Below are 61,255 nucleotides of genomic sequence, written 5' to 3' on the forward strand. Positions count from 1 at the left end.
AAGACCAGAGACCATTAAGCTGAGCATGGGCTTCAGGGAGGGAAAAGTTCTCAGTGTAACCAGAAGATGGCTTTCTCGAACCAATTCCTCCCTCTGCTACAACAGGAAACCCCCTTCTACCCCAGTCCCACATGTGAAATATATTTGACATTTCAAAAAATAGTTGTCACTTTTATTAATGTTTTAACCTATAAATTTTAAATGTGACAGATGAGTGAGAAACGGCAGTCTGTTTCAATGAAAATTTCATACTCTCCAGCAATAAATCATAGACCAAAGAGAACCCGACATGGGTCACAATAGTTGTTGCCTGTCTGTGTAGGGGTTACTGGAGTTTGCCAACGTTAACTTAGCAGAAGGATTCCACTTGGGAACTTAGAATCCCTTGTCCGAGAAGGATGGGAAGCCGGCCTCCTCTCACCCCCTCCACCGGGGTGCCCCTGCTCCAGACTCTTTTCCAACATTAGGGCCCATTCCCAAACTTTTCATCCAGAATCTCTACTGATACTCTATTTTCTCTCTTGTGAAGTCTTGCAAAACATGCTTTATCCTATCCTTGGTTGGCAACAAACCAATTCCATCTATTCTATATTTTTTAAGAAACCCAGAGAAGGAGCTGCTAGGGTCTCCCCTGGTCATCCAAGCTAGCTTTTAATCCCAAGGTCGGTTCCTTCCTTCAACACCATCTCAGGAAACCTTCAAATCTGGTTTGTGGTTTACAAAGAATTGAGTCGATTCACTGTGATCTAGATTCGCTCTTGGAAAACTTTAAGTATACAAGAATAATTTGGAGGTAGCGGTGTGGTTGAAAATGCACACCATTTCAAAAATGGACCAGGATCTTATAAATGCTGATCCCATGGGTCGGGGGAACGGGGACCAGGAGTGTGCTTTGGACACAAGCATCCCAGGTGAGTCTAACAAAGGCAGTTTGAGGACCACGCTTTCAGAAGCACCAGGCTGAACAAGACTTGGTGGGAGCAGGAAGCGCGAAGCCTGGGGTGGTGGGTGCTTTGGGGAAACTGGGATATTTCCAGCCAGAACCACCTGGGTATCAGCTCTCCGATCCTCCTGGCTCTGCCCCACATACTTCTTCTACACCAGAGTTTAGCAAAGCTCGTCTTCTGAGGCCAGATTGAAATGCCAGAATGTATGGAGATTAATCACAGAATAATACAAACTGCAGCTTATCATCTCCCATATATTTGACATAATTACCCTACAAGCAACATGAAAATGTTATACTGTAATAACTCCCAGCCAGAAGAAAAAGCAGTTGCTGATAACATGAAAATAGAGAAGACAGAATAGAGCCCTTCGAAAACTTTTTTTTTTTTTTTCCTTCGAAAACTTTTAATTAATTTTTCCCCCTTTCAGCATAATTGATGTCAATTCAGGCTTCAGTGTTTTCAAAGCGCCTGGCCTCAGAGCAAAGGAATTTAGGGCTGGTGCGGGTTGACTGCAGAGCAAAGCTGGGCCCTCCTGCATTTCTGCATCTTTTTTTTTTATTATTTTTTGAAGTACAGTTGATTTACAATATTGTGTTAATTTCTGCTGTACAGCAAAGTAATTCAGTTATACATATATATATAAATATATATATATACATATTTTTTTCATATTCTTTTCCATTCTGGTTTAACACAGGATGTTGAACATAGTGCCCTGTGCTATACAGTAGGACCTTGTTCTTGATCCGTCCTCTATATAATAGTTTGCATCTGCTAATCCCAAACTCCCAATCCATCCCTCCCCTACTCCCTCCCCCTTAGCAACCACAATTCTGTTCTCTATGTCTATGTGAGACTGTTTCTGTTTCGTAGATAAGTTCATTTGTGTCATATTTTAGATCCCACATATAAGTGATACCATATGGTATTTATCTTTCTCTGTCTGACTTACTTCACTTAGTATGATAATCTCTAGGTCCATCCATGTTGCTGCAAATAGCATTATTTCATTCTTTTTTATGGCTGAGTGATATGCCATTGTATATATAGGTACCACATCTTCTTTATCCATTCATCTGTCAATGGACATTTAGGTTGTTTCCACATCTTGGCTACTGTAAATAATGTTGCTGTGAACATAGGGGTCTGCATCTTTTAAACATGTAACAGACTGCATCACTTCCCTGTTCAAAATTCTTTCACAGCTCCCATTTCCTGCCCAACAGAACACAAAGACCCAGGTTCTTTGATGTCCTTCAGGAGCCTTCCTGGTCAGGCACTTGCTTGCTACCTTGCCAATTTCACCTCTTGCCCCTCCCCCACGGGCCCCAGTCTTCCCAAATCACTTGCAATTTCTCCAATGTACCATTCTTAGTCCATTTGAGCCACTATAACAAAGTACAATAGACTAGGTGGCTTATAAGCAACAGAAATTTATTTCTCACAGTTCTGGAGGCTGGAAATACAAGACCAGGGCACCAACCCGGTTGGGTTCTCGTGAGAGTTCCCTTCTGGGCTGCAGACGGTTGTCTTCTGGTTGTGTGCTCACATGGCAGAAGGAGTGTAAGAGAGCTTCCTGGGGTGTCCTTATAAAGGCACTAATTCCATTCATAAAGGCTCCACCTCCAAGATCTAATTATCCCCAAAGCCCCACCTCCTCATACCACCACATTGGGGTCAGGATTTCAACATATGAATTTGGTGGGGGGGGGGGGAAACTGCACCTTCATTCCCCCAAATATTTACACTGGACATCCATCCCCACACCCTCCCCACCCACTTCTTCATCTGGCCAGCCCAACTCATCCTTCAAAGCTCAGAGAGCATCTCCTTCCAAAAGCCTTCCCTCCTCACCGGCAGCTGAGATTTCCACCTTGGGTTCCCAAAGCCTCCAGGTGTCTCCTCTAACCCAGAGCTTATCACACTCTCACTGTTCTATGAGTCACTTTCTCTCTCTCCTCCACTAGAAAGTGAATGTACCTTATTCAACTCTGTAACCCAGCATCTACAGTGTCTAGGATAGAAGATGCCTCAGAGAATATTGGAAGAATGAATGAATAAATTATTTATGATTACTAATCTCACACACTGTTGATGCCCATTGTATAGGAAACCATACAGTAAATTCCTGGCAAGAAACCACTCATCTCTCATGATGAACTACTTTGAAGCATTGCTCAGACCAGCTTCTAGTGCTTGCTTCAGCAGCACATATACTAAAATTGGAACGATACAGAGAAGATTAGCATCGGAAATGAAATTGAGTTATTTGTAGTGAGGTGGATGGACATAGAGTCTGTCATACAGAGTGAAGTAAGTCAGAAAGAGAAAAACAAATACCATATGCTAACACATATATATGGAATCTAAAAAAAAAATAAAAAGAAGAACCCAGTTGCAAGGACAGGAATAAAGATGCAGACATCTTTATTCAAGTAGAGAGTCCAGAGAATGGACTTGAGGACACGGGGAGGGGGAAGGGTAAGCTGGGATGAAGTGAGAGAGTGGCATGGACATATATACACTACCAAATGTAAAATAGATAGCTAGTGGGAAGCAGCCGCATAGCACCCGGAGATCAGCTCGGTGCTTTGTGTCCGCCTAGAGGGGTGGGATAGGGAGGGTGGGAGGGAGACACAAGAGGGAAGAGATATGGGGATATATGTATATGTATAGCTAATTCACTTTGCTATACAGCAGAAACTAACACACCATTGTAAAGCAATTATACTCCAATAAAGATGTTAAAAAAAAAAGCCAACACAAATAAAAGCCAAAGTCTTAACAGTGAAAAAAAGCAAATTATATAACCCATTATTTCCCTTTTTTATTGAAGTATAGTTGATTTACAATATTGTGTTAGTTTCAGGTATACAGCAAAGTGATTCAGTTATAAATAAATTTTTTTTCAGATTCTTTTCCACCATAGGTCATTACAAGATATTGAACAGAGTTCCCTGTGTTACACAGTAAATCCTTGTTGTTTATCTATTTTATATACAGTGGTGTGTATCTGTTAATCCCACACTCCTAATTTATCCCTCCCCCCATTATTTCTCTCTTTGCCTAGCCTGCCAGGAAGCTCAAAGTTAAATGCCATACTTAATCATCACGATGGTGCTAGTCTAGATTTTGCTGATTAATTTTCTCTTTTCCTCTCTGTTATTTTATTATTGTTACTCTTTTCTACTTTCAATATACTGGCCCTATTTTCTCATTTTATTCATCATTGGTCTTGCAAACATCTTCATATAGTTGGGCTGCAAAGAATAAGTAAAGGAAATACCCTCTGATGCATGCTTTATGTCTGACTTAACAGATAAGCACACCATTTAGATAAATAACAAGCATAATTTGTCTAAGCAGTAACCAAATAGCAAATGTCTGTTAAGCATTAACTGTGAGACAGGCAGTAAGCTAAGCCCTATGCATCCAAAGAAGAAAAACATATGGTTCCCTCGCTGAAGGAGTTCATTGTCTGCTGGGAAGCAGATGTGATTACAGCCCAGCACGGGTACATGCCATGATAGAAGTTTGTCCTGGGTGCCATAGGAGTAGGGAAAGCAAAGCATGAGGCTTCCTGGGGAAGTTGGGGAGAGGTTTTCTAGAGAAAGTAATGTTGAGTAGGGTCTTAACGGATACATAGAAGTACATCAATTTGCTTCAAAAAAGTGAAGTGATATTGTTGGAGGACCACATATGGAATGCGGGTGGGAGGTCGGTAGATGACCAGCCTGTTAAGACAAGGAAGGCTAGATCATGAAACACACAGAGGAAGACCTTGCTGCCAAGTTTAGATTTTATCCTACAGGCCACTGGTCTATAATAACTGTTTGGCATACGGGGACCCCATTTCAATGTTCAGAAATTTCATGGCAGTAGTTTCAGTGCAAATTGTCTGAGAAAACACATCACAGCAAAAGTTATGGTAAGTTCAGTGATGCATTTAAATTAATTTGTACTTTGTTCAGCCCAATCAAATCTATAGACGTTTGAAAAATAGCTGCACCCAGCAAAACATGAGCTGTTCTCCTCGTAGCTATAAATAAAATATGACTGTGCCTATTGCACGTGGTTCCCCTTTTTCCCAGCACCTTACATTGTGACGCTCAGCATTGAAGTACTATAGTCTCTGCATTATGTCTTTCCACTGTGGTACCAACTCATGGACTGTTTTTATCAGATGCTTCTCTCTTTCATTTAACTAGGCGCGTTCTGCACCTTTTCTCTTCTCTATAAGTGTTCTTCACTTTCTTCAATATTCTTTATTGATAATCTGTTGTTGTCAAGTTACACTCTGATGCGTTCATCTAAATTGGTGGTCCTCAAACTCTCAGGCTCATCAGCACCACCCAGAGGTTAAAACACAGATTGCCGGGCCCCGCCCCAGAGTTCCTAATTCAGTGGACTGGGACCTGGGGATGGCGTTCTAACAAATTCCCAGGTGATACTGATGCTGCTGGTCCAGGGACCGTTGATTTACATTATCTCTCTTCTACTTTATCAGCAGTCTGTCTATGGGTTCATGGATTTCTTACATATTTTTACCCTCTTAAAATTTTCAAACCCTTGATTTCAAAAACCAGCGGTCCCCAACCTTTTTGGCACCAGGGACCGGTTTCGTGGAAGACAATTTTTCCACTGACGGGGGGTGGGGGGGAATGGTTCAGGCAGTAATGCGAGCGATGGGGAGTGATGGGGAGCGATGGGGAGCGGTGGAGAGTGGTGGGGAGCGGTGGGGAGCGATGGGGAGTGATGGGGAGTGGTGGGGAGAGATGGAGAGCGGGGGGGAGCGATGGGGAGTGATGGGGAGCGGTGGGGAGCGGTGGGGAGTGGCAGATGAAGCTTCACTCACTCGCCCGCCAAGTGAGCGCTCAGCCCTGTTCCTAACAGGCCACAGACCGGTGCTGGTCCACGGCCCAGGGGTGGGCACCCCTGTCAGAAACAAATGCTCAAAAAATATGAAATAATTAACTTAAGAAATAAATGTCAGGCAATGCATACAATCCCTATAACAGTTTTACATCTGCTTGATGTCTACGATAGATGGTACATATTCCTAAGAATTATAGGAATTCTTGACTCATTTCAAACGAAGTAAATAAATGCCTCTAATTTGCATTACCTCTGTCACCTGTCAGTATATGTCAACACTTATCAATTAGAGCCAAACCTTTTGTGTGATCACTCTATGTTTATATCTTCATTATGAGAAACTGAATACACATACAGACAATGGCCAGAGCATATTAAAATAGGTTTCTAACCCACAATCAGCAGCAAACAGCCCAGGAAGGTTATCTACACTAACCAGGCCAGGAAGCCAGCCTGCTCGCTATAGCTACATATATTCCATAGGTCAGACTGTAGGAAGTTAGACCATTATCTCTAACAACCAGTCCAGGAAGCCAAAATTGGCCCCAAACGGTCAGGACTTGATTAATAACTGACAGCTTCCCTAATCGTTGTCCATTCTGCCAGCATGGGACTAACCAGAGAATGTCTCGTATATACCGCTAACCAACCACTAAGATGCCCCACTTCTAAGTAGCTCATCCCCAATTCCCCATGCCAACAGCCTCCAATCGGGGCACATCTGAAGACCCCCCCTTTTTCTCCTACAAAGCTTCTCCTCTCCTCTGCCTGCCTTTGAGCCTCTGCCCAAACACAAGGGAGTCAGCCACCATCACTCGCGTCTTGGCTAGCTCTGAATACACAGCCTTTGCTTGTGCTCGTTTGGTTGGTCTTCATTTCCTCAGTCAGATGGAGGAACCAGAGGAAAGGCCCAGCCAACTGAACCTTGGGGAGGGGTCTCTAAGCATTTCCTAAAAAGAGTTACACACGTAAGACCCATTAGGATACTATATACAATGGTTGCTGTGCGTATGTGCTCTCGGGCCCTTCTCCGTAATTATGCTGAAGGACTGTGTGGCCCTGGTGATGGCAGCCATGGCTGTAGGCAAGTGGGAGCCCTCCAGGAATTTCTGAGCTGAGACATGTATGATCTGTGCGTTAAAATCATCATCCCAGCAGTATTGCAGAGGATGAGGAATAAGGAAGGGCAGGAAGAGTCAATCAGGGTTTCTTTAAGGAGATTGCACAAGAACTCTAGGCCAGATCCTGTCTCCATGTACCTTTCCTGGTCCTGAAGTGAATTCCCATTGCCCTTGGAGAGCCAAGGTTTCATTCCTGATCACAAAGGATGGGGTCACTGTCTTCCCAGGCAGGGCCTCGTGTGGCCTCCGTGTGAAGCTGCGTGCCGTCCCAGGCCGCAGTCACGCTTTGTTTATTTTTTCCCCTGGCTGCAATGCCTGACGTGCAGGATCTTAGTTCCCACACCAGGGATTGAACCCACGCCCTGGCAGCTGAGTTCTAACCATTGGACCGCAGGGGAATTCCCAAGGTCATGGTTATTTAATTAGCACAGTAGATTTTCTTCAGGAAACCAAGAGGCACATTCACAGCTGAGAATCCCCTCTTAATTGCTGGGTGTGGGAGACCCATCATTCCTTCGATGGGCCTGTGGCTTGCTCTTTTGCCCTCCAACATCTGGCCTTGCTGGGGCTATGGAAATGATTCCAGGCTAGGTGATAGGTATCCCAGGAATGAGACTCTAGCCAGAATATTTGGCCAGACTTCTTAAATTTCATGAGGATGGGAAATGCACATTCCACACTCTCGGAGGTGCTGCAAGCAAGAACACCAGAAAACCCTGATCTTCCAATAAATTAAGTCGGATGCCCCGAGTTTGATCCAAGCCTCAGTGCTTAGCAACGGTGGGCACCCGACGGCACAAGTGCCTTACCCTCTCCATCCCTCCACTTCCCTGTTTGCAAAACGGGTGCAACGTGAACATCTGCCTCTCAGAGCAAACTGAAGGGCTTGGTGGCCTGACCCAAAACAAACGCCGACAATAACGACACATACATCTCAAGCTCCGGGTGGCACTTTGTAGCATCCCGCAGTGGAGGTCAGCAATTTCCAAATGCAAGCCCCTTGGGCCCATGCAGATCTACAGCAGCACTTCATGACCTTTTATTCATCACCACCTCCCCAAAGAGTCTTTTAGACTTTTTTTTCTTAATTGCCACCCCACCCACGAAATTTTAATAGCACAGATACACTGTATATCAGTTTATGGACTATGGTTCTTTGGAGAGCAAAAAAAACATGAATTTTTTTTCACCTCCAAGAACCAATTTTCTCAACAGGGGTGAAATCTTATATGCATCTTTTATTCTCTTCCCTGCCCAGAGAGAAGTGACCTATAAGATTCACTGTGTATATACGTGTATAGAGCATACACACACATATATTGATGATGGTAGCTTTACATTAATTGATTAGTATGACAGTGTGAAATATTTACATTTTACATACAGGAGGAACTAGTGTTAAAAGAAATAAAGCACCTCCTAATTTTTTTAAAAAAGAGCCAATTTTCACTCACGTTAAGAATGCATGATCTGAGGGCTTCCCGGGTGGCGCAGTGGTTAAGAATCCACCTGCCAATGCAGGGAACACGGGTTCGAGCCCTGGTCTGGGAAGATCCCACATGCCACAGAGCAACTAGGCCCGTGTGCCACAACTACTGAGCCCACGTGCCACAACTACTGAAGCCCTCGCGCCTAGAGCCCGTGCACCGCAACGAAGAGTAGCGCCCGCTTGCCGCAGCTACAGAAAGCCCACATGCAGCAACGAAGACTCAACACAGCCAAAAATAAGTAAACAAGTAAATTTATAAAAACAAAAAAAATGCATGACCTCAAAGAGAGTGAACTGAGAAAAGTAAGACAGTCCACACATATTCAGTTTAAAGTACAACCTCCGAATCCAAAATATTTCCCTTCCGGTGCATGCATTGCATACATGCACGCGCGCGCGTGTGTGTGTGTGTGTGTGTGTGTGTGTGTGTGTGTGTTAGTGAGGGAGACATGGTAGTGACGGGAGATGGTAGTGTTTGTCTTTTTGTATGTGGTTTTGTGTGTGTCTATGTGTTTGGGGGGTTGTTTAATTGATGGGCTGACTTGGCAAGATAAAAAATGGGTAGGAAAAAACCTTAGTCCTCCAGATTTTTTTCCTGTTCAGTGAGATCTGAAGTCCGGATCCCTCTCGTCACTCTACCTGTCAGGGTTCTGAAGGTTACCTTCCTCCCACCCCCACATTCACACGTGCTCATGGCCTGTTCATCGCCCTGTGGTCCTGGCCGGATCCACTGGAGAGAACACTCCCTGCACCCCGGGGAGGGAACCACAGGAGAACAAGGTGGACTCAGCATCCCTGGGCTCAGCTATTCTCCATCCTACCTTGTGCTTGGCATATGGAGGTACAAAGATGGACAGTTCACGGCTCTGACACTCAAGGTGGCCACAGTTGAACGAAGGTGACTGATCTCTCCCACCTTCCTGCTCCCACACTCTTTTGTTGGCCCCCAAGCTCATCTTCCCGGTGGCCAAAGCAAAGAGAGAAACTCCACAAGTGACAAGATTCCCGGTTTCCTTGGATAAAAACCTACTAACCCTTGAAGAAAAACATTGCCTTTTTGTCTCAGAGGCATGAGAGAAATTGTTCTTGCAGAAGTTGTAAACGATAGCCCAGCTGACATTACGGGGGCATTTAAATCAACACTCTTACATCATATTTAACATCCTTAGGCGATATCCAGTGATAAACCAGAGTGGAAAAGAATATGAAAAAGAATATATATATATGTATGTATAACTGGGTCACTTTGCTGTACAGAAGAAATTAACACAACATTGTAAATCAACTATACTTCAATAAAGGTTTTTTAAAAAACATCTTTAGAGATGTTTTGGAGAGGAGCCTCCCCATTCAAGCCCATGTGCCATTCAGTGAAAACAATGGTCCCAATTACCAAAAGCTGGAAAGCCCTCTCATGTCCTTCAGTGATTGACTGGATTAGTGAAGTGTACCATATCGATGCTGTGGAAAACTACTCAGGGACAGAAAGGACAGAGCTATGGATGCAGGTCACACCCTGGGTGCATCTCATAGGCGCTATGCTGAGAGAAGATGGGCCAATCTCAAGAAGTTACATACTGGGGAATTCCCTGGTGGCACAATGGTTAAGAATCCGCCTGCCAATGCAGGGGACACGGGTTCAAGCCCTGGTCCAGGAAGATCCCACGTGCCACGGAGCAACTAAGCCCGTGCGCCTCAACTACTGCGCCTGCGCTCTAGAGCCCGTGAGCCACAACTGCTGAGCTCGTGTGCCACAACTACTGGAGCCCACGTGCCTAGAGCCCGTGCTCCGCAACAATAGAAGCCACCTCAATGAGAAGCCCGTGCACCGCAACGAAGAGTAGCCCACAACTAGAGAAAGTCCACACGCAGCAACAAAGACCCAATACAGCCCAGAACAAATAAATAAATTTATTTAAAAAAGAAAAAGAATAACAACTCTGAACTACTCGACAGCAACGCTAGAATCCAGAATACAAGAAAAAAAAACAAAAAGAAGTTATGTACTTTGTGATTCCGCTCACGTCATAGTCCCTAAATGACAAAACTCTGGCGATGGAAAACGGGATCCGACACGGGGTGGAAGGGGTGGGAAGTGCAATTCTAAACAAGTAGCACGAGGGTCCTGTTTAGGGTGATGGTAAAGTTCTGCATCTTAATTATAGTGGCGGTAACAGGAACCTGTATGTAGGAGGAAACTGCATAGAACTACACACACACACACACACACACACACACACACAGAAATGAGGTCTGTCCTCACCTTAGCATTGCACCCATTTCCTGATATTAACATTTTACTACAGTTACATAGGGTGTCACCCCTGGGGTTCACGGGACTCTGTGTACTAGTTTTGCAATTTCCTGTGAGTCTATAATTATTTCAAAATGCCAAGTAAAAACAACAACAACTGAAGACGACGGCCGTTATCTAGGCGTTCTCCCGAGTTCTCCAACCCCGAGACTTCTGCCTCCAGCTTGAAGGTGAATCCTCGCTGGGTCAGCACACCCCCCCTGCCCTTCCTGCAGCCCCCCCGAGTCAAGGCTGATGCAGCTCTCAGCTCTCAGGTGGCTGCGCTGTGATTCCAATGCATCTTTGATCCCTCACTTTTGGTCTCTTACCACTTAAGCTGCCTGTGTTTCATGCTCCCTGAGTGATCTCCATCCTTTCATCCAGGCCCTTTGATGACTTAGTTCTGGTCAGTCACTAATCCGGCCGAGCTTCCTGCTTCCCACCAGGTTTTCTTCCGCCCTCTCATCATTTCCTTTGTTGTTGGCCCTTTGCTGGGCTGAAAGGCCACGATGGAAATGCCAGGGGAGTGCAGGACTTCTGACCACCGCTGTTGTATCCCTCTGGTCTAAGAAATACTAAGCTGACCCCAGGGCTTTGGCTCGGGGATCCTGCTTTCCAAACCATGACCTGTGATTTAATCCGTATCATTTCATACTTTGGAATTGGAGTCCTAGAAAAATCTGGCAACAGGTGGTCCCTACTGCAGGTACCTGCGGCCAGAGAACTCATTCAGGAAAATGAAAAAGGCCATGGAGTTTAAAGAATCAGGAGGTGGGGATTCAAGTAGTCGCATCACCATTTGCCAACAAGGCTTTACCTCTCCTGGAGACGTAAATGACTGTACTGTACCTGCAGATGTGCTCCAAGCATCTGATGAGATAAAGGCGGGAAAGGGATCGGCAAACAGGACAGCACTTTGCAAATAAAATTTACAAGTTACTACCTTAGTTTCATCTTCTTCCTCTTCCAAGACCACTTTTTTGCTGTTGCCTCATTGGCCATTCATCTGATGTCATCTGTCATTAGACAAACTGAAGATGGTCCCACCTGAAGGCAAGGGAGCCGGAGTATCTACAAGCTCCACCCACTGTAGGTTAAGAGATGCTCCCAGGGCTCCTAGCTCCCCTGCACTTCCAGCCTACCCCGGGTATTAGCCAAGCAGACTCCTGAGGCCAAAGAGAGGGTCATAGATACTTGAGGTAGAAAAACATCAGCCCAGAAGGGGAAATGGTCACGGCCAAAAGGAGATGGGCAGGCACTGACAGCCTCTGCTGTGAACATAATATTACACAGAGTACTGTTCTGTTTATCTAGTGCTGCCAACAAACCACTCCAAAACTGAGTGACCTATCACAATGACCCCATTTGTTTTGCTCATGAATCTGCAAGTATGCAACGCTTACAGCTAGTCACTGCTCCACTCAGCCTCATTTGGTACAGCTTGGAGGATGGAGTCTGGAATCATCTAAAACAGGGGTCCCCAGCCTCTGGGCCGAGGACCGGTACTGAGCTGTGGCCTGTTAGGAATCAGGCCGCACAGCAGGAGGTGAGCATCAGGCTATGAACGAAGCTTCAGCTGCCGCCCTGCATCGCTCACGTTACTGCCTGAACCATCCCTGCCCCCTCCCCATCCATGGAAAAATTGTTTTCCACAAAACTGGTCCCTGATGCCAGAAAAGGTTGGGGACCACTGATCTAAAAGGTCACCCCATCACATGCCCAGGGGTTGATGCTGGCTGTCGCCAGGCCCTCAGCTGGGGAGGGAGCTGGAGCTGGAACATTACACATGGTCTCTCCGTGTGGCTGCTTGGGCTTCCTCACAACATGGCAGCTCAATTCCAAGGGCACAGAGCAGGGGGAGGGGAACCAAGCAGAAGCCACATTGTCTTTTATGACCAAGCCTCAGAAGTCATGCAACAATACTTCCAGCACCTACTGGTTGGAGGCAAATCACAAAAGGCCAGCCCATATTTAAGAGAAGAGGAATGAGACTCCATCTTTTCAGAGGGGGGAGTGTCAAAGAATCTGCAGATATATTTTAGAACCACCACACTACACGTTTCCATTCAGTTTTACAAATACAGAGCATTTCCTCTATGCCACATATTTTTGCTAGATACCAGGGTGACAGAAATGGGCAATCCATTTGGAAGAGAGATCTTTAAAAAAAAAAACTCTGGAGTCAAAGTGTTTGGGCTCATTGCCCTACTTATCTCAAGAGTAATTTTATAATTTGCATGAATTTTGCATGAATTTTTGATTAATACCAATTTCTTCTGAAATGATTCAGAAATACTTACATTGTTCAAGAATACTTTTGTGCCCAGGGCCACCACATACAGTGAGGCAGGTTGGGCACTGCACAAGGGCACCCCTCCGAGGAACCAAGGTGGGGATGAAGGGAATTTCCTGGTGGTCCATGGTTAGGACTAGGTGCTTTCAGGCCGAGGGCCTGGCTTAAAATCCCATAAGCCACATGGTGCAGCCAAAAATAAAAAACGGTGGGAATGAAACCCAAGCTGCACCTGCTCATCAGATGGTGTGCCCTGGTGCAGGGCTGGTTCGCAGAAGGACATTTTCTGGTTTCACCTGCTAAGCCATGTGCCCCTACCTGGAGCGGGCATCTTCTGCTAATTTACCCAAAGGTGCCATATGCACTAGTGCCACATGGGCTGGTGGTGGCCTTGTTTATATAAGAAGATACTTAAAGACATGCTCAAGGTTGGAAGGGGAACATGTAGATGCTGAAAGAATTAGGGAAAACCATCCAGGTAGTTAATTATGAGTGTGTGTGTTTATCAAGAATAGTTAAGTGGATATAAAGACTAGAAAGAAACACAACAAGATGTTAAGAGGTATCACTGCTGAGTGCTGGACCTATAGGAGATTTTTATTCTCTTTCTGTTGTTTGTGTGTAGTTTTCAAATTTCCTGCAAAGAACGCACATTATTGTTGTGAAGAAAAAAGTAAGAGTATATTATTAAAGTCACCTGAGTCGACCCATTAAACTGTACCTGGGGCTTCCCTGGTGGCGCAGTGGTTGAGAATCCACCTGCCAATGCAGGGGACACGGGTTCAAGCCCTGGTCCGGGAAGATCCCACATGCCACGGAGCAACTGGGCCCGTGAGCCACAAATGCTGAAGCCCATGCGCCTGGAGCCCGTGCTCCACAAAGGGAGAAGCCACTGCAATGAGAGGCCCGCACACTGCAATGAAGAGAACCCCCGCCCCTCGCAACTAGAGAAAACCCACGCGCAGCAACAAAGACCCAATGCAGCCAAAAGTAAATAAATTATTAAATAAATAAATAAATAATAAATAAACTGTACCTGTCCAGCTGTCCAGGGAATGGAGCAGAAAAACCCCCCTGAACTTGGACCTGACCCTAGTTCCCATACCTGGTAGCTTGGTTTGTGAACCTAAACAAGCTATTTCCTTTCTCTGGACCTCAGTTTCTTCATCTGTGAATGGGTGACCAACACCCACACCCTGGGTGTTTTCTGGGGCATTCAAAGGCTCGAAAGAGATCCCAGAAGTGAACAAGCTTTGGAAGCTCTAAGATGTTCTGCACATAGGAAGGACATTTTCAACCCAGATGCCCCCAAGATAAAGGGTGGGTCCAGCAGGAGGCCCACGTGGATCAGAACTAAGGTGAGGCCCTGGGTGCAAAATGTAGGGGGGCCCCGAATGACTCACTCATCCGGATAGATAACACTGCAGTGCACTGCTTCTTTTAAAATCAAAAGTAATCCTCCAAATACCCATGATGAACAGAATATCAACGTCTTTAAATGAAGACAGGATCTGACCCTGCAGCTCCTCCAAGCCTTGCTCTCCTCACCCTGCTCTCAACCCCGAGACCTGGACTCCAGTGCGGGAGTGATTAAACGGCTAGTGTAGAGGAGGGGAATTCCCTGAGCGCAAGGTCATCCTATGGGTTCAGAGGTCGAGCCTGGACCAGGGTCCAAATCTCCTAGCCTCTAACCAGGAGTTCTTTCTATCCCACTGGGTGGCGTCTGCCCTGCCAGGAAGATGCTTCAGGGAAGGTGTGTGCATGTGTGTCCCCTGCCCTCACCATCAATACTAAAGTCAACCCGTACGAGCAGATGGTTTTCTCCAGAAAAGCCAGGAAGCACAAGAAGCATCTCTACCGCTGCCCCTGATTTTCTACGTTCTTAGCCACATTTTGCCTCCTTGGTGTTTCCATCCAGAGCTGAACTTGAAGGGACTGAATCCCATTTCAGTAGAAATAGCAGGTCCTAAGACTGCTTCCCAGGAATCCTTCCTCCAGGATGATAATAGATGCACTGGAGAGGGTCTCCACCCCTGAATCTTTCCCTTGGTGGAGCGTTGGGGCTGCGCAAACAGATGAGGCAGTGTTTTCTGCACAGCTGCTCCAGAGCTGGGCAGAGAGGGTGCCTGCATCTTGGCTTTTCATAGTTTCATGCCCTTCCTCACATGTCTCTGTTGGTAATCACGTGTGTGCCACCTGATTAATATCTGCCTCCCTCGCCCCTCCCCAAACCAGGCTTTCTGTGGGGTGGGGTCTGCCTCCATCCTGCTCACTGCTCCACCCCCAGGGGGAGCGCGGAGTACGCCTCCCGTACAGATTTGTTGGAAGTATGAACCGTGGAGTTAATTAAATCCATGGAGTGAGGCAAGGTCCGAGGTCTGAAAATGAGCAGAATCCTGAGAAGAGCAGCCCCGGTTTACACTTACAAATGAGAGGCCCCATTCTAAGCTCTGCGCAGCGTGGACGCGTGTAATCGCTGAGACCGTCCCGAAGGCAGGTACCGCTAGGAGCCCCGTCTCATGGCTGAGGAAGTGACAGCACAGGAAGCTTAAGCCATTTGCCCATCACGCTCTGCAGGCCCTCTCTCGACACAAAGTCCAAGCAGAAACACGATGCCCATGGTGGGTGCACAGAGAGAGGTGCGGGCAGCCCGTGGCACCACTGTCGGCCCATTTCTGGGACTCTCCCTCCTTCCTCCCCACTGGGCCCTCCTTCTTAGTAAGCCTTGTGGTCTCCACTGGTTTTGCCCCATTGGAGCCTGTGTTTATCACAGACACATAGGGGCCTCTCCTCTCTCACACCACACTGACGCTCTGAGCATCTCAAGGACCCCAAAGGCTTACACTGCCGTCCAGATACAGACTCTCCAAAGCATTAGACCAAGTGGTTCTCAACCGGGGCCAGCTTCCCCAGCCACCCGCCTGCCAGGGGACATCTGGCAATGTCTGGAGACGTTTGTGATTGTCATGCCTGGGAAGAGGGTGCAGGTGGCGTCTACTGGGTAGAGGTCAGAGATTGGGCACCCATCCACTGCACAGGGTGGCCCCTACAACACAGAGTGACCTGGCCTCAGATGTCACTAGGGCTGAGGTTGGGAAGTTCCGGTTGATTCCACTCTGTGCTAAGAAGTATTCCCAGCTGCCTCCTGGGCGTGTCCACTTGGCTGTCCCCCAGGGTCTCAAACTCAATATCCTCCAGGAGGAACTCATTGTCTGCACCCCTCCCCCAATACTTCCGGTCGGCTTGCCTTCCAGCATTTTCCACCTCTGGAAATCTGGTTCCACTCGCACTACTATTCCAGCTGGAACGGGCATCATCTGTGCACACCACATACCCACCAAATTCAGCAACACCCCCCACACACCCCGCCTAAATGCCAGCTGAGAATTCTTCTTGCCCTCCCATCACCTCCGCCCTGCTCGGGCCACCACGTTCTCTCCACTACACCAGTAACAGCCTCTTTGCTGGCCTTTGTCCCTGCAGCTTCACCAGCGACCCCCTCCAGCCCATCACCCAAGCAATGGGCAGAGAGATCCTTCTAGAGCAAGGAAGTGTCACCTCCTCCAGAAAACTCCCCATTTAGTACCGAATTTGGTGGTGTGCTTGCATAACACTGTGAAGGTGCTAAATGCCACCGGCTTGTGCGTTTTAAAATGTTTAAATTTTACTCTGTATCTATTTTACCACAATTTCTTAAAAACCTCCCCATTGGCCTCTGGGCTCCTCTCTGCGGCTTCCACGATCCGGCCCCTGCCTATCCCCCCAGCCTTCTTTCTTGCTAAGGACTCAATCATTGGACTTTTCCTGGGGACTGGAGCAGGGGGCAGGGGGGTGGGGGCAGGTGGCTGAGATCTTGCAGGTGGAAACAGTGAGGCAGTGAGATTAAGAAAGCAGGTTACGGGCTTCCCTGGTGGCGCAGTGGTTGAGAATCTGCCTGCTAACGCAGGGGACACAGGTTCGAGCCCTGGTCTGGGAGGATCCCACGTGCCGCGGAGCGACTAGGCCCGTGAGGCACAATTACTGAGCCTGCGCCTCTGGAGCCTGTGCTCCGCAACAAGAGAGGCCGCAATAGTGAGAGGCCCGCGCACCACGATGAAGAGTGGCCCCCGCTTGCCACAACTAGAGAAAGCCCTCGCACAGAAATGAAGACCCAACACAGCAAAAATAAATTAATTAGTTAAAATGATCCAGGATGTACCTTTAAAAAAAAAAAAGAAAGCAGGTTACTCTCGTAGAGGGTGGCACATGGTGTTTTCTGAAGATGCTGCCAACACTACATCCAACACCCCAGGCTCTTCTTAGCATGTGACTCTGATACTCTTCCCAGGGAGGCTGGGGTCTGTGTTCCCTCCCCGTGAATCAGGACAGGCTGGTGATGGTGGCAGAGGGGATATGGCTTCTGAGGCTACGTTACAAAAGGCAGTGCAGCTGGCACCTTGCTCCTTGGAGCACCTGCACTGGATCCCAAGCCTCTGACTGCCCTGCTGCCGCCATGTTGTCAGGAAGCCCAATCTAGCCCACGTGGAGAGATTGTTACCAACCCAGGTTCTTGGCCTCCTTAATCAACAGACACCGATCAGAGGCCAGACAGGAAATTCAGGCAAGGCTTTATTGGGGCCCCTGCTGCAGCAAGGGTGGGGAGTGAGAACAAGTAAGAGGTTCCCTTGCTCACTCGCTCCCCGGGGTGGGGGGCAAGCTAGTTCTTTACATGGGGTGAGGGTAGGGGTGGGTCCAGGGGTCAGGTCAGAGGGGCGGCTTAGGTAGTTTGCCCACCCCTTTGGTGGTGTTGACTGCAGGGGGCATGCACACTATCACCCTGCTTTTGCTCCCGGCTCTTCAGAAGTGGCAGTTAGGCTTTTTGGTCTTTTTGTATCTTGTTGTCCATAATTTGCCCCAACTGCACGTGCATGCAGTTATTTTTAGTCCCTAACAGTTTCTTTGTATATTCTTGCTCAAGGAGACCTTTGTGCAGGTGCAAGCCCTGCAGCAAAGGGTCCCAAGTCCCAGGTCCCAGCCTGTCTCAAGATGTATGGAAAGGCTTTGAGGAGACACAGAGGAGTGCCTAGCCTGCTCGGCTGTACCCCGTGTTGCTCCATTTCCAGTCCCTGCATGAGAGAGACCAAACCAGAACCAGCGGCCGAGCACTTTCTGAATTCCTGACCCTCAAAGACCACAAAGGATAAACAATGATCGTTGCTGGGTTTAGCCACTGCTTTTCTGGTGACTTGTTATGAAGCAACAAAGGAGACAGGCAGGGATGGTGCTCAAGAGCACAGATGCCAGTCAGCCAGCCTCCACCCATTCCCCCCCCACCCCACCTCTTACCAGGGGTGCAGCTTGGGCAATTATCTCCCCTCCCTAAGCCCCAGTCTCCTCATTGTGGAAGAGGTAATCACAGCACCTGCCTCACAGGTATCTTAAGACTGAAGAAGATAAAGTGTGCTCAGCAGGTGGTAAGCACTTGATAGTGTAGCTGTGGTTATTATTCTGAAGTTTAAAACCGTCCTGTTATAGTGCCTGTATTAATCTCCCAGGACCACCATGACAAAGTACCCCAAACTAGGCAGCTAAAAACAACAGAAATTTATTCTCTCAACGTTCTAGAGGCCGGAAGTCCAAGATCAAGGTGTCGGGAGGGTCATGCTCCCTCTGAAGACTCCAGGGTAGGATCTTCCTGCCTCTTCTAGTTTCTGGAGGCTCCAGATGTCCCTCGGCTTACGGCAGCACCACTCCATTCTATGCCTCTGACTTACCTGGCCTCCTCTCTGAGTGTCTGTGTCTTCCAATGGCCTTCTTATAAAGACACCAGTCGTTGGGTTTAGAGTCCACCCTAATCCAGTGTGATCTCATCTTAATTTAACTAATTACATCTGCAAAGACCCTCTTTCTTTCTTTTTTTTTTTTAATATTTATTTATTTAGCTGCACCGGGTCTTAGTTGCGGCAGGCATGTGGGATCTAGTTCCCCGACCATGGATCGTACCCAGGCCCCCCGCATTGGGAGCACAGAGTCTCAGCCACTGGACCACCAGGGAGGTCCAAAGATCCTTTTTCCAATTAAGGTCACAGGTACTGGAATCACGATCCAATATCTTTTGGAGTATAGCCTTGAACCCACAGCAGGCCCATGTTTAGGTAGGCAAGTACAGCACGCTTAGCACACACCTCACCTCAAAGGGCCTCATGGGTAAAAGGTGAAGATCAGATGCGGATATCAGACCATCCAGGTCTGACACCAGCTCGTTCCGTGGTGCAGATTCAGGACCAAGTCCCAGGCAAAGAGAAAAACAAACAGCTGGTTCCGGGAATTACAGGTGAGGCCTCGGCTCACCTCTCGGGCTCCCCGAGGCTGCTGCTTCCAGGCAAGGACTCAACAACCCAGAGAGGTGCAGGAGGGAGCAAACCCCACAAAGAATCAAGGAGACAGGGGATGGGGGAGTCAGCTCTCCCAGCGCATAAATATTTTATTAGTCATCACAGCCTTTTTCCTCCTCTGGGGCTCCGACTATTCCATTAAATGAAGCATTTCTAACTGAGGAAATAGAAATGAACGTGGAACAAATGCCGATGTACTGAGAGAACGCCCATGTCCTCCTAGCAGGGAGAGGTCCCCCCGCCCTGAGGTTGCAATAGTAGCAACTGACTGCGGTTGCCGATGAAAGGGCGGGAATCCTCGGGTGCGACAGCGTCTGGTGTCCTGACCACAGTAGGTGCCACCAGGAGGCCCTCAGACCCCAAGGATGGCGGATGAGGAGGCAGAAGCACACAGCTCGGCTCAGTGATCAGAACACCGCGTTTGGGTCTTGGTCCTGGCCCATGACCTTGGACGCATCCTTGGCCTCACTGAGCCTCTGCAGGAGCGTCCGTCGGTGGGAACCACGGTGGACGCCCCCTCCCTGCAGGACAGCGGCAAGGGTCAGATAGGAGCCAGGAGCTTGGGAAACTCTGAAGTGCTCCCAGGTGTAAGAAAGGCACGCGCGCCGGGTGACCCACCCTAAATGGTGTTCCCGGGAGGCTTCCAGAAGAGGCCGAAGCAGATCACTCGTGGCTGCGCACAGGGGAGACGTCTCCTGGGGACAATTGGGGACATCTGAGCAGCAGTGAGGTGCTGTCCTCCCTCTCCGTCTGTCAGTCCTACCATGACAAGCTCACACCTGCAGGGTAGGTGAGAAATTGGGGCTCAAGCAGGAGAAGGAACTTTCCCAAGGCACACGTCTGGGAAGCAGAAGAGCGAGTGCCCTGGAGCACGGCTGCCTGAGCCCACCCGCCGACATCTCCCTGAACCACACTTCCGGCACTGCCAGCCCCAGCCCCACTTACAGAGTCTCTTGTCCCCTAGGCTGGGCCCCTGCATTTGAGAGAGGGTGGTGGGATAGCTGTGCCACCAGAGAGCCTGCAGGACAGGTGATGCCATTCCCCTAAGAGGGACTTCCTAGACCCAAAAATCACATCCACACCTGATATTTCATGGGATCTGGTGACAATCAGTTTTGCTCACTGGTGCGTCCCCGGTACCTGGCAGAGGACTTGGCACAGAAAGGCTCTCAGGAGACATGTGCTGGATTTAATCTGATGAAACGGGCTTGGGGAGGACCATCCATGGGCCCATTTTACAGACAAGAAGACTGAGGCCCAGAGGGAGACAGGAACGTCCCCAAAGCCACAACCCTGAGCAGGAAGAGGTGCATCCGTCTGTTCCCCGCCTTTCTCAGGCCTCTCCGCCTCGATTTTGCACCACTCCCCAGTCTCAGCTGGGCCAAGGTGTGATCCTGGGGGTCTCGGAGCCCCTGCTGGAGAAGGGTCTCATAGCCTCCAGGGCAGAGGTTTGGGCAGCCGTGATGGTGAGAGACTGGGACGAGCATCTTCCCTTCCCAGACACCTTGGAGAAACACCTTCCTCCTGGGGCCTGACCCTGCCGGGCTCCCCCTGCAGGCGGGCCGAGCTGTAGGAGAGGGCAAAGTGCTTGCAAAGCCGGGTTCTGTCTGCAGCCTCTGAAAAGACCCACGGCACCCACGGCTGATTGTAACAAGATGCAGAATAAAATTTACGCCCCACCCAAGAGAATCATAGAAGAGGTGAGATGCGGGTGGCAACGCACCGTGCAAAGGTCAGAAGTTCGGCGTGGATGACACTGGCTTTGAACCCTGACTGCACGAAGGACTGTTTAGCCGCGGGTGTTCCCAGCCTCAGCCCGGGGCCCGTGGCGCTGGCCTCCTAGGGATGCTGTAAGAATCGAACCCCATGGCACGGGTGAGGAGCGCCTGGCGTGTAGTAGGTGCATAATAAATGCTCTTTGCTTCTCTGCGCCTTCTCTTCCCAGTCTTTCTCCTTCTTCCGTCAGTTTTTCTTCCTTTTCCCCCTCCCCCATACTGTAGTCCCTGCATCCCAAGAGGCCCTCAAATCCCAGATGGGGAACCTCCCGAGAGCCAGGTGACCGTCCCCCTCCCCCGAGGGGCAGGGAGGAAGCAGGGGCTCCAGGGTCATAGGTGAAAGGAGGGCTGGGAGTCTGCGCTGCCCTGGGGGCTGCCCAACATGCCCCGCCCCCAGACCCCGGTTGCCTGCCAGCCCGGAACAAGCTCACAGTCCCCTTTGTGTCACCCACCCCCTCGATCTGAGGGTCTCTCCTGCACCCTGAATCCTTTGCATTCGGTTTTTTTTTCTTAATTTTAATTGGAGTATAGTTGCTTTACAACGTTGTTACTTTCTGCTGTACAGCAAAGTGAATCAGTCATTCGTATACATATATCCCCACTTTTTTGGATTTCCTTCCCATTTAGGTCACCACAGAGCACTGAGTTCCTTGTGCTATACAGTAGGTTTTCACTGGTTATCTATTTTATACATAGTAGTGTATATATGTCAGTCCCATTCTCCCAATTCATCCCACCCCCCTCCCCCCTTGGTAACCATACATTTGTTCTCTACATCTGTGTCTCTATTTCTGCTTTGCAAATAAGTTCGTCTGTACCATTTTTCTCAGTTCCACATATAAGCGATATTATGCGATGTTTGGTTTTCTCTTTCCGACTTACTTCACTCTGGTCCATCCACGTCTCTGCAAATGGCACAATTGTTCTTTTTATGGCTGAGTAGTATTCCGTTGAATAAACGTACCACATCTTCTTTATCCATTCCTCTGTTGATGGACATTTCGGTTGCTTCCATGTCCTGGCTATTGTGAATAGCGCTGCTATGAACATAGGGGTGCGCGTGTCTTTCTGAACTATGGTTTTCTTCAGGTATCTCTGGTTTTTCGTTGTCTGTTTCACTCTCTGTTCTGCTCTCAGATTCTCTGCCCTTCTTTCCGCCTTTTTCTGAACCTCCCTGGGTCTCTTCCTGTCTCTCTCTCTTCTTTCTCTGGACGCAGCTCCTTCCTCTCTGTCTTCCTCTGACTTCAGTCCACTCGTCTCTGTCTGCACCTCTGTCTTTATCTCTTTTACTGTTGTTGATATGTTTCTCTGGGCCTCTCATGTGTGTGGGTGTGGGTTTGGGTCCATCTGTTATTCTGTCCTTCTCTCTCACTCTCTCTCTCTTCCCCCATCCTCCAGACGCTCCAGCGGGGACCCAAATATTTGGGAAAGTTCAGGCGGCTGTTGGAACAGGCAGAGGTTGTGCGTCTTCCTCAGTGTTCACAGAGGCCTCATATCAGCGTCCCTGCCCCTGGGTGTCACGTGCTGGAAAATGACAAATGAAAATTCACTGATGGGATAAGCAAAGGCCATGGGTTGCTCCCTTTTTGGCTATAAAGGAAATCCAGGCCTCTGACTCTCGAGGGAGCAGCCCACGATGTCAGAGGATGGGAAACAAGTGACCACGCCGAAGCCCCGAAGCCGGGGTCTGGGTCCTGGTTGTCTCACCTGCAGCATCAAGTCCCCATTCTGCCGATGAGGAGCGTGGGGGCCTCAGGCTCCTCATCTGCAAAATGGGGCAACAGTGCCTGCTCTGCGAGCTCCTGTCTCCCCCAGTCTCTTCCCCTCACCGCAGCCAGGATCCTATCAGCCCTGAGGCTCATCTCCAGGAAAAGGCACCGAGGTCAGCTTGGGGAGACCGAGGCCAGGTCTTCACTCAACCCATGTGTCCAGCCTCCAGGGAGACTCCCCTTCCAGACCCTACAAGAGGGGCCCAGGAAACACTCATGAATTGAATCAATTACTGGTTCTTCAGTGCTGCTCGGCAGAGGACCAGCTCCATGGGACACTGTGGTCACTGCCAAGGTCACACTCCCCACGCACCCGCCCCTGCCCCTCCTCCACTTCTTTATAGAACCTCTTCCCAGGTGACTTACCCTATGTTTTACCCATCATGTTTATTGTCTGTATGTCACACACAAACACAAATGTCAGCTCCATGATGACAGGGGTTTTTGTCGCTTTTGTTCATGGCTAAATTCCCAGTGCTCCAAACAGCACCTGGCACATCAGACATCCAGTAAGTAATAGTTGTTAAATGAATGAGTGAATGAGCAAAGGCATGAATGAATGAACGAGTGACGGATGGGTGATGGATGGATGGATGAGCGAATGAATCAATTAATGGACAAATGTATGAAGTAGTGAATGAATGAATGACGAATGAATGAGTGTATACGTGAGTGAAGAAATGAATGAAGAGAGGAGTGGATGGGTACATGAATATATAAATTATGAACAAATCCGCGGGTGGATGGTTGGAGGGTGGACGAGTGTGTGAGTAAATGAGGGGAATGAATGGACGAGTGAATGAGTGAACCTTCACTGCCAGGCAGGGTCTGGGATGAGTGGGACAGTTCCATGGGCCATCCAGCCAGGTCTGGACTTGAGGACACAGGTCTGGGCTGAGCTTCCACCGCAAAGGGGAGGCACCTACTTACCCTTCTTCTTGTCCTATTTACCTTTTTATGAGCAAAAGTCGCCTCCCCTGAACCCCCAAACCCCCCCTGAATACAAGCCACGCCTCCCCCAGTCCAAGCTCTTTCATCTCACCTGGGTGATGGGAGAAGCCCCTCCCTGCCATCTGCTCTCCACTCACCAGACCAAAGGAGCTTCAGCAGTTGTTCTCACACCACCCCTGTACAGCACAGTCACCTGGGGAACTTTTTAAAAATACCAGTGCCTGGGCCCACTTTTGAGGTTTTGATTCCTTTAGGTTCAGTTGTTAGAAGTTTGATTTTATTTTAAAGCCCCTGAATGATGCCTGGGTTGAGAACCGCTGTCTTAAAGCTGATGCATCTCTGCACCATCTCTGGAGGTGCCCCATTGCTCCCAAAGCAGGAATGGAATGGGATGGGATGGGATGGAATAGAAGAATAGAATAGTATAGAATAGAATCCTAAACCCAGCTTAATCATCAGCACCTCCTTACCCTGGACCATGGGCACTCTCCAGCCCACATCTTCTGCCTCCTCATCACCCCTCTAAACTTCTATCACTCTCCCTCAATGCTCCTTCCTTCTTTCCCTCAAACACATAAGCTTGTTCCCACCTCAGGTACTTTGCACTTGCTGCCACCTGCCTGGTCCTCTGTTTCCCCACCTGGTAGGTTCCTCACTTGAGGCTCAGCAAAATGCCACCTCTTCCAAGAAGCCCTCCCTGACTCTCCTTCCTAGAGTAGCGTCTCCCAGCCACCCTCCAGCTCATGGCCCTGTTTTCTTCACTATGTGAATTTCTCATGGGTACTATTGGTACATGTGTGTACCATCTGTTTCCATGTAACTGCAGGGATTTTGTCAGTCATCCCCATTGACGTGTCCTCAGCCCCCCAGAACAGTTCTTGACACATAACAGGTGTTTGGTAAATATTTATTTAATGAATGAGATTCTTTTCAGCCGTGTTGTCAGTTCCTTTAGAACACACATGCTTTCTCTTGTTATTATTCCTTTCGTTGCCCTAGCAGGGTTTTTCACCTTCGGCACTTTGACGTGAGGGACTAGACGGTTCTTTGTGGTGGGCGCATCCTGTGCACTGTGGAAGTTGAGCAGCACCCCCGGCCTCCACCCACTAGATGCCAGTAGCACTCGTCCCCAGTAATGACAACCAAAAATGTCTCCAGACATTCCCCAAAGCCCCAGGTGGAGAGGGAGCGGCGAATCTCCCCAGTCGAGACACCCTGCCCTGCAGTATTTAACCCACTGCTGGGCACTCAGGAGGCTGAAAACAAATGTCCCTGGACTGACTGGAATGTCAAGTCCAGCCTCAGTTCCACCATGTGACCAGGAGGTGGCAGCAAAGACCGCTCTCTCGCTAGCACGGTTGCTCTCGCTTTGTGAAAAAATTTTTCTTTCCTCAGCCTAGAAACCGGTTTTGCAACCGCGCTCACGCGGTGCCATGGGACTTTGTGAGCCATCCGCTCAGTTTGTGCTTTTCCGGACTAGAGAGAAAGAGAAGCAGCAGCAACATCCTGAACCCAAGAGCAGACAGGGTCGGCAGAAGTGGAAAGGAAATCATCTTGGAATCAGGCAGATCTGAATTTCAGTCCTAGTTGTACCCTTTCTCTCCTTAATTTAGTCCACCTGTGCCTCAGTTCCCTGGCCTGCATCCTGCCTCGCTTATCTCCAGTCATCACCAACACGCACGTTTCACCTGCCAGTCTCTCCTCAACCATGTGGCCGCTCAGAGAGCAAGGGCTTGCTCTGGTGGGTCACTGCCCCTAGTTCCTGGCATGAAATGGCCTGTCCTCGGGGGGTTTGTTGAACGACTGATTGATTGATGAGCTCGTTGAGCAATGCAGGTAAGGGGTGACTCAATGGGTTTCAGCTGTGATGATGTCATGCCATGCTGAGGATGATGACATCATGGAGATGGTCATGTTATGAGGAGGAGGAGGATGTCATAGTTCAAGTGAGGATGATGTCATGGTGAGAGTAAGGGTGTCATGGTGGGGTGAGGTCATGGTGAGGATGATGACATCATGCAGTTGATAATGGTGTTCTCACGGTCCACACCAGTGGTCCCCAAACCTCTTGCCATCAGCCCTGCCCGGGCAGTTTCTTTTCTTTTCTTTTTTTTGAATTTATTGTATTTATCTTTTAATTTATTTTTGGGCTGCATCAGGTCTTAGTTGTGGTACACGGGATCTTTCGTTGTGGCTCGCAGTCTTCTCTCTAGTTGTGGCGTGCTGGTTTTCTCTCTCTGGTTGTGGCACGTGGGCTCCAGAGCACGTGGGCTCTATCGTTTGCGTCACGCAGGCTCTCTAGTTGAGGCGCGCGAGCTCAGTAGTTGTGGCGTGTGGGCTTAGTTGCTCCGCGGCATGTGGAATCTTAGTTCCCCGACCAGGGATCTAACCCACGTCCCTGCATTGGAAGGCCAATTCGTTACCACTGGACCACCAGGGAAGCCCCTCGGGCAGTTTCTTAAACCTGAGGCTCCCCAATCCCTCCCCACATCTCATGACTCAGCATCTTACAGGAACAGGTTCTAAACCTTAGCTGATGTTGGAATCATCTGAAGAGGCCTTAAAAATTATCGGTGCCTGGACTCCCTCCCTAGAGGTGATCAGAGCAGGGATTCGGCCCCGGAATCAGGGGTTTTTAAGATGTCCTCGTGATTCTAACATGCAGAAGGGTGACAACCAGCCCTGCCACTTAACAAACTCCCAGGTCAGTGTGATACAAAGGGTGATCCCAGACCAGGAGCATCTGCATCACCTGGGAACTGGTGAGAACTGTGAATTGTGGGACCCCACCCAGACCCACTGACTCAGAGACTCTGGCCAGATGGGTTTGGACATGCAGCCACTTCGGGGCCCCCATCCCCATGGGCCGAAATATCGGGATAAAAGAGGGATGGAGTTTTCTGGGGGAGGGACAGAGTGTTACGATTAGTCCCCAAAGATCACCCTATCAACTGACCAACTCTGTGGGAAACTTTCAACTCCATATTCTAGACCAAAGCTCCACCCCACACGATAAAAACCCTGTATCAAAACTGGAGTGATTTTCACCCCAAAGGAGCCAAGTCTTCTCAATACCAACAGGGCTGAGGAGATAGGTGCACCCCCTCACCCAGACTCGCTGTAGCCACGCCAAGAAAACATCTTCCTCTGGCCACACAACTGCTATGGGGTGTCATTATTTCACAGAAGAAGGGCTGCAGTATGTCACCAGGACCCGGCCTGTGATAGTACAGACCTCCCGTGCTAGTGCAGAAGCGAGCCACAATCCCTGCTGCTTTCAAGGAGACCGTGTGTGTTTACGCTGTGTAAATCCTCCCGATCAAAGCTGGTTAGAGATGCAGGATCGCCAGCCCCGCACCCAACCTACTGAATCAGAGGCTGCATTTTCATAAGATCTCCATGAATCTGAGATGCGCTAGCATGAACCAGATGCCAGGCCACTCTCCTTGAGGTTTCTATTGTTGTTATTCCCCCAAATGCAGCCTCTTATGGACCTGAGACCATCACCACAGGAAACCCCACCTGTGTTTTATAAAGTTACACACAGGCATCTGTCCGGGTTCTAAGCCAGTCCGGTGCTTCTCTCAACCCAGGCTGTACTTTGTGAAAAACCAGAGCAGTTCTGGAAGCTAACAGTGTTTGGGCCCCCAACCCCAGAGACTGTGATTTCACGGCCTGAGGTGACACCTGGGCATTTTTTTAATTCCCCGGGTGACTGCAGTGGGGCGTTAGGGTTGAGATCTGCTGATGCCCATGCATAGGCCTTATTCAGGGGATGTCAGAGGACTTAGCACATGACACTGGTTATGTGTTTTCCAGTGTGTTTAAATCTCACTGGCCTTGGATGTTACACCTGGGAACTGGGCTCCATCAACACTTTGATGCGGAAACTATTTCTATCGCAGGCTCGGGGTGTCCTGAGCTCACATGTAGCGTTTGGAATGAAGGCTAAATGCAAAGCCGATGGTCCAGGAGATGCTCGTTGTGTTTCGAGGATCGTTGTTTCCCACTAAGTGTGAGTGCGGGTAATTCTCTCCTCCGCGGTGAGCTTGCCAGTGAGTGCTTCTTGGGCATCACAAGTTTGCTTATTGCCCTTCCCGCTGATGGTGGCTTGCTGACCCTTCCTCTCCTCCCACGAGGACCTCCCGGCACCTGTGAAGTGACACATGAATGGGACCACTGACCGCCTGAATGTCCAAGAGGGGCTTTCATCTCTGGGATGACTCTGTGTTGTTTCAAAAGCGAGTCGCTGACCACGGAGAATCATTGCATTAACTGAGCCTTTTCTGCTTGAGGCTCAGGACTCTAGACCAGGTGAGCGCGAGCCCGGCTGGGGTCAGGGAGGACACGTCCACCTCCTGGCTGCTGCGAAGCCCAGATCTCTGCTGTCTGCCCTCCAATTTCCCACGGTGCCTCCTGCCTGGTTCCAGGTCGCGGGAAGGATGAAGCCCAGTGTCTGAGACGCAGCATCCTCCACACACAGGATCCACGTCGCAGCCAGCCGGCATGAACCTGCTCAGAAAAGCCGTGATAAAGGAGAACATGCCTCTAGCTTGCTGTGTGTTTTTGCAACACTTACCTAACCTCTCTGGTCCTCCGTTTCCTTAACAAAGGAGAGAAACCCATCCAAAGGGCAGGAGTGAGGATGAAGGGAAGCCAGAGGAGACTCACGGAGGTTGCAGTCAGTAAGTTCTGTACATGACGAAGGAGATGCTTTTTCATGGGTTTGGCACTCAGCCTCCTCCAGCCCACACGAGACACATGTGCCTAGACAGAGCACACACCGTGCCAGGCAGCACTCAGATAGCAGCCAGGGCTGGAGCCCGGTCCACAGCGGCTCTCAGGTGGTGGCCTTTGAGGAAGAGGAAGCCGCAGCCCACCGAGATGGGTCCATGAGGCCCCCACGCCAAGTCCCTCCCTCCCACCACGACCAGGCATCGGGGCTCAGATGGCCTGGTCCTGCCTCCGTCTCAGGCTGAGCACGCGGGCTGCTGCCAGGAAGGCCGCCCCGGTGAGCAGCTCGGCGATGAAGCTGATCCAGCCCAGGGCCAGGGACCAGCCGAAGCGGATGTCCACCTGGTCCAGCAGGGCCTTCTCCTCCAGGAGAAACAGCGCCTCCCGGAAGGCGGCGGCTGAATACGCGATGTAGACGCTGATGCCCGCGAGGGTCACCAAGGCTGAAGGGGTTGCAAAGGAGAGCAGATCAGACCCCCATCCCTGGGCACTGCCCCTCCTTCCCACTGCCGGTCCCTCTGCCCAGTGTGCTCCCTCCTCCCTTCCTGCCACTGGTAACTCCTGCCCATCCCCGCATCTCAGCTCCTGGCGATTCCTGGACCCCCCCCGAGCCAGTCCAACCCACCGTGGGGTTTCACAGCATCACATGGCCCTCCATCACTTTCCAGGTCAGAATTTGTTTGTGAAACGACTTAACCAATGCCTGTCTGCCCCAATGTGAGCTCCAGAGGGTCCACCCTGGATGCCCAGCCCCCAGAACAGCACCCTGCACACGGCAGTGCTCCATGCATACGTTATTAGAACGCACTGTCCAGTCCCATAGCCACTGGCCCCACACGGCTCTTTAAACTTTTATTAATTTAAATGAACATCTCAGCTCCACGTTGGCACCTGCCACACGCCAAGTGCTCGTTGCCTGTTTCGTGGCAAATTAGAGAATTTCTCCATCAGGAGAGCTCCCCTGGAAGGTGCTGTTTGGAGAATTAGTCACTGGGCAAACTATTAATGCCAATATTAATAATAATAGCAGGTGGGTGGAGGGGATCAGAGCCTCACCGTATTCTCACCTCCAGGCATTACTTTTCTTTATTTCCCTCCATGGATTCTGCGTGTGTGTGTCATTACTGTTCTTGTTCTTTTTTAAGGTCCATTTCAAATGCACCAGAAGCAGGGAGGCCATAAAACAACCAGCTGTGAGTTTGGTTTTAATCAATCAAAGCAACGCCTGTCAGGATGGCAGGTGCACATGGAAGACTGAGGGTGGCCAGAGTGAGGGTCTCCCTCCAGCCCATGGCCCTAACGCTGACGCTCTCACAACACACTTCTTCTGTGAAATAATCAAAGTGATTCTCAGAATCTGCTCTCACTCCTATTCTTCTCTCTTGGGAACACAGACCCAGGGACCCTGGGTGGGGAGTTACTGATCCCTTCCAGCTAGGAGATCACAGGAGGGGGAAGCAAGCCCCAGAAGCGATGGGACCCCCCCCAACCCTTCGCTTCTAGGGGATCGGGCACAGCCCCTCCTGGAACCCAGGCCCCGTGCAGGGTGGGCACCTACCTCCAAAGAGGAAGAGGGTCCCCGTGAGCAGGAGAAGGAGGGAGGCTCGCAGGAGGAAGCTCAGAAACCCTGTCATCCCCCCAAAAACCATCAGGATAAGGCTGAGGGGCAGCAGAATCACAAACGTCCCATGCATGGCTTAGGGAGACAGGAGGACAGCAGGTTACTAACATCCTTCTGTTAATCAACAGACATTCACTGAGCACCTCCTGTGGCCCAGCACCCACACGCTGGGGGAAAAAATCAACACCACTGCTGCTTATGATAATGGTGGTAGGGCTTCCCTGGTGGCGCAGTGATTGAGAGTCCGCCTGCCGATGCAGGGGACACGGGTTCATGCCCCGGTCCGGGAGGATCCCACACTGGGCCCGTGAGCCATGGCGGCTGAGCCTGCGCGTCCGGAGCCTGTGCTCTGCAACGGGAGAGGCCACAACAGTGAGAGGCCCGCGTACCGCAAAAAATAATAATGATGATGATGATAATAATATTATTAATAGCAACAGTTATCGAGGCTCAGCTATGCCAGACTTTGTGCTGTATGAGTATCAGCTCAAGTAATTCTCACACACCCCGCGAGGGAAGTATGGTCCTTGTTCATTCGCTTCTTCACTCAGCACATGTGTACTGAGTGCATGCTTTGTGCCAGGCTCTGTCCCCGGCACAGCGGATTCAGCGGCAAAGCCACCAGGACTCCTGACCTCGTCGGGCTGTGTGGATTCAAGCAAGTGAACAAATAAGTGACAAAGTTGAGAGGTGGTGACAAACTCCTGGGGCGGGGCGTGAATAAAGCAGAGGAGGGGCCGGAGCAGTGGCTCCACTGAAGAAGCGACATTGGAGCAAAGACCTGAAGAAGGCGAGGGAGGCAGCTGCGCAAGGGCCGGAAGGGAGGGGCCGCAGGGAGGGGCGGGGGTGGAGTCTGAGATGGGAGGGCGTGTGCCCGGTGCGGCTGAGGCTGGCAAAAGCCGGCGAGGGCAGCGGGGAGTCAGGGAGGGGAAGGCAGTGCAGGAGGAAGGCAGAGTTAACAGCAGCTCACGTGGGGCTCCTGAGCCATCGGGAAGATTTTGAACTTCTCTCTGAATGAGATGGAGGCCACCAGACAGTTTGGGGCGGAAGAAACTAGAATTTAACTTCAGTTTCTAAAGGTCGCTCTGGCCACTATATTGAGAGTGGACAGCAGAGGGCGTAGTGGGTTGAAAGGCGGCTCCCAAGTTCACATCCAGCAGGAACCTGTGAATGTGACCTCATTAGGGACAAAAGTCGTTGCCGATGTAACGAAGTCCAGGGTCTCCAGATGAGCTCATCTCGGGTGAGACCCAATGACTTTATTTATTTATTTAAACATCTTTATTGGAGTATAATTGCTTTACAATGGTGTGTTAGTTTCTGCTGTATAACAGAGTGAATCAGCTATAGGTATACATATATCCCCATATCTCTTCCCTCTTGCATCTCCCTCCTTCCCACCCTCCCTATCCCACCCCTCCAGGTGGTCACAAAGCACCGAACTGATCTCCCTGTGCTATGCGGCTGCTTCCCACTAGCTAGCTATTTTACATTTGGTAGTGTATATATGTCCATGCCACTCGCTCACTTCGTCCCAGCTTACCCTTCCCCCTCCCCATATCCTCAAGTCCATTCTCTATGTCTGTGTCTTTATTCCTGTTCTGCCCCTAGGTTCTTCAGAACCTTTTTTGTTTTTTTTAGATTCCATATATATGTGTTAGCATATGGTACTTGTTTTTCTCTTTCTGACTTACTTCACTCTGTATGACAGTCTCTAGGTCCATCCACCTCACTACAGATAACTCAATTTCGTTTCTTTTTATGGCTGAGTAATACTCCATTGTATATATGTGCCACATCTTCTTTATCCATTCATCTGTTGATTGTCACTTAGGTTGCTTCCATGTCCTGGCTATTGTAAATAGAGCTGCAATGAACATTGTGGTACATGACTCTTTTTGAATTTTTGTTTTCTCAGGGTATATGCCCAGTAGTGGGATTGCTGGATCGTATGGTAGTTCTATTTTTAGTTTTTTAAGGAACCTCCATACTGTTCTCCACAGTGGCTGTATCAATTTACATTCCCACCGACAGTGCAAGAGGGTTCCTTTTTTCTTCACACCCTCTCCAGCATTCAGTGTCTGTAGATGTTTTGATGATGGCCATTCTGACCGGTGTGAGGTGATACCTCATTGTAGTTTTGATTTGCATTTCTCTAATATTAGTGATGTTGAGCATCCTTTCATGTCTCTGTTGGCAATCTGTATATCTTCTTTGACTTTATAAGAGAAAGGGGAGAAAACACAGAGGAGAAGATGAGGTGAAAACAGAGATGGAGATCAGAGTGATGCTTCTACAAGCCAAGGACCACCCAGGATGGACGGCAGCCCCCAGAAGCCAGGAGTGAGGGCTGGAATGGATTCTCCCCCAGAACCTCCAGAAGGACCAATCCTGCTGACACCTTGATTTTGGACTTCTGACCTCCAGAACTTGAGACAATAAATTCCTGTTGTTTTAAGCCACCAAGCTTGCGGTAACTTCTCAGCTGGCCGAGAAAACAGTACAGGGACCAAGCTGGAAGCAGGAAGACCATTGGGTGGCTACTGCAATAACCCTGGACCTGGATGGAAGCAGTGGGGTGGTGAGAAGTGGTCAGGTCCCAGGTATATTTTGAAGGTAAAACAAGCAACCACTTTGATGAGAGTAGGAGAAAAAGAGAGGGGCAAGGTGACACTGAGATTTAGGGCCTGAGCCACGGGATGGATGAGTTGCCATCTGCCAAGATGGGAAAGATGGGGGAGGCAGAGTGGGCTGCGGTGGATACCAGGACTTGTCAAGGGTGAGATGCCTGCTGGACTCCAAGCAGTGGTTTACAGTAGAGCAGAGTTCAGTGGGAGATCTGGGTGGGTGTCAATATGGTACCATTATCATGAAGGTTGGAACAGAGAGCAGACTTAGAGTGGGACCCAACTCAGCCGGGGTGTTTGAGAAAATCTCACAGGGGCTGAGCCGCAGCTAAGACGTGAAGGAATGCGGCTTCACCAGAGGACAGAGGCGATAGTCAACAAGTGTGTATCCAGCACCTGCCAGGTTCCAGGGCTCAGCAGGGAGCAAAGCCAGCAAGGATGCAGGAGTTCATGTCCTTCCCAGCCACTGGAATCGTCCTCTGCTGGAGAAGAGTGACAGGTGGGGGGATGAGCAGGAGAGAAAGGGGGAGGCCAGAGAAAGAACGACTCAGAAAAGTGCCACCAGCATCCACCACCACCCTCCTCTGACCCCAAATTGCATGTCTTTTGTGAGTCACTTAATCCTCAGAACCGCATCTGCACATCCATGAAATGGAGGTCATAATGTGCAGCTCATGGTATTATCATAAGAACAATGCGTGTGGAGAAAATGGAGTTCCATAGAGCAAGTATTAAATAAACCATAACCCTGCCAACAATAAAGATGATGAAGATAATCATTCAGTCAGACTTCCACTGTGATCGTATCACTTTGTCTTCAAGACCCTAAATGCCACCAGCCTTGGCAAGTCGAGGAGACAAAGCTGATTTCCTTTCTGGGGCTGTCACACGATAAAATGTGATTCCAGGGGGCGGGACCTGTAGTCCTTCCTCCTTCCCTCCTTCCTTCCCTCCCTCCCTCCTTCCTTCCTTCCTTCCTTCCGTCTTTCTTTCTTTTCTTTCTTAAGGAAAAACTTTGGGAAAGGAAGCACAACAGCTGGTGTGAAAACCTGGTTCTGTAAGCTCTGTCTCCTGCATGGCATTGCTTCCAGATGATGGCTGAGAAATGAAATCATTTCTCATTTAGAAATTAATGAGGTTTCCCGGAGCTGGTCTGGCCCAGCAGTCCCATGTGTGAGGTCCCCAGACAACGCTGCTGCTGAGTTCGCGTCCATGTTCAAATAAATGTCTGTGCAAGAACAGGACAACCCCTGGGAAAGCTGTAAGATCTCCTGCTGAAATTGGTTTAGTATATATATATTTTTGGTATGTGCCTTGGTATTTTTTATTTTCTGATTTTCAGGACTGCTGTCTGAGGACATAAATATTGATTCTGAGTTATGTTCTACTTGGAAATGTCCCCACCTCCAGTCACATCTCACTCAGAAACAAACGTCTATGGGCCCCATAGAGCCTGGGGATGCTGCAGGGGACAAGGTCTCTGCCCTCATGGAGACCACAGTCCAGTACAGGAGACAGACTAGCAGGAAATAAAGGGGATAATTACAGACCGAGTGTCACAAAGGACACGACTGTGACGATGCAGAAAAACAGGGTGGGCGGTGAGGGGGGTGCACTTCTATAGATGAGATCGTTGTTTTAATTTCCTAGAGCTGACATAACAAATTACTACAAACTAGGTGTCTTAATAGCAGGAGGAATTTATTCTCTCACGGTTCTGGAGGCCCTAAGTCCAAAATCAAGGTGTCAGCAGGACCGCGCTCCCTTCAGAGACTCCAGGGGAGAATCCTTCCTTGCCTCTTCCAGCTTCTGGCAGTTGCCGGCAATCCTTGGCATTCCTTGGCTCGTGTCAGCATCCCTCTGTCCACCTCCGTCTTCTCATGACCTTCTTTTCTCTCCTCTGTGATTCTCCTTTTTTTACGAGGACACTCGCCACAGGATTTAGGTTAATCCACAATGATCTCATCTCGAGAGCCTTAACTCAATTACACCTGCGAAGTTACTTTTCCCAAATGAGGTCCCATTCACAAGTACCGAAGGTTAGGATGTGGACACATCTTTTGGGGGGCGGGGACGGTGATACCTTTCAATCCACTACAGTGTTTACAGTAGCTCAAGACGTGAGAGCTAAGATTACCGTCTAGAGTTAATAATACTAATAATGTTGGAGATCAGGAAGATAACTAACATGCAGCCCCGTCATCAAGGAAGCTATGTTCTGATGACAGTAGACTCGAAAATTTACAAAAATCATAAAAATCCACTTCCTTACCAGGCATAATAGGACTGAATATCTCTAAGCATTTCTTGGAGTCTCCAAGTCATACTGACAAGGTTTGAAAATAAAGATAGTGACACTTTCCCCTTTGGGAAATGGTTCCTGAGACTTCCTTCTTTCGCCAGAGCTTCTGATGTTTCTGGAGAATAATACTTCTCTGCTCTCTTTAAGAGGAGGACTGTTACTTCGCTAACCACCCCGGGGCTTCCTGACCTCGCAAGCATTCTGCAAGGCTGCTTTTTCCATCGAGCTATTCTTTGAACAGTGCAATAATGAATCCTTCACACAGTTATCCTTGGCGTGAACGACTTGGCATTTTTCTGGGTTTGCTTTTCCTTTGCAACAAAGCACTTCTGAGTCGAAAAGATCTCTTGCACTTGGTACGTATTTGCTCTTGATGGAAAAAAATGACCTGTCAACATTATTAGTGTTATTAATTCTACATGGTAATCTTAGTTCTCACGTGTTGAGTTCCTACTGTAGGCAGTGGAGGATAGCAGAACTCTGAACCCAAGAAACAGGCTAGGAACTTTTCCCCTGGTCTGCCGTGGCCTCCGGTCTTGGCACGCTCACGTTATACTGGAATTACCCTCGGTGTAGCATCATTCTAAAAGAATAGAAACTTATGGGTCCAAATCCCAGATCAACCAGTTACCGTGCAAACTTTGGTAACTTACCTAACCTCTCTGTGCCTCGGTTTCCTCATTTGAAAAGTGAGGAGTATAATAACAGTACCTGCCTCGTGGGTCTGTTGTGAAGATTAAATGGGTTAAACATGTAAAGACCTCAGGACAGGGTCTGGCACACAGCACCTGTTCTGTAATCATTGACTGTTATTTTTATTGCCCTTCAACCACTCCACTGAAAGTGGTCCCCACCTCCTTTTATTACATGCCCCTGTTTTATTTCCTTTGTTACACCTACTACTATTTGAAGCCATTTTATGTTAATTTATTCACTGGTCCATGTGTTTATTATCTGTCTCCTGCACTAGACACTAAGCCTATGTGGCAAGGACCCCACCTGTCTCATCATGTTTTATCCCCAGCACTAAGCAAAGGCATTTGCAATGATTAGCTCCATTTTACAGATGAGAAGGCTGAGGTTCAGGGAGACAATATGACTTAGAGCAGAAGGAGGAGACAATAACTGACCTCCTGCTTTGGGTGATACCCTACGCTGGATGCTTTCCTTCCGTGATCTCATTTCATCTCAAAACAGCCCAGTTATTTTCTTAATTTATTATTTTATTGAAGTATAGCTGAATTACAATGTTGTGTTAACTACTGCTACACAGCGGAGTGACTCAGTTATACATATATATACATTCTTTTTCATATTCTTTTCCATCCACAGGATATGGAATATAGTTCCCTGTGCTATACAGTAGGACCTTGCTGTTTATAAAACAGCCCATTTATGGAAGCAGGTGGCTGGCCAGAGGTCACACAGCTGGGAGGAAGGAGGGCCCTTATCTATGATGTGGCTGACCCCACCCCCCACATCCTGCTGGGAGAGGCACATGACTCAGCTCAGCCAATCAGCACATTCCTTCCCTTCGGCCACACTGACTGGCTCAGACCTGGGCACATGATCCAATCTAGTCCAGTCAGAGACCTACCTGGAGGTTTTGCAGAATGACTGGGCAACAGGCTCCTTCTGCTTAGGTTGCTGATTCTGGAGAGGATTTAGTTGAAAGCAGAACCCAAACAGAAGCAAAGCCCAGAGAGGAGAAAAAGAAATTGAGTTTAGCTCTGGATCCCAGGGGGCTTGAGCTTTTCAGTTGCGTGGACCAGGAATTCCTTTTCTGTTTCAGCTAGTATGATTTGAGTTTCTGTCACTTACCATCAAAAGACTCCTGGCTGGTACAGCTAGCCTGGTTGGTTCTAGACTGTGGCTCTTTTATGTAAACTGTGCTGAATTTGAAGACCCCCCCACCACCAAAACAAATTCCAGTCCCTAGCCAGGGAACCAAACCCATGACATCCCCAGAGCTAATCAGGAAGATAAAACATCCAAGCAAGGTGGATTTTTATTGGGTACTGAAGTAGGCTACCTGCTTGGATTTTCTTGGAGGGAAAACCAATGGTTCTTCCCATACGCCCCCACGGGGATTTGTCTAGGAGGCTGACTCACAGAACACGCTGCTTGTCGCCTGGCCTCTCTCCTCTGTGGGCTCTGCATAAAGGGAATGAAACGTCTTCATATAATAAAAGAACTTGGACAACATTCAAAACTCTTTCTGGGGATAAAGAGATTCTGTGAAAAAGCTCTCTCTGGGGGTGATGTGCAGTGAGCACGAGGTCTGAAGCGGCAGCCTCCTCTCTCTGCTGATACAATGGTAGTAAGAGCAGCTAACACTTATGGCAGACTTAAAGGAGCCAGACACTGCATGAGGCTCTTTAAATACACTCTCCCACTTCATCCTTGAATTAGCCTTATGAGGAGACATGACAGTTATCTTCATTTTGCCCATGGGGGAACTGAGGCTCGGAGAGGTAAGAAATTTGCCCAAGGCCACGTGCCTAGTTGGTGGTGAAGCGGGGGGGTTAGACCTAGGGCCAAGGGAACAGATGAACAGACTGTGGATGTGAGTTTTGCCTGTTTCTCAAAACCCTGGACGACACACGGTTGGTTCGTTATCAAGTTTCATGAAGAGGCCAGACCAGTGGTGACCGTGGTTAGCCATCCAGTTTACTCACTGATGTGATGAGCAGGCTGAATGCCAGCGCCCAGCCCAGCAAAGGACCAGAGATGTGACTGCATCGAAAAGAGGCTGGGGGGACTTCCCTGGTGGTGCGGTGGTTAAGAATCTGCCTGCCGATGCAGGGGACACGGGTTAGAGCCCTGGTCTGGGAAGATCCCACGTGCTGCGGAGCAACCAAGCCCGTGCGCCACAACTACTGAGCCTGCATGCCACAACTGCTGAGCCCGCATGCCACACCTACTGAAGCCCTCGTGCCTAGAGCCCACGCTCCACAACAAGAGAAGCCACCGCAATGAGAAGCCCACGCACCACAGCAGAGAGTAGCCCCCGCTCGCCGCAACTAGAGAAAGCCCGTGCGCAGCAACGAAGACCTGACACGGCCAAAAATAAATAAAATAAAAATACTAAATAAAATAAGCTGCACAGGAACGATTTAAAGTCCAAAGAGACACGAACTTTGTTGTAAGGCTGTAGTAGCTGATACACCATCTCCTTGCTACCTTCTCCAGCCTTCTCTGTGGACCACAGCACTACATTCAGAAGCCTGTTAGCCAACACAGGAGTTTCTGAACAGGAATTCTTGATTACTCTTGATATGCTCTGAGAACACCCAAAGTTCCTCCTAGCACAGCTTGGGGCTGAGGACAGAGTTCATGAGACCACTTCCTTTCCTCCACCCGCCTCATATTCCAAGCATCTAGGGGATATCTCCTTCAATGGAACTTCATTCAGTGGTGTGCTGGAGCTGGATTATATCACAGAGTCAGCTGTTAAGTTTTCAGCAATATGAGGAGCCAGCTGGCATCATGTTGACAGCCGGAAACTGACCACAGTGGGAATATTTACACCACAGAGATTGGCAGATGCCACAAATCAAGACTCTCCCCTCCCGCAGACAGCCAATTGTTAAGTATTTTCCAGCCCACCACTGGACTTTAGAGAAACAGTCTGGTTCATTCATATACTCATTCAGTCATTCAACAAATTTGGATTGAGTTCCACCTCTAAATAATAGAGTTTGCATTCACTCTCATGCCTGCTCAGCAAACCTTGGCTCATGGGCTACTCTATACCAGGCTCTGTGCTAAACACAGGGAATCCAGCAGTGGCAAGAAAGACGTGGTCCCTGCCCTCATGGAGCTCAGGGTCGAAAAAAATGCCACACAACCTGTAGCACGAGTAGGAGCTGACCAAGTCAAGCTGGAAGGATGGGAGCAGGGAGACTCCAATTGGAGGCAATGGCATGTGCAAAGTTCCTGTGGCAGGAGGAAACTTAGCACCCCTCCAGGAACTGGACCAAGGCCAGCATAGCCGGAGAGGAAAGAGCAAAGGGGAGAGTGGAGTTGGAGAGGGACCCTGGCAGCCCTTGTGGGCCATGCTAGGGACTTGTCTTCATTCTAAGAGTCACATCCCCAGGCCTCACTCAGTAAGTCTATCAAAAGCTGTGCATACTTTTCAAGGTCTATGGAACTCAGTCCTCATTTCTGCATCATGTCCTTTCTGTGGTACCTCTCTGGGCCTCAGTTTCCTCTTTGGAAAAATAAAGATTAAGACAGAGATGACAAAGAACTTCATAGGGAGGCTGTGGAGGTGAAATGAGGACACAGATGGAGAGCGTTCAGCTCCATGTCTGGCCAGCTGCGAGCCTCAGTGAATCGAACTATGACTTTGACTTCCCTCCTTCCTCCACTGTTTATTCAGCCCGTTTGCTTTCTCAAATTCTATCCTCCCACCTTTCCAGAGTTCCAATCACCGTGCCAGGCACTGGGAAATCAGCCAGGAACAACAGACACATGGTCCCTGGCGACAGGGAGCCGTCCTCTGTCTCCTGGTTGCCTCTCCTGAATCATTCAACAAATATTTACTGCATCCCTGCTACTGCCAAGCGCTTGTTCTCAACACCGAAGATGCAGAGAAGGCTGACAGGGGGTTGTGACAGTCAGCTCCCCGGGCTGGTTTAGGTGTCTCTTCGGGCTCCCAGCCACCCTCCCTCGTGCTGCTTGTCACTCTGAAATGTAACTGCGCACTTCCACCTCGGTCTCACCAGCTAGTCTGTGCGCCCCCTGAGCGCCTGGCCTGGGCCTTCGGCAGCAGCACGGTGCCTGGCGCACAGAAAGCCTTCAGCCAACGTTTGTTGAATGAATCCTCAACCACACGTTACGGGTGGAGCAAGTGGACCCCGCTTCCTGCTCCTACCCGCGTTCCCCTCTCCCGCCGGTGCCAGAGGCCGCCCCCACCGCCCTCTCCAACGCAGCGCCAACGCCCCCCACCCCACCTCGCCTGCTGTTTGGACAAAAGCTCCCAAACTGGTGTCCAGCCCCGGGTCCTCCCCCATCCCACCCTCCCCGGACTCACTGAGAAGTTGTCGGCTCGAGTCGCTGAAGGTCACGTTCTCCTGCCAGAAGGGGTTCATCAGCGGCGCGCACGGGCTCTGGACTGGATGGGGCAGAGGACTCGGTGGGCGGGGGCCCCGGGGTTCGGACCCCGGACCGAGGCTTCGCCCCGGCGCCTCTCGGAACTGCGAAGGCAGCCCCAGAAGCCCTGCCCACCTGCCCTTCCGACCCCAGATACCGCGTTTCGCGCCCCGGGGCTTGGGGGTCGGATGCGCTCCAAGCAACAAGTCCCGAGCGAGCCCGGCGCCGCGCAGGGGCGGCGGTGGAGGCCACCGCCCCGGGTACCCGGGTACATCCTTACCCCGGCAGGTCCGCCAGAGGCCGGAGTGCGAGCTCAGAGGTTCGAGCTGGCTGCGGTTGGAGGCCCCTGCCGGGTCCCGCGCCCCCGGGCCGCTCCGCTGCAGCCGCTCTGTGTCAATGATGTACCAGAAGTCCGTGCCCATGGCGGCCGCCAGGAGCACAAAGCTGAGCGCCCCGCTCAGCGACGCCGCGCCGGCCAGCGCTGCCAGGTGCACCCGCATCGCCGAGCCGGGACCCCACGCGCCGCCCGCTGCCCCACGCGCCGCCTCCCGCGTCCCTGAGCTCGGAGCCGGAAAGCCGGCCTCCGGACCTCGATCCCTCCCTCCGACCCTGGCTCCGCCCCTCAGCCCCTCACCTGCGCCCTGGGACCTTCCCCGGCTACTCCCTCAGACCCCATACCAGACAAACCCCACCTCAGTCAACACTCCCAGCCCTAGCGCAGCCCCTCACCCCCACTCCTCACTTTCCCCCGACCCTTCTCCCTCCTATTGCAGGTAATCTTCAATAGCCTCTCGCTCCAGCTTCAACCACCCTTCCTCCAAAATCCACCTTCAGTTGATTTTTCTAGGCTGGCTACAGAGGAAAAAGACAGATCAGGGTTTTTTTTATAAAAGCTCTTTAACAGATTACCAGCAAGGTCCTACTGTATAGCACAGGGAACTCTGCTCAATATTCTGTAATAACCTAAATGGGGAAAGAATTTGAAAAAGAATAGACACATGTATATGTATAATCGAATCACTTTGCTGTGCACCTGAAACTAACACAACATTGTAAATCAACTATTGCCCAATATAAAATTTTTTAAAAAAATTTTAAGTTCTTTAAAGCAATGGGCCACGTCTTCTGAGTCCATCATCTCTACCACCAAAGTCTTCATCACCATCACTGCCACCACCAGCACCACCACCAGCACCACCAGCACCACCACCACCACCACCATCATCACCATCACCATTCTTTTCTTTTATCATCACCATCCTCTTCTTTATCATCACCATCCTCTTCTTTATCATCACCATCACCCTTATCAATTCCACCACCTTTTTCACCACCATGAAACCTTTCATTATTTCAAGAAAGATTCTTGAGTGCCTACGATGGGGCAGACACTACAGTTTATATTAAAAATATAGCCATAAACAATCCAAACACAGCCCCTACCCTTAAGAAGTGTGTGGTGTAGGCTTCCCAGCTTTTTCAAAGCCAGGAATGCAGAGGAAAAACATCATACTTGTATGGCACACCGGGATAAATAGAAGAAGCTTCTAGAAGCTGAAGATGACCAGCCTCAGGGGCTGCAGCTACCAAAGGCCCCTGGAGGCTGCCCTTTATGGCTGAGAGACCAAAATCTTGGCGCTCCTGTGACACGTTCTTAAGGAAATATTGTGCCAACTCCCAAAATTTGATGAATTGGGGAGAGAATCCTTCAACAAATCTTGCTTTGAACAGGGTACTCTGAGAGAAAGTAAAAGAGGGGAGGTCTCCCTGGGATTCGGAATCCAGGAAGTGACATGGATGATGAGACACAAAGAATATAAAGGCATTTCACGCCTAGGGGATGGCTTATACAAAGGGTTTGGTACATTTTAGAGAAACTCCAAGAGTAATCAGGCTGGAACACAGTGAGAGAGGAGTAAGTAGAGGGAAATGAGACTGGAGGAATAGGTTGGGGCCAGGCCATGCATGTCCTGGGGTCACAATAAAGAGTTTGGTTTCTAGTCTAGGCTTCTGACCAGTTTTGAGAAGAGTAGTGAAATGCTGTAATTTACATTTTTAAAATCTCACTCTCCGTATCGGCTTTAGTGTGGAACAGAGACTGTAAGGAAACAGGAAAGGAAGTGAGGAAGCCAGTTAGGAGCAACATAGAAGTAGAAGCAGCAAGAGATGCTTGGATGCTTAGGCTGTGGTGGTGGCAGCAGTGAGGAGGGAGGGAAGTAAATAGATTTTGTTTTTTTAATTGAGAGGGGTAGAATTGATAGGACTTGGGGATAGACTAAGGCTGAGAACCATTCTTTTCCTTGTTGCTTTATTCTCTCTTACCACCACCATCTTAATCTTCATCATTGGCATCCTCATCTCCATTATCAGCAGCATCAACACACTGAACAGAGCCATCATCAGCGAGAACACAGCCTCCCCTTGATTTTACACACATTCTACTGCATCACCCCTTCAACCACCATCTTGATTAAGATTGATCTCTCCCATTACCATCCCCACTGATGGTTTTGCCTTCAACTCCATCACCTTATTACTGTTATCTTCCATTGCATCATCATCCAACCAGTCCTCCACTGTTCCATCTACATTAGGGAGCCTACATGAAGGTAAAATTCAATAAGGCTGGTCCCAGGACCCCTAATAATGTCTTTAAGGTTTAATCTCTTCTCTCTCCCTTTCTCTCCGTCTCTCAAATGTTTTTCCTCTCTTGGCTTCATTCTTATTCAGACTCTCACTTGTTGGACCCCAGGAGCTACCTTTCACTGCTTAGCAACCCCAACAAAAAGAACAAATCTCTTTCTCAGTGGTGCAAGCCACATTTCCAGAATCGAAGCCCATATCCCCGTCTCTGAACCAATCTCTGAGTGATAGGGATAGAAGGCTCTGATTGGCCAAGCCTGGATCGCCTGCCTGCTCCTGGAACCAAGGCAGGGTGAATTGGTCCCATCATAACCATTTGAGTTTAAGCAGTGTCAAGGCTGCCAGATGTACCAAATGAAAGCACAGTGTGCCTGGTTAAATTTGAATTTCAAATAAATAATAAAATTTTAGTATAAATATGTTCCATACAATATTTGGGGTACATTTATACTTTTAAAATTGTTATTGTTGTTTAATTTGAAGTTCAGTTTTAACTGAGTGTCCTGTCTTTTATCTGGCAAACATAGCTGGCTCCCCAAAGGAAAACCAAGGTGCTATGACCAGAACCAAGAGAAGGGGTGATGGCAGGGTGGATGGTGGCCCTCCACCCAGCACATGCATTTTCCTTCACTAGGTCCCACGTCTCTCGTCTGCATAAGGAGAACTTCTTCCTGGCCCCTTTGTAAAGACAACCTTGTAAGCTTTGATCATTCTACTTTTCCTGAGGATTTTGATATAATGTGCCTGAATCATGCTCGGTCACTCTAAAAAGCACAGAGAGTAATGTTTTTCAATGAATCTGGGGAGGGATGGAGCACATCAAATATCGGATGCTATCATTACTCAGCCAGTCAACTGAAGAGGCAGGATAAAACCTGAAGGCTCCTGAGGCAGAATGCAAAGGAAGCACAGCATTTAGGATTCAAGCCACACCAGGCGCCATGTTGGTACAGGACTGGTGGAGAAAGGGCATTGAACAGGGATTCCAGAGGCTGGTTTTGAGTCTTAAATCAGCATCTTACAGGCTGTGTGAGCCCAGAGAAATTGCCTGTCTTCTCTGAGCCTCAGTTTTCTCGGCTGTAAAATGGGGGCACTCATACTTACCAATCTCAGAAGGGCACCATGGGGGTGTAATGATGGTGGGTATAAGTACTTTGTGACCTATGCAGAGTCATACCAACATAATTATTAGCATATGTGGAAACGCTTTGAGAAGAGGGGAGGAGTGCATTTCAAACATGCAAAGAAGAAATATTTAAAAGAAAGAGGAGGGCATCAGCACCTGCGCTGCCTCATACTGAGAAGCAGGAATTTGCTTTTCAGCACCACGGACAGCAATCTGCGGGCAGCCGGGAAGCAGAGGGAGCCCGAATTGGGGGCATCCATGGAGCCAAACAAATATTGACTGAGCACATCCTGGGGCCAGGCACACTAGAGAATACAAAGATTTATGTGGTCTTGACGTCCAAATAACTTAATCTCTTCAAGTCATCAACATCCCTAGACTGATACAGCTGGGGCAAGGCTTCTGATACTTGAAAAGTGGGGAGAATCAAAGGGAAAATGTTTTCTTTTCCAACAATTGTTGAATATCTGCTGTGCGTTCACATATGCCATCTAATTTTCTCACTAGACTACCACCCTCAAAGAGAACAGTTACTGCCATGTCCTATGCACTGTTACATTCCAAGTGCCCAGCACGGCGCCTGGCATATGACAGATACGCAGTAGTTTTTGAATGGATGTGTGAAGGAATTCTTATAAAATCCTATTTTACTCTTTAAAAAAAAATTTAAAAAGAGGAAGGCAGAAGGAAGGGAGGATGTCGGGATACCGGGAAGAAAGGTTACTTTTCATTATGAAGCATTGAGTATCATGGGAAAGCCGACATTTTTTTAATCAGTGAGATCTGGATTTGTGCAACTCTGCAGCCCTGAGGCCCTGCTTGCCTCGCCAGCCTCACAAACCCAGGCTTCAAACACATGAAGTTTGTTCCTGCCTCTGAGCATCCGCACATGCTGTTCCCTTTAACTGAAATACTCTTATCCCCACCTTTTTTTTCCTTTTTATTTCTTTCTTTTTTCGGGGGCGGGGGCCTCAACTTAAAAATTAGTTCTTTGGAAAGGGCTTAGCCAACCCCCGATTTAGGTCGAAAGCTCTTAGGATACGATGATTTATGATGATTCAGGTGTGGTTAAGGTCCATTGTATCTCCTTAGGCTCTCAACTGCTCAGTGGCACGCCTACAACATTTACCACACACACCTGTGACTCTCCACATATGGACTTTTCTCCCCAAGTGAGAAGGCTGGAATTTCTGGAGAGTGAAGGCCCCCAGGAACACCGAGCACTGATGAAGTTGGAGGATAAATAGCCCTAGCTACCTCACCCCTTTGGGGAGGGAAAGGCTCTGAAGCCTGTTCTACTCTGTCCCCCAGAGTTTCCAAGGGGGAGTGAACCCCAGCTGCCCACTGCAATGATGTCTTCAATTGATTTCCTTTCTTCTTCATCTTAATTCCCCACTCTTGTACCAGTGTGTCCTAGGATCACCCCCCAAATACAATTACTGGCTCTCAAATCCTTATACCAGAGTCTACTTCGAAAGAAACCCAACCTAAAACATATGCTATCTTAGCACTGAGACTCTCCCCGTAGTAGTTAATGATTATCGAGTGACGAAGTCATTTGCTACCTGTCTGTCTACTCCTTTGGACATTCAAGCAGGATGGTAGTTACTGGAGGATGGTTCATCCAACACCATTCTGATCCACCTCCCCCTTCTTATTTCTAGGTACCTTCCAGCCAGTGGTGGCCACGTAACATAATTCTGACCAATGAGGTAGAAGCAAGAGTCTGTTGGGAAGGGCTCCCCCAATTTAAAAAAGGCCAGGCCCTGGGAGGAGAAGGCTTTTGGTCCACTTGTAATACAGACGTGATGTCTGGAGTTACAACAGCCATCTTACAACCATGAGTTTAACCCTCCTGGTGGGAGGCAAAAACAAAAAGAGTCTGAGTCTCTGATAGCATCGTTGAACAGCTGTCCCATCCTTGAATTGCCTGCCTCAGAAATTCTTGTTAGAAGATAAAAATAAGCCCCTATCAGTTTAAGCCACCATCTTAGGGTTGTCTGTGTTTGCAACTGAATGCCTTATGAACTGTGGCAGACACAGAATATGTTGGTCCTACCCCATGCATATCATTGGCCTTTAGGTTAGTACATGATACACAGTAGATGTGTAATGAAGATTTGTTGATTCAATAAATGAAAAGCCTTCCCAAAAGTCTCTTCTTGCAAGCACAGAGCTTATTTTGTGTGGCAAACTTGTAAGGAACCAACTCAAGGCTTTAGACATATAGCCAGGATATCGGTTCAGTTATTAAGATCGCCACACTAGAGACAAATGGCCTCTGTTTATTAAATCTCATGAGGTCGTGATGTTCTGCTGGCCAGTTGGACTCCATGGACTTGACCCCTGCATAACTGTTTAAGTGCAGCCTCCATCTGTCTATTAGAAACTTCTAGAAGGGCTGGCTGCCACTCTTCATATCCTATATGATGTAATCAGCTTAGAATGAAAAGGGATCAGTAACCCACTGGTCTAATTTTCCCATTGCACACCTGGCGTGTTGCCAAGATGAAGGCTGAGTTGCCCTTTTTTCATTTCAGGGAGTCTCTTCCCAAATTGGAATAAAAATCCCTCAGCCGGAGAGAAGCCGCTTCCAGAAGCAATGTGGTAGGGAAAGAGCTAGGACCATGAGCCAGTGCTCCTGGATTCCAGCACCACTAGCCTGCTGAGAGATCTGAACTGATTGCTTCCCTTCTCTGAGCCTCTGTTTTCTCATCGGTAAAAAGGGCTCGCAGAAATCCTCTTCTGGAAATCTATTCCTGCCACAGTTTACATGCTGCGTGGTTACAATGCAGGCATCATAGATTTCTTTTTTAAAAAAATAGATTTCTTTTCTGAATCTTCACATCAGTCCTATGAAAGAAATATGCTCTTCCCCCCCACCCAGTCTTATAATGGGTACAATTGGTATACAAAAAAACTGCACCAAATTAATGTATACAATTCAGTGAGTTTAGACATACGTACACACTTGTGTCACCATGACCACAGTCAAGGTAATAAACATGTTCTTCACCTCCAAAAGTTTCCTTGTGTCCCTCTGTTGTTTTGTTGTCACTATTGTTTTGCTTTCATTTTTCAGTAAGAACACTTAGCCTGAGATCTACCCTCTTAACAAATGGTAATCTCATCCGGCAGCTCACTGACAGGTACACCCCACAGGCGCACCCGGAAATAAGGCTTAATCTGGGCGCCTCGTGGCCAGTCAAGTCGATGCATAAAATTAACCATCACAGGGAATTCCCGTGCGGTCCAGTAGTTAGGACTCCACGCTCTCACTGCCAAGGGCCCAGGTTCAACCCCTGGTCGGGGAACTAAGATCCTGCGTGCCCCGCGGCGTGGCCGAAAAGAAAGAAAAAAGAATTAACCATCATAGAGGGGATGAGGAATACCTGTAAATAGGCGTGAGGTTGCTTCTGGGGGTGAAACAAATGTTCTCAAACTAGATTACGGTGATGGTTGCACAACTCTGTAGATATACTAAAAACTATTTTGTATATATAAATATATATACACTATATATATAGATATGCAGATATAGATATGCAAATTTATAGAAGCCTAGGCCAGACTTGTCCAGGCCTGAACAAAAGGAACAGAAAGGGAAGCGTTCAGGAGCAATGAGAATGGTGATACAATGATGGTGGAGGTGACAAGGACGATAGTAACCACAATGGCACCACTTCCTGAAAGTGGACGTCTGCTCTGTGTCAGACACTGTGGCATCCGTCATATCACTTCATGAACACGGCGATCCTGGGAGGTAGTTCTGGTTGAGAGGCTGGGGGTCTATGACCAGCACACAGCTCTGGAGGCAGGCTACCCAGGATCAAACCACACCTGCAACCCTTCCTAGCCTGGGACCACAAGCAAGGTCCAAAGCCTCCCTAAGCCTCAGTTTCTCCATCTGTAGAGAAGACATAAGATGATCCTGACCTTGGGATTACAAGGACACGACCTGGAATCAAGCACGTGAAGCTCTGAGCAGAGTCCCCGGAAACCCCTAGAAAACAGCCAGTGTAAATGTTAGCTCTGGCTACTAGCGTGGGTCCCTGTTGTACAAAACATGACACAGTCATTCAGAGTTTGACCCAGCAAGGTCAGATATCTAATAAGGCACAGACGTGGCTTTCAAATCCAGGCCAGACTTCCAACTCTGGGCTGTTGCCACTACCTGGGCATGAATCTGAACAATTAGGCCTGACACGTTCACCTACCCCAGTGCTGCAGACAGCAGCCAGCCTGCCCCAGCCCTCCCCCTGAAAGCATTTGCAGCTCCCAAGGAGACAGCATCTCTCCAGATTGTTAGTGCCAGAACTGCCACATCAGTGCCCAGCGTCAGCCTCCAGCCAGCTCCCTGCAGCCCTCCCAGGCTGGGCTAAGCAAAGGTCAGACTAGAAATTTGCTGATAGAGATTCTGGACATCACAAGGGGTGGGTCTGGAACCAGCCAGATCTCCGAGGTCATGTTCTCTTGAAATTGCCTGCTGCTGGGGCCATTGCCACTCCCTTCCCCAGCCAGGACCTGCAACCATGAGAGACAGATTTGGTCCTTCTCAATACAGTGGCTCAGCGGGGTCTGGGGGAGAGGCGGAGGCACTAGAACCATAGAGCTGGAAGAAACCACAGAATCAGCCCAATCATCTTACAGAGGAGGAAAGCGGGACCCAGAAAGGAAAGAGCACGGTTCTGCATGGAAGACGAGAAGAGGGGCATCTCTGCTCAGCTTCGAAAGCTCTCGTTTATTGAGCAGCTACTGTGTGCCAGGCACAAAGGATACAATAGGAATAAGGCAAGGTCCCCTTCCTCCTCTGAGGACCTCACAGTGTCCCAGGAGACACAGAACAGGAAAGGAATACACTCAACACGACGTAGTACATGCAGTCACAGAAGAAGGTCGAAACCATACTCTTTGAGGACAGCTACCATTTGTGAAGGTCTGACTTAAAAACCCTTCCCATAGCAGGATATTCAGACAGCCCCCCACTCCCTCCTCCAGCCAATCACTCTCCCCCATACCTGGTCACGTTCCTGAGATTTCGTCTACACCGCAACCCTGCATGAGTTTCCTGTGGCCGCTATTCCAAATTATCACAAATTGAGTGGCTTAAGACAACACCAGTTCATTCTCTTTCAGTTCTGGGGGTCAGAAGTCTGAAATTAGTTTCCTCGGGCTAAAGTCAAGGTGTGGGCAGGGCTGTGCTGAATCTACAGGCCGCCTGCATTCCTTGGCTTGTAGCCCCTCCCTCCATCTTCAAAGCCAGCTGCATAGCATCTTCCCTCCTCTCGGACCTCTGCTCCCTCTGCTTTTGCCCTTATACCTTCTCTCTCTGACCCTTTTGGCTCTCTCTTATAAGGACACTGTGATCCCCTTGAGCACACTCAGGCAATCCATGAAAATCTCCCCATCTTGAGATCCTTAATTTAATCACATCTGCAAAGTCCCCTTTGCCATGGAGAGTACTACAGTCACGGGTTTCAGAGATTAGGACCCGGACACCTTTTGGGGGGCCATGATTCTGCCCAGCACAAACCCCAAAAGGTAGGGACTCACTAGCACCCCCACATTAGAGATCAGGAAACCAGGACTTAGAGAGGTGGAGTAACTTACCCAAAGTCACAAAAGGGAAAGAGATTTGAAGTGGGTTTACCTGATTCCTAAGAGCATGGTCTGGTCTCTACTCTGCTACAAAAGACGGAAGGTTGAGGTCTAGAGCCAGCGAAAGAAGACTTCCCAAAAGAGGCTTCCCAAGCCAAACTGCCTTTGCAACTGGGGCATAAATAGGGCATTTGGGGCATTCCGGGGTTGAACTGCAGAACACCTGGCTACACTTTCCACCCCGCTCACCAGACCAACATCAACACAAGCAACATGGGGGAAAGAAACCAGGTAGCTGATGTCTCCAAACAAGCCAGGCCACTTGCCCCTGTAGTTCCATATCATCGAGACAGAAATGGTAGCTTGGCTGGAAGCTTCAACAATTCAGTCATTTACCTCCAGTCCCCAACTCATCTGAATCTCTGAAACCTCTACAAGCATCTTTCTCCCATCTGAAAAATGGGCATAATTGATGCCTATTAAAGTAAGCATATTCAGGGGAATTCCCTAGTGGTCCAGTGGTTAAGACTCTGTGCTTCCACTGCAGAGGGCACAGGTTCGATCCCTGGTCGGGGAGCTAAGAGCCCACAAGCCGCGCAGCGTGGCCAAAATATAAATAAATAAGTAAAGTAAGTAAGTAAGCACATTCACTACCCTCCCTACCTCCTTCCATTCATCTCCCTGGCCCTGGAATTTTGTTCAGAGACATCTTTCCAATGTTAAGAAGTCTCTCTTTTCTATAACAGCTGAGGGAAATAAGGCATCTAGACACAGGACAGACAAGCCTGGCCTTATCCAACCTCGGCCATTACTTCAAGTCTGAATAGAATCCCACAGAGAATGTACAATCAGAGACTCTTGGGATGGGATGGGCCAGGAAGGAGTGGAAATGTTCAGTATAAAAATACTATGTAACTTTTTTTTTTATTCTTGGGGAAAAGGAAAAAAAATAAAGTTGTTTATTATGCAGAGAAACCTCTGTTAACCTGTCATGTGCGTTTCTTTCTAATCTTTTTTCTATGAATAAAATCATGATAGTAGCATTTCTTTCTTTCTCTGGGTGCGGGGCCCTGCTCTGAGTGTTTTACTTGCATCGCCCCGGTCCTCATGGCAATTCTACAAGGTTATAGAATTACAATTCTACAAGGTTAGAATTGCTCCACGAGGCATGCGGGATCTTAGTTCTCTGACCAGTGATCGAGCCCGTGCCCCCTGCGCTGGGAGCACAGAGTCTTAACTACTGGACCACCAGGGAAGTCCCTATGACAGGTGCTTTGTATGTTTTACTTCATTTAAGTCTCCCAACAATGCTATTCTTATCATATTATACCCATTTTACACACCAGCAAATGAAGTCTCCAGGAGATGAAGTGACTCACCAGAAATGAATCACACAATGCTCGTAAAATTCTTACTACCGTGTCTTGCACAAGGCCAGTGCTCAATAAATCTTACGGTGTTTGTACTCATTCAGTTTCAAGTTTCAGAAACCTAACTCAAAATAGTCTAAGCTAAAAAGAGCTCACAGAACTGGGGAGTTCTGGGTGGCTGGCTCCAGGCATGGCTGTATCCCGGAGCTGGAAGGATATCTGTTGGCAGGACTCTGTCTTTACCAATGTATTAGCTCTGTTTACTTCTGTTTTTCAGGCTCTATCCACATGACAGACCTATTTCTTCCCGGCCTAGCAAGCCTGGGAGAACAGAAGCATCCCTCTCCCAATATCCACAGGCTAACCCGAAAGAATATGATTGGCCCAGTTTGGGTCACATACCCCTTGCTAGAATTACATCACCAGGAAGTTGGGGCTCTATGATTGGCCATCCTGGATCACATGACCAGCTTCCAGGGGCAGGAGTGTCATGATTGACAGCCCCACCCAGAACCTAGGTCAGTAGAGTGATTCAAGAAGGAGTGCTGCGAGCAGAATGGGCGGGGCACCTTGATTGACAGCACCGCTAAGTGCGTAATGCAGGGGATGGTTCCCCTAAGAAAAATTAGGGTACCATTGCCTGAAAAAGGAGAAGGGGTGCTGGGGAGCCTCAAACCCCAGGTGTCCACCGTAGAGTCCCTTCTGATTCCTGGTGTGCCAGCCGTACCAGGCTGCTGGTGGTTTTGCAAAGACAATGCTCTCCCGCCGAGTCTTTGCACCCAGAACGCCCGCCCTTGTGACTTGGCCGTTGATTAGTTCCTACACATCTTTCAGGCTCTCCATCTTTTGGAGTCTTCCCCATCCCCTTGCCAGGCTGAATCAAGGGAACTTTGTGTTCCCGCAGGGGGGCCTGGGCTTACTTCTATCAGCTCCTAGAGGTGGTGGCGCTGTGGTCTCCTTCTCGCCTCTCCAACCCCTATCCAGCTTCTGGCCCTGGTGCCAGCTCAATAAATAGCGATTTTTGGCCTGACTTTGGATATTCTTCCTGTTCTGTGGGGGAATTTTAGCTGCAGGAGAAAAGGGCAGCTTTTGTGCAAAAAAACAAAAATTTCGATTTCTTCTCTCCCAGTTGGGGAAATGTGTTGCTGTCAGAGCAGCGCCGAGCTCTGTGGAGAAGGAGAGAGCAAGATAGCTTAGGGGTGTGGTTCAGGGAAGGTGTGCTGGCAGGATGGCAAACAAGAGGTGCTTCATGTTCTCTGGGATAAAGGTGGAGTGCTGGGGGAGGGGCACACAAGGGCTGAGGGACCTGGAATGGGATACAGGAAGCAACAGCCATCCCCAGGGGAGGCAGTGCCATGTGCACACAAAGGCCTGGGCTTGGAGTCTTGGATTCAAGTCCTCTTTTGTTAATGAGCTATGTGAATTTGGGCAAGTTATCAATGTCTCAGAGCCTCAGTTTCTTTCATCTATAAAATGGGGATAATAGTGCCCACCTGACAGAGTTGTTTTAGGGTTTAAAGGGAACAGCCCAGCTTGGTCCCTGGTTTATAGTATTTGCTCAATAAACACACATGCTTCTCTTTAGTTCCTGAACAGTTCTCATAGAACCACGGTCCCAGGCCAAATACAGCCTGGCTTTTGTGAGTAAAGTTTATTAGCAAACAGCCAGGTCAACTCATTTACAGTTGTTTATGGCCTCTTTCATGCTACAACGGTGGAGCTGAATAGTTGTGTCAGAGATCATATGGCCAGGAATGCCTTAACTATTTACTATTCTGGCACCATACAGGGTTAGTTGGTAACCCTTTGTGTATATATAAGATATATATCTTATATACAGAGTCTCATTCTTTCTAGACTGTCACTGTGTCACCGTAGACTAGGGGACCCAAACTCAAATGATTCCAGGGGTCTCACCAGTCATGCCAACATGCAGTTTGCTAATGTAAACATTTTTGTGGATGAATAAGCTATCTTCCATTTTTCTTGAAACACAAGTTCTTCTACGTCTTCGTTGTGTGTTTGTTTTCCATGTTTGATTGAGACAGGGCACTGAGAAATTTATTCATTCAATAAGTGTTTATCAAGCGCATGGTATGTGCCAGGCAGTCTTCTGTAAGCTGAGAATAAAGCAGTGAACAAAAGAGACACCCACCCGGTCCTGCCCTCACAGAACTTCTGCTCTAGTGGGAGGAAGAGAAAATGTGTCAATTAACTTGCAATATTGGGGGATGATAATTGCCCTTATGAAAGGCAAGGCATGGCAGCAGGATGGAGAGAGAGGTGGGGGCCATACTGAATCGGGTGGCCAGGAAAAGCCATGCAGAATGGGAGGCTGAATGGATTATCTCTCTCCTTGAGCACAGACAAAAGTTTTTGTATTCAAAGAATCAACACTGGGAAAGAGGAATGAGGAAAGCTCCCTTGGGGCTGGATAGAAAATGGGAGCATCCAGAGACCTGGTCTTTGTTCCTCCCAGAGTTTGGAGTTCACACTCAAGAGAGGGGAGACATAATAATAATGTTACCAAACGCAAGTAGTTCATGTTCCTGATGCACAGTGAGGCCGAACAAACCCAGACGCAGGAGTTTGGAGCAGAGAAAGGTTTATTGCAGGGACCTGCAAGGAAACGGGTGGATCGCGCCCCCAAACCCCCAAACTCCCTGAAGGGTTTCAGCAAAGCATTTTTAAAGGCAAGGTGAGGGAGGGGTGTGGTTAGTTGTTGCAAATTTCTGGGTGCCGGAATCCTTTGTTCTTGCAGCTGTCCATGTAGATCAGGTCACGATGTTCCTGTAAACCTCCAACAAGACAATGTTATTCTCTGTTCTGCAATTTTTTTATCTCCATGTGAATGGAAAAGAGCCTTGAGAATGGGCTATCCTGTCTATTTCAGGCTACAGGCAACATTCTTAACTGGAAGCAAAAGCAATAGAATACAAAGGTTCAAGTAAAAGAAACAGACCCAATGTGGAGTCAGATTTGTTCTTCCCTATTACAATAATAGCGATAATAATAATAATAATGTCAGCCAACCCTTACTTAGCCCTTTCTGCAGGCCTGGCACTGTTCTAGTTGCTTTATCTAATCCAGTGAACCCAAGTGATGCAAAGGAGGCGGGTATGGAATCCTGGAACCCACAATGGGGGTGTTCCCACAGCTGAAGTGTCTTTTATACGCCTTGCCTAGACCTGTCTTGAAAGTAAGAGGGTCTCGTATGGCAACACTATCTACTTTGATAATCACTGTCCCAAATGACTATTTTTTTTCTTTTGTTAAAAATAATCTGCACTTAAAAAAATAATAATTATTATTTATTTATTTGGTTGTGCCGGGTCTTAGTTGCAGCAGGTGGGCTCCTTAGTTGCGGCATGCATGTGGGAGTTAGTTCCCTGCTCAGGGGTGGAACCCGGGCCCCCTGCATTGGGAGCACGGAGTCCTATCCACTGCACCACCAGGGAAGTCCCCCAAATGACTATTGAGCACTTGAAATGTGGCCAGTGTAACTGAGGAGCTGCACTTAAAATGCTTAAAATTAAATCGCCACATGGTGAGTAGTGGCTATCATTTTGGATGGCATAGCTCTAATCCATATAATCTATAAAATTATAAGCCTACTGTCTCCTTCACATTTCTTCTGCCAAAATCCAGAGGTCCAGTTACCTACTTAATATTTTTCTTTAAATAGAATCACCTTGTTAAAATCATCTTTAAAAGAGCTCTGGGTGCTACTGCTGCAGTGGAAAACTGCCATTTCTTACCAGGCAGAGAAGGTGTTTATGAAAGTGAATATCGTGGGAAACGAGGCAAGCCTACTGGATTCTCGCCTGGAACTGCCCAAGTCTGAGCCTGAAGCTTGCTGTCTTGGTAAAAAGGGAAATGGACAAGCGTCAGCTATAAGGGCATTTGTTCCAGCAACAAATTGAGACTTCCTTCTGGGAGCGATCAGAGGGCTGAAGGAGCATTGGAGAGGAAATGGCTGTCTTTCTGTGTGATCAGATGTTACTCAATCCTTGACACGCAACATCTGGAAACACTCTCCAATCCCACCCACCCCTGGAGGATGCATCCCACCCACATCCAGAAGATGCAGCCCCCCCACCTTGGGAAACCGGTCCATGTGCAAGCTTCTGAAGGGCAGCTGGGGCTGTTTCGCTCTGCATTTGCTCCCCAGGGCATGGTACACTTTTTGGCACATAGTAAGTGCTCAATAAACGCATGTTAAAGCCTTTCCACCCTGCCTTACCCTGGCTCTTTCACCTCCCTTGCCCCACCGGTCACTTTTGCAGTCATCGAAGGTGGGCGTGGGTTGGAAAGATGAAGCAGCTGTGCAGATCGGCAGAGACCAACGTCTTCTCCTGTCCAGATCTCCACCAAGGGACACTCATCACAGGCCCAGCAGCCCTTCTGCCAGTAAGGGTCTTGGTGAGCAGATAGTGGGGTGACTTTGAGTTAGTGCAGAATTGGGGATGGGCCCAATCGGCATCTTCCTTACCTACGATAATGTGTTAGGACATGATGTCCAGGGGCGAACAGGGAGATGCCCGCCCCCAACCCACCTAATGAGGCAGGAGGGATCATCATTGGTGATGCCTATGAAAATATTCCTGATCTGAAAAGTGGGGCTTTCCGGGGGACATGGCTGCCCTTCTAGTGGGCTCTGAGCACCTGGCTCCTCTTCGCTGCGGGAACTGGAGGGTTAGCAACGTCGGCTCTGGGCAAGTTACATCACCATTCTGTGTGCCTCAGTTTATCTGTAAAGTGGGAGTAATGATAGCACATTCCTTCATAGGCTGTTGCGAGGATGGAATTAACATGGGTAAAGTATTTATAACAGGGCCTGGCACACAGCAAGCACTCAACAAACATTTGCCGATTTATGATCGTTTTTGTTGCCGGGGTGGGGCGGGCCACGGAGAAGCCCCTCCGCCTTCTAGAGACCCTGTCCTGGGCTCGCTGTGTCGCTGACAGTGCTCCAGACCTGGAGCCCTTGTGAGCAAGGACCAGGGCACTGCAGCCCCGCTGGCTCTGACCTTTGCGTCCAGCCAGCTTTCCTTCACCGACACTCTTTACGAGCTGCTTTTTAGCCGCACACTGTTGGGCAGAGGGGTTGTTTTCCAGGTCAGCTGACAGTGTGAAGTGTGAAAAGGTTAGAGTGTGGACGTGGGAGATGAGGCGTGTGTGATGGAAACGACGTGAGCTCCAGAGCGGGGCGGTGGTGTTCTGACCGCCATCTTCCCTCAATATCCATCTGGAGTCATAATTCCTAAAGGGTAGGCCAATCAGATGCTCTTCTTTCCAGAATATGCCTCGTGAATAGAGACCGTGATGAAGGAAAGTGCTTGGGGCGTAGGGTTACCCCATTTCTAAGGTAACGCCTTGAAGAAGGACGCTTTGCTTTCGTCCTAAATTTCCTGAGCTCTCTGGACCCTGTCCCTCTCAAGGTCTGGCTTTCCCAGCTTTTCCATCCTTTTGGTGTGAGAGTCCCCCAGTACACTGTCATATTTTTTAGTATGTTTTAGCCATTGCTGGTTTCAGGGGCTTCCAACCAAGCCATCGGAACAGGCACAGGGCTGTGCAAGGTCAAAAGGCCTAGGAAAGTGTGCAGAATGGATCAGACATTAGATGAGTGAGTCCGTCATCAGAAGATCATCTTGGATTACCTGTTAGGGGCCTAAATCCAAGGGTCCTCATAAGAAGAGAAGACACGGACACAGAAGAGAAGAGCATGCAAAGATGGAGGCAGGGATTGGAGCTATGCGTCTACAAGGCAAGGAACGTCCAGGGTTGCCAACTGGAAGAGAAGCCTGTAACAGATCTTTCCCAAGAGCCTTCAGAGGGAGCCTGGCCCTGCCAACACCTTGATATTGGACTTCTAGGCTCTGGAACTGTGAGACTATACAATTCTGTTGTTCTAAGCCACCCAGTTTGTGCTGGTTTCTTACAACAGCCCAAGGAAACTCCTACACTTGTCTCAAGGAAGGGGAAAGGCTGTAGTATAACTTATGCTCCACAGCTCCCCGTGGGATCAGGCTGAAGCTGGAATTCCACCTGAGCCCTCTCTCATGCTGGCCTTCTCGCCTTCCCTGTCCTACTTTCCTCACTCCCTTTCCAGTTTCTCCTGGAAACCCTTGAAAAATCACTTGCATGTGAATTTCCATCTCTGGGTCTGCTTCTGGGAGAACCTGACCTGAGACAGGGGGTAGGGGGCAGGGCTAAGATTGGCATCGAGGCTGCCTGACTCCAGAAAGCTGGAAGCACATTTTAGAAGAGTCACTTTACTTTTCTGAACCATTTTTCAGAGTCAGACCCACCTGGGCCAGTCCCCTAGGAACTGAGTTACTGCAGGCAAGTGACTTCACATCTCTGAGCCTCAGTTTGCTGATCTGCAAAATGGGGCCAGTCTTGGTTTCTCCCTCTTAAGGCAACCTGGAGGATTGGAGATGACGTGTGTGAGCATGCTGAGGCCCCCGACCCGTGGGTGCTGTGTTCTGCACTGCTGGGTATGTCCAGACAGGTGTGAGTTCTCAGGCAAGGCAGCCTCATCCTGACTCGGTGCTCTTGAAGGAGACCCGGGCAGATGTGGACCGTCCGTGAGCCCTCTGCCGCTCTGGATTGATTAGATTTGGTTCGCCACATGTTCCCAAGATAAAAGGAGCTGATGATGAGCCATATGATCAAAGTGCCTTTGTGAGATCTGAAGCCTCACGGAGTATCGTCAGCTAGAAACGAGAAATTCTGAGCTGGAGAGAGAAAAAAAAAAAGATCACAAAGGCTGGGAGCAGAATGAAAGGGGCCATCTACATTCTGACTCTCCAACAAGAGCCCCCATTCCTGTTTGGTGGGGGGTGCCTACATAGGATGGGGGCGCATTGCAGGGGAGAAGGCATTGGACCAGCCTATCCTGGTTCACCCAGAAAGAAGCCAATGCTCAGAGAGGACACCTGAAGTCTCACAGGTGGGGGCCAGTCCCAGGTCTACTAGAGTCCAGAGCCCAGACTCTCAACCCATGTCTCCCTTAAGCTGCCCAGGGTCCCTCCTGGGCCCAGTTCGGTGCTTTTCTCCCTCCCCCAGCCTCTTCCCCATCTACCAAGTCCAGCATTTCAAACCACAATGTGTTCTAGGAAGTTCTTACTCAATACAGCCATGACCCCCAGAGGACTCTCAGGAACAAACAAGAAAGCATCTCTATGAGACGAACCATGGGCATTCGTCAAGTCACCGCTTTCCTGAGTGTCGAGACCACAATTGCCCACCTGGATGGTGGATTTCAAGGCACTCGGAGAAACAGGTAACTACAGCTCAGCTGGAGAGGTTCCTGGGGCTACAGATTGGGGGCGGGGCAGTTTGCAGGGGATATATTGGATATAAATCTCTGTACTTAACACAATTTTGCTATGAACCTAAAACTGCTCTATAAAATAAAGTTTATTAATTTTTTCATGTTTTAAGAAAAGAAGGACGGAACAGGAGGGAAAGAAAAGAAAAGGGAAGGAAAGGATGTTGGGCACATGACTTAACCTGTCTGACCTCATCTATAAAATGGGAACAATACTTCACTCATAGCGTCGTTGTGGGAACTAAAAGCGATAAAACATATGGGATGCCTGGCACAGCCTCCATTCGTCCAGGAATTATTAAACAGGACATGGCTTCGCATTCCAGAGTTACTATCCCTTACTCAGATAGCAAAGATCAATCCCTGCCCAAGCTTGAAGAAAAGAGACATTTTAAATAAAATTAAATAGAAATCAGAGGGAAGACCCAAAGAAGTTGTTGGGCAGAGACAGTTGAAAAGCAGCTTAAAAATAATTTTAAAAATAAATCAATCAATCAAAGTAGCTAATCCTTCCCTGGGGAGATGGTGCATTCGCCTCCCCTGTGCCTCCCCCCACACTGGTCCTGCTATTCAGAGGATGTACCCCGATATCTGGATCCTGGTGATTCCACTGCTACCCTACAATAAGTGCTCAGATGCAGCAATCGGACACCTTGCTAGGAGACAGCCATAATCAGAAGAGGGAGGGAGCCTCACCAGGAAGAGAAGATGCCATTCAAAGTCTTCCACCAGCATCCTGGGTCCTGGGGTAATCTGGGAAGAAGGAAAACAGAGCAGGCTTGGGACACTTGGAAATATTCATTATTCTCCCAAAGCCGGACACAGGAAAGAACAGGGTGACTTCTTAAGCTCATCTCAAAAGAGAACATTTTGATCCTGGTCTAAGTGTTTCACCAAAACCTCTTCTGCCCACCATGCACAGCAAGTGGGTAGGGTGTCAAGGGCCAGTTTCTCTGAAGTTACACCTTCCCCATGACATCTGGGGCAGTAGCGCCTCCAGAGGCGCTCCGAAGGTCTCCAGCCTCTCATTCTTTCTGCAGAGTCCCCTATCACAGGTGCTCAGAAAAACAGTGAACCAGGCAGGCAAGGCCCCGCTGTCATGCATCTTACATGCTAGTGCAAAAGACAGATGATAAACACGGAGAAATTAAATAACAGGTCGTTCTGGAGAGCAACAGGCCTAGGAAGAAAATAAAACAGGTGTGTGATAGAGATCCTTGCACAGATGGTAGGGGGCAACACAGGATGGGGCAGTGGGGAGAAGGCCTATCTGAGCAGGGAGCATTTAGACTGTGAACTTCAGAAGGAGCTGATCGTGGAGGTGGAAACCGGGCTGGGCACTGGCCTTCGGAGCCCAGGGGACACCAAAGCCTTGAGGCACCAACCAGCTGAGACCACCCGTTAGCTTCCTAACTGGGTACCACAAACTAGGGGGCTTCAACAACAGCAATTTCTTCTCTCACAGTTCTGGACAGCAGAGGTCTAAGATCAAGATGTCAGAAGGGTTGATTCCTGCAAGAGACTCTGAGGGACGCTCTGTCCTCTGCCTCTCTCCCGGCTCCTGGTGTGGCCAGCAATCTTTGGTGTCCCCTGGCTTGTAGACTGGTCACTCCAATCTCTGCCTCTGTCTTCAATCACCTTCTTCTCTCTGCATCCTCTCCTCTTTTTATTTATTTTTTAAATATGTATTTAATTTGTTTATTTATTTATTTTGGTTGCATCGGGTCTTAGTTGCAGGCTCATGGATCTTCGTTGAGGCATGTGAGATCTTTTCATTGTGGTGTGCAGGCTTTTGTTGTGGCACTCAGGCTTCTCTCTAGTTGTGGCGTGCGGGTTTTCTCTCTCTAGTTGTGGCGCGCAGGCTCCAGAGTGCGTGGGCTCTGTAGTTTGGGGGCATGCGGGCTCTCTAGTTGAGGCGCATGAGCTCAGTATTTGTGGCGCACAGGCTTAGTTGCCCCGCGGCATGTGGGAATCTTAGTTCCCCGACCAGGGATCAAACCTGCGCCCCCTGCATTGGAAGGCGGATTCTTTACCACTGGACCACCAGGGAAGTCCTCTTTTTATAAGGACACTTGTCATTGGATTCAGGGTCCACCCTAAATCCAAGATGATTACGTCTACAGAGACCGTATTTCCAACGAAGGTCACATTCGGAGGTTTCAGCTGGATATGAACTTTTGGAGGATGCTTTTCAGATCACTACAGATCCTTAATTGTGTGATTTTAACACAATTAAAAGGGTATCTGCAGTCCTGTGAGGGCCACAGCAGGCTGTGGGAGATATGAGAATTGGCTGGGTTATCCTTAAACAATTCATAAGAACAGCAGCCGAGATACTTCATCGCATCCCTTTTGTCCATGCATCCAGGCCCAACATCTAATAGGCAGCACCAGAGGCCTTCTCTAGGGTCACTCTGCTCACCCACGGCCAACCAGAAAAGCCAAGAAATTAGCAGGCCTAACCAATGACTGCGGGATTTGGTGTATAAATGCCCCAGCACCCACACCCTTTGGGTGAGACAACTCAGAGGCATGTGTTTTACACTAGTTCCAAGAGTTCCCCAATAAGACTAAACTCCAGGAAACTGGAAGCTTCATACTCAGCTGGGGCTGGAATATAAAATTATGCAGCCACTTTGGAAAACAGTTTGACTTTCCTTAAAAGATTAAACATAGTCACCAAAAGACCCAGAAATTCCATTCCTAGGTAGGTAGCCAAGAGACATGAAAATGTATGTCCACACAAAAACTTTACATGAATGTTCACAGCACCATTATTTATAACAGCCAAAAAGTAGAAACAACCCAAATGTCCATCCACTAATGAATGAATAAATAAATGTGGTCTCTCCATACCATGGAATGTTGTTTTGCCATTAAAAAGGAATGAAAAAAAAAAAAAAAAAAAAAA

The 61,255-nt window shown here is 48.8% G+C and overlaps 1 protein-coding gene and 1 pseudogene across 2 annotated transcripts; one reads left to right on the forward strand and one right to left on the reverse strand.

Annotated features, from left to right (window-relative positions):
* The first annotated feature begins 3,142 nt into the window (after positions 1 to 3,142).
* Positions 3,143 to 3,199, forward strand: LOC112409579 (uncharacterized; annotated as a pseudogene).
* Positions 3,200 to 28,834: 25,635 nt separating this feature from the next.
* Positions 28,835 to 40,771, reverse strand: TMEM114 (transmembrane protein 114). 2 transcript variants are annotated; one of them, XM_024759820.1, is made up of 4 exons: positions 40,552 to 40,771; positions 40,213 to 40,293; positions 30,183 to 30,320; positions 28,835 to 29,067 (listed from the first exon to the last, which is right to left on the reverse strand). In XM_024759820.1, the coding sequence occupies exons 1-4, from the start codon at positions 40,769 to 40,771 to the stop codon at positions 28,835 to 28,837; spliced, it is 672 nt and encodes a 223-aa protein (XP_024615588.1). The 2 variants fall into 2 exon arrangements, with proteins under 2 accessions (XP_024615588.1, XP_024615589.1); XM_024759821.1 differs by lacking the exon at positions 30,183 to 30,320.
* Between the last annotated feature and the right edge of the window lie 20,484 nt (positions 40,772 to 61,255).

The sequence above is a fragment of the Neophocaena asiaeorientalis genome, unplaced genomic scaffold (genome assembly GCF_003031525.2).
Source record: "Neophocaena asiaeorientalis asiaeorientalis breed wild unplaced genomic scaffold, Neophocaena_asiaeorientalis_V1.1 scaffold254, whole genome shotgun sequence".
Lineage (NCBI taxonomy): Eukaryota > Metazoa > Chordata > Mammalia > Artiodactyla > Phocoenidae > Neophocaena > Neophocaena asiaeorientalis.

Excerpts from the sequence above, each read along its gene's own strand:
- TMEM114 (XM_024759820.1), bottom strand. The coding sequence starts at position 40,771 with ATGCGGGTGCACCTGGCAGCGCTGGCCGGCGCGGCGTCGCTGAGCGGG. Across the intron at positions 30,321-40,212 it reads CTCGAGCCGACAACTTCTCA|CCATGCATGGGACGTTTGTG; the intron begins GTGAGTCCGGGG and ends TGTCTCCCTAAG. Across the intron at positions 29,068-30,182 it reads GACCCTCTTCCTCTTTGGAG|CCTTGGTGACCCTCGCGGGC; the intron begins GTAGGTGCCCAC and ends CAACCCCTTCAG.